Source organism: Megascapheus bottae, unplaced genomic scaffold (assembly GCF_031878675.1).
Source record: "Megascapheus bottae isolate mThoBot1 unplaced genomic scaffold, mThoBot2.hap1 HAP1_SCAFFOLD_37, whole genome shotgun sequence".
NCBI lineage: Eukaryota > Metazoa > Chordata > Mammalia > Rodentia > Geomyidae > Megascapheus > Megascapheus bottae.
This window is the reverse complement of record NW_028327804.1, coordinates 4,238,663-4,309,638: the sequence shown is the minus strand read 5'-3', so window position 1 is coordinate 4,309,638 and position 70,976 is coordinate 4,238,663. Positions and strand designations below refer to the sequence as shown.

The following is a 70,976-nucleotide window of genomic DNA, read 5'->3' as shown; positions in this document are numbered from 1 at the left end:
GGACTTTGCAGCCCAACCTGGGTTTTAATAGCCTTTCTCTGGATCTCAGTATGCGTAGGTGGGGCAGCAAAAGGCCTCTGACACTTGATCTGAAACAAATTATTTAGGCACCAGAATTGGAGCTCTGCCTCAAATTCATTAGCTCTGGACTTCTGGGAAGTAACATAGAGTCAAGCCCCACAACTGGCAGAAAAATAAAAGTAAATGGGCATGGAACAGGACCTCTGCTGCCCAAGCTAAATTTTAACCACTAGCCTCTTGATCTCATAGTCCTGGAAGAGCCAGGGAAGAAAAGGGGCCTTGACGGTTTCACAATTAAATCAAACAAATGCGTGAGTGTGTGTGTGTACGCATGCGCACGTGTGTGTTTTGTTTTGTTTTCTCTTCCTGGGATGTGATCTTAAACCCAGGGCCAAGGTGCTGAGCCTGAGCTCTTTGGCTCAAGGATATCAAGGAATGGGTGCCTTTGCAGTTTCTCTGTCATTAGTTACAGATTAGAGTGTCTCTGCCCAAGGCACCGTGGCTGAGGCCTGACATCCTGTCAGGAGCCAGAAGAGCCCAAGGCCATCAACAAGCCCTCAAGAAAGAACTAGCAGAACAAATTTAATCCTATCACAGACCTTGTACTTCACAAGCCAGGCTAGATTTGAACCAGGGTTCTCTGGATCTCATCACCCTGAGTAGTAGGGGAACAATGGTCCCCTGACACTCTGATCTCTAACTATTGATGAATTCTAATTTCTGGAAATTACTGCCACCAACTCAGATAAACAGAGCTGGTGGTCCTTTATTTACCTCGGCACTACACTGAACTAATTGGATAGTAGTGTGTAGCCCCAATTTCCTACTCATCGGGGTTTTTGAAGCCAAAAACCACACATAGGTGGTGTGACTGTGCAAAAATACAGGTAAATAAAATTTATGAATTGGTAATTTTAGACAGGTTACAGATGATAAATGTTAGCCCAATTATAGATGGTAAATTTAGAGACTATAGATAAACAATGCATGCTAAACAAATAATCTAGGGACTGCTGGCAAATGAATAATGAGTATGTACATAAACAAATCTAAGGACTACGGTTAAGTAAATAATAATGAGTGCTTACTTGTGGGGGAAACTACTTTTTTTTTTATTGGTCCTGGGGCTTGAACTCAGGACTGGGCATTGTCCTTCGGCTTTCTCAAGGCTAGTGTTCTATCACTTGAGCCACAGCACTACTTCTGGCTTTTGTGTGTGTACGTGGTACTGAGGAATTGAACCCAGGACTTCATGCATGCTAGGCGAGCACTCTATGACTAGGCCACACTCCAGGCCTGAAGGGAACTATTAAGAGAAAGTTTACATTTCACATTACTTTTTATCAGTGACTTATCAGGGGGACATAAGATTCAGATCCCAGGTAATTCTCTTTCCCTTCACAAGGATTTAACTGCTTTTGGTCGTGTTGCCTCTTTTACTTTTTCTTTTTTAACTCTCTTTTGGCTTATTTGCTTTTATGTTATTTGAGGGCTTTATGCCTCCCCACTGTTTCTTTTTTGTTGTTTTGTTTTGTTTTTGGTGGGTCATGAGGCTTGAACTCTAGGCCTAGGCGCTGTCCCTGAGCTCTTCAGCTAAAGGCTACCACCCTAATCCTGGAGCCACAGCCCCACTTCCCATTTTCTAGTGATTAATTGAAGGTAAGAGTCTCACGGTCTTTTGTGCCTGGGGTTAGCTTTGAACCATAATCCTCAGATCTCAGCCTCCTGAGTAGTAAGGATTACAGGCATTAGCCATCATGCCAACTTTTACTTCCTTTTTTGGCAAACCTGTTTCTGTCTTTAAAGGCTAATTGGCTGCCCTGGGAACTTGAAGGGCAGGTTTTCCTTAAAATATTGCCAAGCGTCAGGAGATCAGGGGACCTACCATTGTATTTTTGGCCCCAGCTTCTGGCTAGGAGCCCGGATGACTGTGACTCTGATGACCTTACTTTATTTATTATCTCCAGCATCTGTCTGGGAGCCAGGGTGGATGTGACTCTGGTGACTTTGTTTTTCTCATGGAATATATCACAGTTTCCTAAGTTATTACAAGTACTTTTTCAGGCCCTGGAAGTGGAGGCCTGGCTAAAAGTGGTTAGCGTTGCACTTCTGGAAAGGAGCCCAGATTCAGCTGCCGGGTCCTGAGTTCAAGCCCCACAACTGGCAGAACACATAAAAGGGGCCCTGGACTAGGCCCTGGAGTTTGGCCTAGTGGTAGAGTGTTTGCCTAGCATGCACGAAGACCTGGGTTTGATTCTTCAGTACCACATATATAGATATGGCAGAAGTGGTGTCGTGGCTCACGTGGTAGAGTGATGGCCTTGAGGAAAGCTCAAGGACAGTGCTCCTGCCCTGAGTTCAAGCCCCAGATTGCCAAAAACAAAAAGAAGCCTGAACCTTGATCTTGGCACATTGGGCTGGATTTGAACCTCATTCCTCTGGATCTCAGTGACAGGCGAGAGTGGGGTGCATATGGATTTCTGTTCTTTGGACTTTTTTTACAATATCAAGTATTCAGCTCCTGCTCTAAGCCCTGAGTTCAATTTCAAGGGCTGTATAAATAAATAAATGCATACATACATACAAACAAACAAAAATACATAAGTATATAAATGAGCTTGGAGAAAAAACTTTGTAGCCTATGCTAGGTTTAAAGTGGCATCCTCTGGATCTGTGTACTGAGTAACTAGGGACATCAATGGCTCCTAACACTTTCATGTCTAGTGAATTAAGCAGAAACCAGAAATGGGGCTGTAACCTAAGTGAAGAGGGCTGGGCTACTGGGAAAGAGGCCCAGATCAGTGCCCAGGCCCACAGTTCAAACCCCACAACAGGCAGAAAGAAAAATAAAATGGGCAGGGACTTGAAACTTCACAGCCTGGGCTGGGTTTGAAGTGTAACCCTCTCTATCTCAGTGTCTAGAGTAGTTAGGAAAGCTAAGGCCTCTGACATTTTGATCTCCAATTAATCATTCAGGGGCTGGGTCATCCAGGATGGGACTTTGGGGTGGACAGGATGTGATCTACGCTGTTCCAGGGACCACAGACTGAGATCCTGGAGGAATCAGCTTATATGTGGCTCCCTTTGGGTGGCCATTTGTAACTTTACACCCTGGCTTCTGAGGAATGAGTTATTTTCAAGGCCTCCTAGAAGATCAGAGGGGAGTGGAGGCTGACCTGTGGAACTCGATGAGTCCAATTCTGGGGCTCCAGGTCAGTGATCACACAGCAGCATTCCAGACACCACAAGAGTTGAAGTTGAGCTGGTAATTTTTGTGGGCAGCCTTGGAAGCAACCACCTGTCTCTTAGCTTGACTTTTCTAAACAACCAAATGGGTTAGTCCATTAAGGGGGATAACTTAATCCAAACCAAATGTTCAATAACACCATTAACAGTGAAGGCCAAAGTGAAATGAAATGATGTCATTCTGTGAAAATGGATGTTAGCACACAGAGAAAAAAAATCAGTGGAGAATGAGATCACATTTTGATGATAATCTTAAGACAAGCCAAGTGTTGGCCATTTATCTGCCCTCCTCCATTTAATAGAATGTAATCAATGGATCTCTTTAAAGTTTTTATCTCATTTAATTTATATAATAAACACATGTAGGGAGCTTATTTAGTGCCAGCCACAATTGTGAGCCCTGTATTCATAATGACCCATTTAATCTTCATCTCAATTCTAGGCAATAGATATTATAATTACAGTTTTATACATGAAACTAAGGCACAGAGAGGTTTAGTAATTGGCCCAGGGGCACACAGAAGTAATGGCAAAGATGAGATTCAAATCCAGCTAGCTTCTACGGCTCTAAAATTCATGCTCTTCATTTTTCTAAGAAGACTATTTTTAGGGACCATAAATAACAGTACAAATATACAGATGAGAAGACAACAACAACAACAAAAAAACAGAAACAACCCTGGGGAATTCGTTAGTAGTGTGTTTTTATTCCTTCCTATTTTAATATTAATTGTAAGAGTTTCATATTTATGAGGCACATGTTGAGGTTGTGATTCACACATCTATTGAATAATGATCAAGTCAAGCTACTTTAATTTATCCAACATCTCAACATAGATCATATACAGCTCTCCTGAAATCTGTGAAAAAATTGCTGTACACATCCCAGGGCATCACAGTACATGGAAACTGATTTCTTCCATCTAGCTGTAAATGCACATTCTCTATCTTTTTTTACTTTTTTTGGTGCTGGTTGTGGGGCTGAAACTCAGGGCCTAAGCACTGTCCTTGCACTTCTCTCAAGGCTGGAGCTCTACCCTTGAGCCTCAGCACCATTTCCAGCTTTTCTTTTCTATGTATGTGGTGCCAAGGAATCGAACTCGGGTCTTCGGGCATGCTAGGCAAGCACTCTACCACTAGGCCAAACTCCCGGCCCCCACTCTACGTTTTTTAACATCAAATATTTTTGACATTGATATTTGGGAGAGTGAAAATAAGGCAGAAGCAATGAATGAGCACTTACAGAATGTAATTCCATGTTAAATTGAAATTCCTAGTACAAGAAAGAGAACATAGACATTTGGGTTTCCATGTAGAGATTTGATGATGGTGATCTTGCTCAAGGGTGCAGCTGTTCTTTCACCTACCTGAGACAGGATAGGTATGTGCAGAGTGGTGTGAACATACATCCTAACTCGGTATAGCAGTAAAGATTCCACTTATGGGAATAAAGCTAACCGTGGCGTGTATTGGGCTTTGGCAGTAACATGGTAATGTCTTGAGTTTCCTAGAGAATTTTTCCCACTCTTTCCTATGTCATGCTCTTCTCAATGGAAAGAATGGCAGTTGGTGACTGTGGTTCACTCTTATAATTTTAGCTACTCTGGAGGCTGAGATCTGGAAGACAGAGGTTCAAAGACAAAAATGGGCTTTTAGAAAAGTCTTTAAAAATCCATTATCAACTAATGAGCAAAATAGCTGGGCAGGAGGTGTGGTTTGAGTGGTAGAGTGTCAGCTGTGAACCAAGCATGAGACTATGAGTTCAAGCCCCAGGACTGGCAATAATTTTTTTGAGGGGGGGCCAATCCTGGGACTTAACTCAGGACCTGAGCATTGTCCCTGAGCTCCTTTTGGATCAAGGATAGCACTCTACCACTTGAGCCACAGTGCCACTTCTGGCTTTAACTGAAATGAAATTAATCATTCAGATACCAGAAGTTGGGCTGGATCAAAGTGGCTTGCAATGGACTTTGGAAAGTAGCCCTGTGTCAGCATCACACAACCCACCAGAAATGAAAGAAAGAGAAAGAAAGAAAGAAAGAAAGAAAGAAAGAAAGAAAGAAAGAAAGAAAGAAAGGAAGGAAGGAAGAAAGAAAGATTATTTGAACTCTGATCCTCTGCATCTCTGCATCTGTTCAGCTAGGGCAGGAAAGGGCCCCTGATACATTTATCTCAAATGAATCATTTAGGTGCCAGAAATGGAACTGTGGCGCAAACTGGTTTTCTCTGGACTTCTGGAATGCAGCCCAGGGTCTGTGCCAAGGCCCTGAGTTCAAGCCCACAACAGGCAGAAATATCAAACAAAAGGGGCGGGCACGGACTGTACAGCCTGGTCTGCATTTGAACTTCAGTTCTCTCAATCTCATTGTCCTGAATAACTAAAACAGAAAAAGGACCCTTGTCACTTTCATCAAATATATACATATATAATTTTATTTCATATAATATATAACATTTGTAGGTTATTTTTTCAGAATGCTGCTCTGTTCTTTATATATCTCTGTATTTAGATGTTTTTATATATGTGAATTTATATTTATACTGTGTATGAAAGGAAGTATTTTGGACAGTACACACACACACACACACACACACACACACACACACACATATATATAGTTTCTTTTTTTTTGGTGGGACCTGAGCCTTGAACTCAGGGCCTAGGTGCTTTGCCTAGTCTTGGGCTCAAGGAAGGGGACATGAAATGACTCTATTGAAAGGAATTTCCTAGCTTGGTGCCTTTCATCCTAGTTACTCAGGAGCTTCACCAGTACAAATACACTCATAGTTACAGAAACACATGGAGGTACTGGCTTTGTTAATGAATGTATTGTATTTATTCATTTATATTTTGTTTTATGTCTTACCAATCCTCAGAGTTGAACTCAGGAACTGGGCTCTTTCTATGAGCTCCTTTTGCTCAATGCTGCCATTCTACCCTTGGCTTTTTCTGTGATTCAGTGGAAATAAGAGGGTCATGGACGTCCCGCCTAAGGCCCCAGAGGCAAGAAGGCAGAGCCAGGTTCCTCAGTGGGGTTCATGGAAGCAGTAAAGGGCCCAGCTTCTCTACTTGGAGTGGGGAGTTGCATGGACACAGTTCATGGGCTTCCCCCAATTCCAATGATTTGAAGGATCTGGGAAGGTAAGTGCCCTTGCCTAGGTAGAAGATTGATCTTGTAATCTCACAACTACAGAGGAAAAACCCAACTCCCTGCCACCACATTGCAGGCCACTTCTCGGTGCCCCTCTCTGGATCCACCTCACCATGGCAAAGCTCATCACATCTAAGGGCCCGGCTTCCCCTGCCCAGTTAATGAAAAACCTGACACTGTGGAAACAATGTTGCAAGCCATTCAGTTTCCTTCCAATACTAGCTCCTGAAAATTTCTCTTTTAGTTCGAGATTGGTCCCTGATGTCCCTTTTATACTTTTCTGTGCTTAAGCACTGTTATTACATCGAGAATATAAGCTTCACATATTGCTTAGGAAGCCTATAAAGTTTTTTAAAACATTTCCCTGAGGCTTCAGCTTCCCTCTGATAGTTTGGAGAGCATTTTATTGAAAAACCGACTTTGTGAAAGCAATGTTGCAAATAATTCATTCTCTGCCAAAGTGGGCTTCCCTGGCAGACAATGAAGTTGTGTTTTAGCTTGCTTCTCGGTGGAATCTGTGCACTCTGCCTGCTCATCTTGCAGACCTAATTCTGTGCACCCATTCTGCCTTTGGGCAACTGTTGTATAAGGTTCAAATAAATGCTTCCAAGGAAGAGTTCTTCCTGGTGATACAGCTAGAGGATGGATGCGGAACACTTCCTGTTTAGCCCAGGATTGGACAATGGTGTCCCTTTCACATTAGTATATGTGTAAGAATTCTAATGACATTTAGAATGTAAGTAAGCTCCTTATCACATATTGCTTAGGAAGCGTCTACAGAGTTTTAATATTTGAACTTTCAAAACGCTCTTGGACACAGGTTATAATCTTAGAGCCTGAGAGGCTGAGCAGATGGATTTGCTACACTTTGAATCTGGCTCCAATCTGGGATAAATCAGTGTTCAGTTTTCAGAGAACTCCTTCAAAATGAACAAATAGGGAAAATAGTTTTAGCAAACCTCACATTTTTATCACTCAAATTTCCTCTGCTCAACAATAAGATGTTGTGGGCTCCATTGCACATTCCCATCATTTTTTTTAAACCACAACCATTCTTCAACAGTTTAGCCAGAGCATGTCTCAGCAGTCTGAAGTTAGAGGAAGGAGTTAGCCAGAGTGTGTCCCCCTATGTGAACAGGGGGACCGAAGTCTGCACCTGGGGATAACGTTGTACCCAGCAGCAGAGTCCCAGCCAAGTGGTGAGGATGAGTGTGGCAGCCACTGAAGGCCAGGAGAAAAATGTCTCTTAGTGCCCCAAGCTCTCTTTCTATGTAGTCATTTCAACAGGAATTCCTCCAGTCTGCTTCGTCCAAGCACTTTCTTTTTTAACCCTGGCTTGAAGTCAGGGTCTGAGTACTGTCTTTGGACTTTCTCAAGGCTAGAGCTCTTCCACTTGAGCCACAGAACCACTTCCGGCTTTTTTCTTTGTATGTGGTACCGAGGAATGGAACCTGGATCATTGTGCATACTGGGCAAGCACTCCACCAGTGGTCGAAACTCGCAGCCCATCCAAGCACATTTCTAACCTCAGGATACTTCTTGTCATCCCCGGCCCCCGGGTGCCACTGAGGAGCGTAACAAATATCTACACATATATTTTCATAAACCTATGTTAACCATCATTTGTATTTTTGTATTGTATTTTTTCATTTAAATTTTTTTGTATTTGTATTTCTTTAACTTGCCTTAATGCTTCTGTATATCTGCTTGCTAAAACCATGAAAAATGCAACTGCTGTCCTTGTGGGTAATCTACAACCACCCATTTGTCCTTGGGTCCCAGACACTGAGCTACAGGCTAGCAGGAAGTATACACATTCCAAGAAGGGAGCTAGAGATAGTATCCATCTGGTACCTACAAGGTCAGACTTGTCAGGGCTGGCAAACTAGGGCAAATGTCAACCAATTACAAGTCCGTTACCATTGAGATCCCCCTAGACTCATATCTGGCCTAAAACCCTCCTCCTAAAATGACAGCCAGCTAGACTGACCAATGATTAGCCACGACCCCTTTCCTGCTTTGTATTGCACCAATCATTTAATGAAATTATAGTATAAATTTCCCATGTGGTGTATTGATTTGCTGCTATCACTTACTTGGGCCTTCCCCCTACCAAAGTATGTATAAAAGGTGCTGTAATCTTGTGCTCGGGGCCTCTGGTCTGCACTCGACTATCAGTGCGCAGAGACCCATGCTCGAGCTCGTCAATAAACGACTCATTGCAATTTGCATTGATTCTTGGTCTCTGGCAATCGGGGGGGGTGCTTCAAGTTTCTGGGCACAATACCCCCCCACTCCCTCCACTCCCTCATATCAGCACCCAGTTGCCCTTCTTGGCAGAATCTGGGTCGATGCCCCCATTTCCTCATTCCAGCACCCAGATTCCCGGCATGCCAGGCCCAGGTCCTGACCCCTTTCATTGAGGGAAGAACCCAATCCCCAGAGACAGGTTCCCAGGTGTGCCCCCATTCATTCATGTCAGTACCCGATTCACAGAGGGACAGGCCGGAGGTCCTGACCGATTCGTTCCTGTCTGTACCTGAAAGCCAGGACTGAATTTCCTGTCCCCAGTCATTCACATCAGCACTAGATCCACAGAGACAGGCACTGGGGGCCAGCCCACATTCCCTGGTGCCAGCACACCCATCCATGGTGTGACAAGACCTGAGGTCTCCCACAGGCAGAGTCACCCATCTGGGCTTCCTCTCCCTCCCCACTGTACTGACATGCTAGCACCACTTATGCCAGTCCACCCTGAAGAGGGACCTGAACACAACAGCTGTCTCAGCCCTACCTCAAGTACAGGAAAATAAGGGCAAATGTAGGAGGTTGTATCTGTTGTGATGTTTCTGTCATCAATGTCTACAGCAAGGGAGACTGATGTAAAATCCTCAAACACACAAGACTCTGAAACAACTTCAGCATTCAATAAGATACCGCCATGTTGGTAGAATACTCTGAAAACTCAGTCACAAAAACGAATGACTTTGTCAAACCCCCTCCCCACAACGTGTCCTCCTCAATCCAAGCGTGATGTGATTAAGTTTTTCACGGGGCCTATAGAACTTGATTTGGCCTGGAATTATGATGAGTTTCCACTTAAAAAATTATCATTCAACACAGAGCTTTTGGTTTTGAGATTTAGCTGGAATATTTAATTTTCTTTATCTCACCAGGTCAGTGTAAGGTCAAATGGACAAGAGCATTGGTTCTGTGTGCTCAGCTGCTCATGTTTTTCTTTGCCTGTTTCTGGGCAGAACTGAAGAGACAAATCCTTTTTAGATGACTTTGCCATTTTGTAATCATCTAACCAGTGCAAGCAATTTTGTAAGTTTGTATAGAAGAGCTTGCTGGTCTCCAGAACATCATTAATTGACTTTTGTTTTGTACTCAATAATTTTAAGCTGCTTACTCTTCCCTTTTGATTGGGTTTCAAGGTACAAATCTGTGAACTAAATACTAAAAATCATTATTGAATTTATGCCATTTTGAATGAGTATGTGGATTTAATAATGTAATTCTGAAAATTAGGACAATTACAAGTATGTAAATTGTTATATCTTGACTGAATAGAAATTGAACTAACAAAAATCAGGATGTGGACAAGAGAAATATATAATGTTAATAACCTCCTATGTTAAAGTAAAAGAGAGACTTTATATGATATCAGGTTGAATGATCTAGTTAATAAACTCCAAGAGTGCCGACTTTTATTAGATTTTATAATTCCTTTCATTAAACTTAGAGGAATGTATTAAAAATCCTACCTTATACAATGCTTTATTTAATGCTTAGCAATCTCTTTCATTTCTGGTTGATGTTTTATTAAAGGAAAAATAACTGCAGAATCACATGTATTTGTTTTTTTTACTGTGCCATTTATTATTTATTACTTATTTTCTCATCAGTCATGGGTCTTGAATTCAAGGCCTGGGTACCGTCCCTGGGCTTCCTTTGCTCAAGGCTTCTAGTCTACCACTTGAGCCACAGTGCCATTTTTGGACTTTTCTGAGTAGTTGATTGGAGTTCAGAGTCCCCTGAACTTTCCTGCCTGGGATGGCTGTAAATCGAATCCTCAGACTGGACTAGCTGGTGTTACAGGCATGAGACACCAGCACCAGGCTTACTGTGTCTTTTTTTTTTTTGGCCAGTCCAGGGATTGAACTCATGACCTGATCACTGTCCTTGGACTTTCTCAAGGCTAGGGCTCTACCACATGAGCCTCAGCACCACTTCTGGCTTTTTTCTATGTATGTGGTACTGAGGTCTTCATGCATGCTAGGCAAGCACTCTATCACTAGGCCAAACTCTTGGCCCTTTTACTGTGTCTTTTAATCTGTGATCATCAGGCATACCACATTCTTCTTTCATTTTTTGTTCACTGAGCATGACCAGGAAGATGCTTAATGAATGTGAAGAACCAATGCAATATTTCCACTGAGAAAAAGAAGTCTTTTCATCATTAACTTGGCCATAAGTGGTTCATAGATACGTAGTAAACAATGTAAAAAAGGATTTAAGGCTATAGTGCTTTGTGAAGTCATTTATTTATTTATCTTTGTGTGAGTGTTGGGGCTGAAATTCAGGGCCTGGGTGCTGTCCTTGGGCTTTCCTCAAGGCCAGCATTCTACCACTTGAATCATAGCACCACTTTTGTCTTTTCTATGTATGTGGTAATGAGGAATCAAACCCAGAGATTCGTACATGCTAGGCATGCACTCTACCACTAGGCCATGCTCCTGGCCCAGTTTTTAAAGCAAGGTGCAACTGTGTGGTAGATTGTCTTTCAATACACATGTACACCACATATGTACACACACATATATGTATATATAAATAAGTTGGCTGTACTAGACTTTGAACTTAAAGTTGAATTGCCTGCCAGGTATGCTTTCTATTACTGAGCCACTTCCTCAGGCATTTGTTTCACTAGTCATTTTTTTTTTAAATCTGGGTCAGACCATGCCTACCTGTTTTAGTTTTTCCATTGTAACTGGGATAAGAATCTCAGGCCAGTGTCCTACCTGACCTTTCTGTTGAGTTTAGGGAATTTTTGTGCCTAGAGTATCCTGGAATCACAAACCTCTCCATCTTAGCCTCCTGTGCTAAGATGATAGGCAGAAGTCTCCAAAGTCAGCTATGTATTAAAGAAGAGGTGTCATAAACCTCCATACTCAGAATAGCTGCAAGCTACCATTCTCCCAAAGTCCACCTCCCAGGTAGCTAGCAATACAGTCATTATAATGCCTCAATTCAGCTGATTTTAACTTAACTGAGTAACTAGTGCCTCACTCCACACATGACCCTTGCATGGAGAGTCACTGCTTTTGCACCCTCTTACAGGAATGCTCTAATTGAGTTATTTGTGAACCAACACGGTTGCCATTCCTCCATATGTCTTCATCATTTGTCATTTCCCTATGCACAGGTGGCTTCTTTCTGCAAATTACTGCACAGGTGGCTTCTTTCTGCAAATTACTGTCACTTTTTGCCCGTGGACCTTTTTTTTTTTTACCTATAGTAGCATGCTCAGCCTATGTACGGGGCAATCTGGAAGTCCCTTAGGCACTAAAGATCCAGGACAGCCCTTAAACAATAATGAATATGAGCTAGTGCATAAAATATCCCAGCTTCCTTACTCCTCTAATGGATCAACTCTGAGATATATCCCAGAACCTTCTAGCACTGGTCCTTGGAGGAAGAGCATTCTCTCTCTCTCTCTCTCTCTCTCTCTCTCTCTCTCTCTCTCTCTCTCTCTCTCTCTCTCTCTCTCTCTCTCTCTCTCTCTCTGATTTCCTTCATTTACCTCCCATTGGTGATTCTTGGAAGGACCTACTTTAGTCCAGTTCTTTCATCTGAATCTATTTCTCCATGGATAAAACTGAAGGCAGGCCTAGGAGTTTAGCCTACTGGTAGATTGCTTGCCTAAGCATGCACGAAGACCAGGGTTCGATTCCTTAGTACCTCACACATAGAAAAAAGCAGGAAGTGGTGCTGTGGCTCAAGTGGTAGAGCTGTAGCCTTGAGAAAGCCCAAGGACATTGCCCAGGCCTGCCCTACAACCAAGAGAAATGAAGGCACTAGCTTGTCACATTTTGTATCAAGGAAAACTGGTATGAATGATTATTTGCATCTGTTTCAGGGAAATTGGATAAACCTTTGTTCAGAGTCCATCTGCCTGAGTTAAATACTGAGTAGGAGCTGGTGTTTTTCAGAGCAAACCCAAAGTAATAGATGGTAAATTGGTTAAGCAGTCTGATATGTATTTAAATTTTGTTATAAATATCTTCATTATCTTGAGATGAATTTATGTTGGTTCTGTTGTTCTAAGCTGTCTAATTTATAGCCACGGGTTTCACATGAACATCAAATAGACACTGGAGGCTGTTATAGTAAAAGAAAAAGGCAGGGAGACTGCGACTGGGCCTTATAACATAGGAATCTAAAGAACTGCAATTTTAATGTAGAGGAAGCAATTTGTGTGTGTGTGTGTGTGCGTGCGTGCGTGCGTGCGTGCGTGCGTGCGCGTGTGTGTGTGTGTGTGTGTGTGTGTGTGTGTGTGTCTGTCTGTCTGTCTGTCTTGGTCCTCAAGACCAAGACCTCAAGATCTAGGTGCTGCCTTGAGCTTTTAATTTTCTTCTCAAGGCTAATGCTTTAGAACTAGCCACACTTTGAGCCATATCTGGCTCCACTTCTGGCTTTTTGGTGTTTAATTGCAGATAAGCGTTTCATGGACTGCCAGGTGCTACTGGCTCATGGCCTGTCATTCTAGCTACTCAGGATGCTGAGATCTGAGGCTCACAGTTCAAAGCCAATTAGGGCAGAAAAGTCTATGCCACTCTTCTCTCCAATACAATATTCAAAAGAAGCCAGAAGTGGTGCTGTGGTTCAAATGCTAGAGTGTTAGCCTTGAGCAAAAGAAGCTCAGACACAGATAGTAGGCCATGAGTTCAAGCCCCTGGACTAGCACAAAAACTAAAAAAAAGTCTCATTTACTTGCTTGCAGAGACTAATTTCAAACTGCAATTCTCAGATCTCAGTTCAAGCCCAGGCCTGGCAAAAAAAAAAAAGAAAACGTAAAAGAAAAAGTCTTCTAAATGATAGAAAAAAGTTAGAATTCAAGTCAGCTGCAGATTTTCAGGTTTCTAGTACAGTAGGCCATGTGACTAAGTTCACTTTTCAGTAACACAAGCCTCAGTATAAATCAACCAGAAAAGGCATACAGTTCAAGCAGAGTATGTGGCTCAAGGTTTAAGAAAGTAATGTTTTGGGTTCCTAAATGAAAGCTTCATTTCACCAACAATCTATTTCTCATCATCCAAGCTCCCACTTTGCTACTTGTCCAAATATGCCACCCAAATCATCCACAGACAGATGGCCCCCGCCACCTCAAGTAATGCCAGCACTATTACCTAGGGATACCAGCACCTGGGCCTGAGTTCCTGTCACAATGGATCACAACCCAGCTTGTAGAGAACAAGGAGCCTCTGCTGGATCTTAGCCCCATCTGCTTCATGCTTCCTGGTTAGCCCATCTGCAGTTTCTACATCCACACACCACAGTATTTCTTCTCAACTGAAGATAACAATCTAATGAGGTGGAAAGACTCTTCAGTGATCTGGTAGAGGAAGATCTGTTTTGAAGGACAAAATATCACTGGGTAGCTTTAATGATTAGAACAGAAGTGTTGCATCTGTCTTTCTCATCTCACCTTTCCAGACGAACAGAGCACAGTTAAGACAAATTACTGAGCTTATAGGACACCCAGTCCCTTCCAAATGCAGTACAAGTATACAAGGAATTCGATTGGGGGGATTCAGGGAGGCTTTGAATCATTAAGGACAGGTCAGTGAGCCCTTCCTGTGGGCAGAGTCCATGCTCCTTCAGCTGCATGTGGTATACAGTTTAGACCTCGACCTTACAGGTAGAGCCTTCCTCAACCTACCCTAGAAACAAGTTTTCCTGTGTGTGTGTGTGTGTGTGTGTGTGTGTGTGTGTGTGTGCGCGTGCGCGCGTGCGTGCGCGTGCGTGTGTTTGTGTGCGTCTCTGTGTGTGTTTTGGGTCTTGTTTGGGGCTTGAATTCAGGGTCTGGGCACTGTCCTGAGCTCTTTTGCTCAAGGCTTGTGCTCTATCACTTTGAACCACAGTTCCAACTCCAGTTTTCTGGTGGTTAATTGGAGATAAGAGTCTTATGGACTTTCTCATGTGGGTTGGGTTTGAACCATGATCCTCAGATCTCAGCCTCAGGAGAAATTGATGTCTGGTGACGCAATCCCTCAGCAAGGCTCTTCTCACATATACCGTGGCCTCACAGTAATGCCATCATATTGGAAAAATTAAAGAAGCCCTGGTGCTCTAATTGTCTTTGGAAACACTCTAGCAGACCTACCATGAGGTACTTTATTTGTGGATGTACCTGAAGCACCTGGAGTGATAAGGAGGAAGGGGATACATACCTATCCAGCCAAATGTGCCAAATCAGCCCGGGTGATCAAGGCAGTGACAGGTCACACTGAGGTTGCCCTCACATCCTTTCATGATTTATTTTTCCTCCAGTCTTCATCCAGAATCAATCCAACCAGCTAGGCTGGGGGCAGTGGCAATTCTAATTACTTGAGAGGTTGAGATATAAGGATAGCAGTTTGAAGCTAGCCCAGGAAAGAAACTTCATGAGACTCTCATTTCCAATTAACCAGCAAAAATAGCCAGAAGTGAAGCTATGGCTCAAGAGGGAGAATAGTAACCTTGAGCCAAAAAGCTCACAGACATCTCCCAGGTCCTGAGTTCTAACCCCAGGATTAGCACAAAGAAGAGAAATCAACAGGCCACAGGATAATGTGGAAAGAGCTTCCTAAATTGGTGTTTGGTTCAATTACCTTATATTTCATAGACTTCACTCTGTTGTACTTGAGGATACAGTTTGAAATTGATCTATTTTAATACTTTCTGCAGAAGGAGCTAATATTAAGATTAGCCTTCCAAGAAATGGAAATTCTTTGACTCCATGAAGCAGAAAAGTTGGTACTCGTGACTTACTCTTAAAGATCATTTATGATCTTAGGTCAAACATAAAAGTGAAAGACAATTTTCCATTTGATCTATTTTAGAATGCCAACAGTGGGGACAACCTTGAATACTTTTGTTTTCTTTTAGGAAGTGGTCTGCAATGACAAATATTTGTGAAGATCAAAGTCACTTGCAATTCTGTGGGGGTAATAGAGATACCCGGAGCTATTAGATTACAGCTCCTTGAATAGTTTATCTTTCTTTATTTAACCTTCTGTGAACTCTTTCTTAATGTCCACCAACTTTTCTCATCATCAACTTCCAATTAAAGCCATACAAAACCATACGATGGAGAGATAATGCTGAGGGAGAGAAAGGGAAAGACAAGAGAACACTCTCAAGGATAATGCCTGTTTTCCTTGTAAACACTCAGCCATGCAACTTCCCAGTGTGCTAGTTTGCCTTACAAATATTCTTTTCAAAGACATTCAGTTTTCAGAGTATATTCCACCATGTATGAGATCATCTCCAAACTCCAGTCCCACTTATTGGGAACCATGTTAAGGTAGCCCCCACTTTCGTGAAACAGAGTTGACCTCTTGCTTAGTGGAGGGGGTGGGGGGCAGGCCCTTCCCTTCACTCGAGTACTGAGGGTGGCAGCCCTCATAGACATCCTGTCAGATGGAAGACTGTCTCTGTAACATAGAGATAAAAGAAGAAAAGCACAAGGACCAGAGCAGAGAAGAACAAGAACTTTAATTAAATGTGAACATTCAAATCTAACTTATCTTTCTAAAAAACCCCTCCAGTCCCATTAGTGTTTTACTTTCTGGCATGTACACAAATATTCATTGTAAATAAATCATATACAGAGCAAGGGCCCATGCTTCCTGAAATTCCAATCTTCAGTGGTCTCCAATGTCTGTGGTACTGCTCTGTGAAGTGGTGTTTGCATGACCTTGACGCGAATAATGGGTCACTGAGTCTGCATGTGTATGTAAGAATGAGTTCTGAGGCATTTTCCTCAACACCACAGCTCTGCAGTGTGTGGTTTCCATCACTTGGTGAGTCTCAATCAAGCCTCATGGCAGAGGCTTGGATTTTGGTGTAGCCTCACAAAGATTAGAAAGGCTGAGGGTCGGGAATTGTCCTTTGGTGAATCTTTAAAAAACAGAACTACGATTTTGGGAGTGGAAGAGCCAAGTGCACAAGTGGTGGTGACCTGTAGTAGAGTCCAAAATGTCAGGTGATAGTGTGGTGGGTACAGTTGTCCTGTGATGGCACAGGGTGCCCTAGGCAATCAGGGAGTCCAAGGAGGGGAGGGGAGTTTGGCTAATGCAAGTAGCCTGGGCACAGCAGGGTGGTTTTGTAGGTGGAGTGTGGGTATCCTGGGCTGGAGTAAAAGAAGGTGCAGGGTGGCCAGGGCCACTCAAGTCATCATGGTCAGTAGGATCCAGGGAGACATGCGCACGTGGAGCTCTCCTTAAGCCTTGCTTCCCCTCCTCTTCCTGTGGAAGAGGCTGAAGCTGGATCCCTGCTTGGCAGGTGTCCTCCAGGGGGAAGGTGTACTTAAGCAGCACCACATGGTAGACATCCATAGTCTTCAAGGCATAGAAAACGTTGGCATCATCAGGAATCCTCAGCTCTAGTGGAAGAGGGACACAAAGCTCTTTAGCTGTCCAAACTGGGGCTGAGACAACTACCATTCCCATGCACTTAGAGATCAATTGTGGGTTAGGACCCCGAATGCCTCCAATCTCTGACTCCTGCATGGGAAAGAACTGCGGAAAACTAATTTCTCAGAGGACAACTTTGGACTTCAGGTCCTGCCAGGTCAGTGTGAAGGAGGCACAAGCTAATCCCCTTCTGACCTCACTGCTGCCTTATCAGCATCTCAGACAAAACAGGCTTTGCAATGTGCAAACCAGCTCTCCTAAGATTGTCCTACAAACATGGACCCTCAGGATCACAAAAAGCAAGGCCTAACTCAGGCTTCTTGCAGTGAGTTCCAGGGTCCTCTAAGACCATGTGCCCCAAGTAGACTGCAAGTCCTGCCTTTGGCCTTTAATTTCTCCCCAGTCTCCTCTGTTCTGCCTCTTTGTAAGAGGAAAACCCCCTGCTGTGAGAAGGAAAACCCCATGCTGCCAGCATAGTGGGAATGGTCACAGAGGTAGGAAGGAATTCAGAACACATCTGCATGGAACTTGTAATTAGTAATCAGTGCTGATCAACTCCTCAAAAACTGGACAGATTCTGCACCTCATTGCAAAGACAAGACAGCAACACCACTGTGGCTCATTACCATTTGTGTTCCAGGTATACATGTGTCTTACAAGAGTGCGACTCCTCTTACCATCTGTGAGTCTGTCTCTGTCTCTTTTTTTCTTGCCGGTCCTGGCCCTTGAATTCAGGGCCTGACCACTGTCCTTGGGCTTTCTCAAGGCTAGAGCTTGGTCCTGGGTTTTGCAGTAGAAATGTCCTCTGCACAGGGAAATGGTGGGTTTGTGTAGTAGAGGGGAGAGGGAAAGACTGCATACCCAGGGCTGCCAAGCCACTCACCACAGCCATGAGTGAGAACTGTTCGGCCTTCAGATCAGGCAGCCACTCTAGGAAATGTGCTGTGCTCATGTCCTCATTTAACTTCAAGAAGGAAATCTGAGATGACACCCTGGAGGACACCTGAAAATCCCCCACTGCCAGCGACTTCCAGGGAGCTGGGTCTCTCTCAGGTGCCATGTCTGCCTCTCTAGCCAGGGGTTCAGCTGGCTCTAGCTCCAAAGCACAGAGCAGTGGAGAAATGGTGTCCTCAGAGATTGACAGGTCATGGTCTTGATCTTTGCCAGCTAGTGGATAAACAACCTTCCTGAAACCTTCGCCATCCATTTCCAGGGGTACAGATGAACCTGGGGCTTCATCCTCAATGGGTGGCACAGGTTCTTGAACAGATGGCTCAGGCTCTTCCCCTGCTGGGCGGAGACAGGCTGCCTCTCCAGCAAGGAGGCGAGCTGCCTCTTCCTCCAGCAAAGGACTCACATCTGATGCAAATCTTCCTTCTTCTGCAGCCTCTACCTCTGGCACACAGGTCTCTGACACAGTGCTCATGGGAGCTTGTGAACCCTGAGAGCTGCTATCAGCCTTTTTACTGCTCTCATGTAGAGATGAGGTACCTGCACATTCTGTCTTGACAGAGAATAAATTTCGTTCGTTCATGTTCTGACAAAAGGAGATAGAAAAGCTACTCACATCCATGTCCTGAGACAGGACATGCCACAGGAATCACACACATTGTCCTTTGCCAGATGCCAATGGCTCACACAATCCTAACTGCTCAGGAAGCTGACCTCTGAAGAACATGTTTCAAAGTCAACCTAGGCAGGAAAGCCTATGAGAGTCTCATCTTCAATTAATCAGCGAGAAGTAGGAAATTTGATTCATGGCCAATGTGTTGGATTAGCAGGCTTGAGCATAAAGATTCAAGGCCTTTTCTCCTATCCAAGTGGCAGAACCAGCACAGCAAGAAATACTACCTTGGGCATGTGTCTGTGATGTCTGCATCACTTCTTGCCACAAGGCAGATGAAGGTGACTCTAGGTAGAAGTGTCAAACAGAAATGGAACTCTAAGACAGATATAAGGTATCTATATGTATCCTTTCAGTGGTATACTCATAGACACACACACACACACACACACACACACACACACACACACACACACACACACACACACCTTTGGTAAGGATAGAAGAATAAAGAAAATGATGAGAAAATGTTCCCTCCAAAGAGTGACCCATTTGCAATCTCTTCACCCAGAAGAAACAGCAATACAACTGGATGGACAGAATTAGCTGGATCCGGAATGAAAGCAATGTCATCATCCCTCCTGTTCCTTATAGCAATTTATATAAAAACCACTTCCTTATTCCACAAAACACAGATGACAACAGCATCTTGGTCTCCCCCTTAGAGATGGTAGCCAATACAAACAAAATTTGGTAGAGAACTGATTGGCCTGGACCCTGGAGGACCCACCCCGGAAGTCCACTCTGCTCCTCCCGGATCTCCCCGCCCCTTCCGCTGAGGACCCAGAAATAACGACTCCACAGGTCCAGTGTCTCCATGGCTGACAGCGTGGGTCCTCACCGCCCTGGACTCCCCTTCCTCCCTCTGGAGCCGTCCACGCGGGTCCTCCTCTGCTAGGATGTGTACTAGACTGGAGAGGAGGTGAGCCCTGTCCCGTCCTCCCCAACCCTCCTGCCTGTCCTCTCCATCCTCCTCCGCCGACCTAGTCACCTAACCTCCTCCCACTGGGTTTCCCCTCTGAACAGTCCCACGACCTCTTCGTGGCACCAGGACCGGGCCCCGAACCTCCACTTTGCACGTGGATGTGTGGAACATTAACTGAAACCACACCCCTTGATAACTATGTCCATGGTTGAATAGGATGTAAAGCTCAGAAACATGTTGGACTCCTACATCTAAGACATTGTGCTCATTTACCACATGTATTTATTTTTCTTTAAGAGATGAATACTTCCTTGAAACAAAATGTCTAAGGACAGTTTCACTTTCTTCAAGTGTGTGTTTATTTTATTTACATTTCTCTTTCAGAGCATAAAGAAATTCTACTCTTGTACCCATTTGGAGAGGATGGTGGGGGATGAAATTAAGACACTATTGGTAAGTATCTACAACAATGACTAGAGTTTACTTAACTGCAGTGTTCATTATTGCATGACTTTTTACAACCAAAGCTGCTTACATCTTCTGGACTAGTGGGACACAGTGGCTTCCGCCTAAAATCCCAGCTAATCAGGAGGCTGAGATCTGAGAATCATGGATCAAAGCTAGCCCAGGCACTAAAGACCATGAGACTCTTATCTCCACTTAATCACTAGAAAAAAACAATGGGCAGTGCGGTTGTGGTTCAGTGACAGGGCAGTAGTCTTGAGCTGAAGAGCTCAGGGACATTGCCTACGCCCAGGGATAAGATGGTAACCTTGAGCGGAAGAACTCAGGGACATCACCCAGGTCTAGAATTCAAGCCAAAAGACCAACAAAAAAGAAAAAGAAAAGAAAGAAAACCAAAACTGCTACCTTTTTCAGTGTCTCATCTCTAGAAGATACCTTTCTTTGCTACCCTCATCTCATACCTTGCTCTCTAGTTCAAGATTTTTCAGCTGTTACTAAAAAGCTTGAACTAATGATACTTCCAACTAATGTGGACAATAGTCTTTTCAGTTCATCCATCATCCACTTCCAAAACCAAAGGAAAATCAATTCTTCTCTGATGACATTGGACAATTTTATGTCCTCATTGGATATCAGTGCCTGCTTTCATATCAGGCTTTCTGTTTGTGTGTCTGTGCGTGTGTGTTCATTCTCAAAGACAACAGAGAGAAAAATTTGCCACACACACCAACTCTTTGGCATAGAGTGTATCGTGTGGATAGAGATGAATTCACAGATTGTCCCTTTGTCAACTGAATTTTTGTCCAGTTTGTGGTTGAAGTTTCTCTTCCTGCTCATTCTGATCTATATGACAGGAATGTCCCTTCCAATCTATGTGAATCAATTCAAAAGCACACATGCTGAACTGTGGCTGACTTTTGCTTCCTTCTTCCTATTTTGGACCCTGCTCTTCCTGTGGGGTGATATAAGAAGTTTGCTTTTTTTCTAAAGAGAAACATTTGGGATGGCAATACCATGGAAGACACAATTCACCAGACATTAGAAAATGGTCATTTCTTCTCACCACATCTCCTATGATCATGACTTTGAGCCAAGACAGTGAAAGTCCCTGTCTAAAGACCCATCCTCTGGGGGAAATGTGCAATATAGTTGTGATCAAATGTAATGCTGTGAATACCAGAGAATTTCCTCTGTATCACAACGAATCAATATTACCTACAATAGTATAGTTGAGAAATGAGAGAGTATCCTTTATTTTATGGAAAGAGGAATGAAGTGCCAGGCCCACACACATCTCAAAACTTAAACACCAATATTTCTGTATATTTCTTCAAGTCCATCTCAAGTTGTGTATTGAGAAAAGCTGGTGTTGCCCCCAAGGGCATCTGACAGGAAAGAGGGTTTGGGGTTACTCCTTGTGAATGTTAGATTCAGCCATTCCTTCTTATGACCTTTGGCCTAAGGCACAGAGTGGAGCCATGCTTTATCCCACTCAAGCCACTCTCTTGCCCACCTTACTACATTCTCCTTGCACCCATCTTGTACTGTGGGTGCATTAGAGGAGGCTGGACACTTCTCATTCTGAAGATGATACACAGACATTCAGTCTTGTGAATTGGAGATAAAAGTCTCATAGACTTTCTGATGTGGGCTGGCTTTAAATCATCACCCTCAGGTCACAGCGTCCTGAGTAGCTAAGATCTTGCAGGTGAGCCACCAGCACCCACCTGCTTGTTAACATGAGGAGAAAAGGGATTATTCTTGAATCATTACTGCATGTATGTGTGGTAGCCTAGGCAAGGGCTGATCCTGGTCACTAACGCCAACCACATGGGACATATTACAGGTTGTGTAAAACATCACAGAACACACAACTTCAGTTGTGGAAACATGGTAACAGGCTGGGCTGAGGTGGAGGGCAGCAGATGTCTACATGTTTCCATGAACTCAGGCACGGAGTGACTTGAGATGTTTACTGTGATTCAGTGTTCTCGCCTTAAATCATGCTCTGTCAATCACTACGGAAACAGTTTTTATCAGTTACCCATTTTGAACCACAGTAAAGTAAGAACCAAAGGACTAAATCTGAGTCTGACTTTTTTTTCTCTAGGTTGAGTGCACTCTCCTATCTGAAATGTATCTTTATTAGTAATTATTATTTTACATGTTTTTCTTGACAAGTGGTTTTAAAATTGTATGTGTGTGTGTGTGTGTGTGTGTGTGTGTGTGTGTGTGTGTTCATGTGCCAGAACTGTGGCTAGCTTGAGGGTTTGGGCATTGTCCCTGAGCTTTTTTGTTGTTGTTGGTTATGGGGCTTGAACTCTGGCCTTGGGCGATGCCCCTGAGCTCTTCAGCTCAAGGCTACAACCTTACTCCTTGAGCCACAGTGCCACTTCTGGTTTTCTGGTGGTTAATCGGAGATAAGCGTCTCACGGACTTTTTAGTGCCTGGACTGGCTTTGAACCATGATCTTTACATCTCAACCTCCTGAGTAGTTAGGATTATAGGCGTGAGCCACCACCCCAGCTCCCTAAGCTTTTTTGCTCTAGGCTAGTGCTCTACTACTTAGCCACAGTGTCACTTCTGACTTTTTTTTGGTGGTTAATTGAAGATAAGAGTCTCAGGGACTTTCTTAACTGGGCTGGCTTAGAAACTTGATCCTCAGATCTTTTCTACTTTTGCAGTGAAAAATGATAGATTGCTCTGTGACATGACACTGGATGAAGTTTCTGTGTGTCTGATGTGGAGGATAGAAGGAAGGGCACACACTTATGCTCTGTGTACCTCTGAGAGATAAATGTGAGGAAACAAAGTTGGCAAGTGGTGTGTGAAGAGTCAAAACTATTACTTCAAGAAAGTAGAAATACCGATAGTTTTGCTCTTTCAAATCAGAAACAAAATACATTCCTATCTGACCTGAATCTTAGTCAGGGGCCATGGCTTCTGCCTATAATCCCCACAACTCTAGAAGCTGAGGTGTGAAGATGACCACTTCAAACAAGCTTGGAAAGAAAACTCCACAAAATTCTTAGCTAGAATTAACCCGCTAAACACTGAAAGTGAAAAGCAAAAGCCAACAAAATAGTTGATAAATCATGAAAATAATAGTGTCTTACCACAATCACATAGCACATTTGTGAGCACTGAATTTTAAGGGGATTTTCAGTTTTAGTAAAGGATACTTGAACCTGTGGGTGATATGAATGGTGAAACTCATTTATTAGATAAGTGTGGGAAGGCAAATACAGGTGTTTATGCTTAGCTTCCTGTGGTTGCATTGTCCAAGAAGCTGCTTTCCACCAGGATCAATGGACACAGGCCATTCGAAATGCAATGCAAAGAATGATCCCAGGAATGGCTTTGCTTCCTATAAACACATTGTATAATGGGCTAGCAGCATCTACGTTGAAACGAGCACCTGTGTTTGCTATTCCATAATTTCACTTTTCTTCCAGGACACTAGTTTGTAGATGACCTTAGCTTATCTATGATGTCTTCTAATTAAGCCATATAGACCTGTAGGTGATGCTCCTGGTTTTAGGCTAAAGCATGAAAGTTGACACAGAACTTGAAAACCTTCTGTGCTCTATTTGAAAACTGAATTTTAGGGGTTTGCCTTCATATAGAAATCACGGGAAAGAGATAAGGAAGTGATGTCTGTGAGTCTGTGATGCCTGTAGTGTTTCTTTATTGGAGCTTTGACAGACACCTGCCAGAGAGCGCCATGCCCCAGTGAGCATGGAAAAGAGCCAGTAGCTGATGGACCATTGTGTATGCACAGACCAGTTAAGCTAGCAATTAAAGTCCTGGATGACATCTTGTCCTTGTAATTGGAACACACATGTTAAGACATTCCAGAAGTGGGGTACTGGTAGCCTGGGATCCTAGCTTCTCAGGTGGTTGAGATCTGAGGATTGCAGTTCAAAGTCAGCCCAGGCAGAAAAGTCTGTCAGACTCTTATTTCCAATGAACTTCCAGAAAACTGGAAGTGGCACTGGGGCTCCATGTAGTAGACTTGAGCAAAAGAGCTCAGGAACAGTGCCCAGGCCTCAAGTTCAAGTCCTAAGACCTACAAAAAAAATTAAAACTTCTAGATGTATGTTTTCCTGGGTTCATATTTCTTTTAATGAATCCTTGTGCTGATTCATATTGCCTTGGTTAGTGGTCATGTTCTATAACCTGTTTATTTGGCTTTGTGTTAGATTGGCATGAGCATAAGTGAGACACCACACCAGGTGCACACAGCAGGAAATGAAGTGATGACTTGAAACATGTTCAATCAGTGGGCTAGAAAGTTGGAAATTAATACAAATCACAGAGGATGTTACTTACGAGATGTTGTCTCTCATCTCCTTTGCTGTCCCTTGGTTATCTCATATTGGTATAGTATCTCACTTTGTTATCTGATATATTGAATTTATTTGTATTTGGATATTTGAAATTTGATAGGGAAGGGGGGAAAACCAAGACGGGTGGGGGGTGTGGGGGGGGAGGGAAACGGGTACCAAAACATGTGAAAGGGTATCAATCTATGTGAATTAATGCACCTTCTATCTGGCAAATATCATGTAACCCTTTTACTAATTACAATAAAAAAATAAGCAATAAAAAAAAGAAAGGGTATCAATGTATGTGAAGTAATGCACCTTCTATCCGGTAAATATAATGTAACCCTTCTATTAATTACAATAAATATATTTAAAAAAAGGAAATCAAATTAGGTTAAAGATAATGAAGCAGACTTTAAGTGACACATTTTGTACTTGCTTTTTCTAGGGATGACAGGTATATGTATACTTTTTTTTCTCATTGAATGAAAAATTTTGCTTTTGAGATAAAGAATGGATGTGTACAATCTGAATTTGACTTTAAATTGTGATAACTATCACTCGAATTACAAAAAATGAAACATTTCTCTACTTTGTTCAATTGTTTGGTCTTTATAAATAAGTAGTGGCATGAACAAGTATACTTTTCCTCCTTTATCATCTTGCTTTGATAAAACTTTGGGATAAAATGATTTTATATAATCATTTATGTTTACAATTTACATTAGAGGTGAGTTTTTTAAAAAACCATATTTTCCTTCATGTTACCCTAGATTTTCTGTACATGGTTAGAGAATATGTTTAAAATACATTTGCAATATCTACCTATTATCTACTCACTATGTATACAACATATGTGTGTATATGGATTCAAATATGTAATTGTCGTGTGTGTGTGTGTGTGTGTGTGTGTGTGTGTGTGTGTGTGTGTGTGTGTGTGTGTGTGGTTTAAATTTAGGATCTTGGGAGCTATCCCTAAGCTTTTTGCTCAAAGCTAGCCCTCTCCCACTTGAGCCACAGCTCTACTTCTGGATTTTTGGTGGTTAATTGGAGATAAGACACTCAAGGGCTTTCTTGTCCAGGCTAGCTTTGAATGGTGATACTCAGATCTCAGCCTCCTGGGTAGCTAGATTAGGCTTGAGCCACCAGTGCCCAGCTGAAATTGTCTTTTTCTGTTCATCAGCTGGTTAGAATTGACCCTCCCCCCTCTACTTTCTAAAGAGGCATAATTGTACCAACGGATTTTGAAAATAAACTGCCTGGTACATTATGTGATTCATGTAAGTATACCACCAGATGGACCCAAAAGATATTGAGTCATATTGCCTAGCCTTCTGAATAGGCATATTGATCACAATTCTGCCAGCATTTTTGTATCCTTTGCAAATGTTCTGCATTGATTTACCTGGTTATGCTTCAAGAGATTTGAAAGTGTGTTTACTAATTTTCATGCTTCTTAAAAGCTGTTCAAATTCTTGCCTCTCATCTCCAGTTGAATAGTCATATCAACCAAAAAGGTGACCTTATAAATAAAATGTACCTGTAAGGTCATATACAGCTATATAAGCCCGGTAAAGAGTACATTTCTTCCTGGGCAGAGTCACCCTGTCTCTTACAGTTTTTCCTTCCCATTCCCATCCATAAGTTGTATATTTTGCTTTCAACATAGTTGTAATGTATTTTTGCCAGTTCTGGGCCTTGAACTCAGGGCTGTAATGTATTTTTTGCCAGTTCTGGGCCTTGAACTCAGGGCCTGAGCACTGTCCTTGGGTTTTCTCAAGGATAACGCTCTACCACTTGAGCCATAGCACCACTTCTGGCTTTTTTCTATGTATGTGATACTGAGGAATCAAACATTGGTCTCTGTGCATGCTAGGCAACCACTCTACCACTAGATCAAACTTCCACCTGCATTATATACATACATATATATATATATATATTTTTTTTTTAACACAGAAGGAATTCAAGCTGGGTGCCAGTGGCTCATGCCTGTCATCCTGGCTACTCATAAGGCTGAGATCAGAGAATAACCATTGAAATCCAGCCTGGGAATGAAAGTCCATAACACTATTATCTCTAACCAACAATAAAGCTGGAAATGGCTCGAATAATAGAATGCCAACCTTGAGCCTAAAGCTCAGGGATAGCATCCAGGCTCCCCTGAGTTTAAGTCCCAGGACTGGCAAAAGAGTAATAATAATAATACTTCAGATCATATGTAGAGGAGAAACACTTCATATAGGGGAATTTCTCTTTTTTTGCATTTTTATTGTAATTAGTAAAAGGGTTACATATTTGCCAGATAGAAGGTGCATTAATTCACATACATTGATAGCCTTTCACAAGTTTTGGTATCCATTTCCCTCCCCCCCACACCCCCCACCCATCTTGGTTTTCCCCTCTTCCCTATCAAATTTCAAATAACCAAATACAAATAAATTCAATATATCAGATAACAAAGTGAGATACCATAACAATATGAGATAACCAAGGGACAGCAAAGGAGATGAGAGACAACATAGTACATTAAGGACAACAATCATTCATTATATGGCTTTTGTTTCAATATCCTGGAGGTCCTTTCAATTAGCTTCATACTATATGGCCTTATGTATCAAGATTTTGCTCTATTGCAGATCTCTGCTAGTAGAGCCCAAGGTTTCTACTGATTATGATGAATGAGGGAAACCATTGAGCCTAAGTTCTTTGAGTCTGGCTTACTTTACTTAATATGATTTATTCTAAGTCTTTCCATTTCCTAACAAATGGGGCGATGTCATTCTTTCTGACAGCAGCATAGAATTCCATTGTGTACAAATACCACAACTTGTTGATCCACTCATCAACTGAGGGACATCTGGGTTGGTTCCATATCTTTGCTATGGTGAATAGTGCTGCAATGAACATTGTTGTGCTAGTGGATTTAGTATGCCCTTGTTTCTGGATGGTTAGGTAAATGGCAAGTAGTGGAATTGCTGGGTCATAGGGGAGTTCTATGTTTAGCCTTTTGAGGCACTGCCACACTGTTTTCCATAGTGGTTGAACGAGTTTGCACTCCCACCAACAGTGTAGTAGTGATCCCTCCTGGCCACATCCCCTCCAGCATCTGTTATTATTCGTTTTCCTGATCCTGGCCATTCTAACTGGAGTGAGGTGGAATCTTAGAGTTGTTTTGATTTGCATTTCTTTTATGACCAGAGATGTTGAGCATTTCTTCATGTGTCTATAGGCCATTTTTGTTTCTTCTTCAGAGAAGACTCTCATTAAGTCTTCGGCCCATTTTTTAATGGGATGGTTGTTACTTTGGAGGTTAGTTTTGGAGTGATTCAATTTTTTGAGTTGTTGATATATTTTAGATATGAGGCCTTTGTCCGTTGTTTGGTTGGTGAAGATCTTCTCCCACTTTGTAGGCTTCCTAATTAGTTTACTAGCTATGTCCTTTGCCATACAAAAGCTCTGCAGTTTAATGCAGTCCCACTTATCCAGCCTTTCTCTGCTTTGTTGTGATTCTTGGTCCTTATTAAGAAAGTTTCGACCTGTTCAAAGGAGGCCTAGTGTATCTCCTATTCCTTCCTGTAAAGTTTTCAGTGTGTCAGCTTTTACCTCCAGGTCTTTGATCCATTTGGAGTTAATTCTAGTGCAAGGTGACAAAGAAGGATCCAACTTTAGTTTTCTACTGGTCAAGTGGTAGAGTGTTTGCCTAGATGTATGAAGCCCTGGGTTCGATTCCTTGGTACCACATACACAGAAAAAGCCAGAAGTGGTGCTATGGCTCAAGTGGTAAAGTGCTAGCCTTGAGAAAGCCCAAAGACAGTGTTCAGGCCCTGCGTTCAAGCCCTAGGACTGGAAAAAAAATTGTGTACTGACTGAGTAAATGAGTCTATATTTGGGGTAATATTTGTCTTTTTTTTCTTGACCTGGGTGAGAAAATTAAATGTTTTAATCATTCTTTCAGACTTTTACCAACAAAACAAAACAAAACAAAAACTACCATAAACTGAGTGCTGGTGGCTCATGCCTCCCTATAATCCTAGTTACTCAAGAGGCTGAGATCTGAGGATCACAATTCAAAACTAGCATAAGCAGTAAGGTCTATGGGGCTTGAACTCTGGGCCTGGGCTATCCCTGAGTTTAAGGCTAGCGCTCTACCACTTGAGCAACAGTGTCACTTCCAGTTTTCTGGTGATTAATTGGTGATAGGAGGCTCACAGACTTTTGTGCTCAGGTTGGCTCTGAACCATGATCCTCAGATCTCAACCTTCTGAGTAGCAGGATTACAGGCCTGAGCCACCTAGTACCTGGCTTATGAGACATTTTGTCTCCAATTAGCCACTAAAGAACTAGAAGTAGAAATGTGGCTCAAGTGAGAGAGCACTGTCCTTGAGCTTTTTTTGTTCCTAGGGCACTGAGTTTCAAGCCCCAGGACTGGGGTACTCACACACACACACACACACACACACACACACACACACACACACACACACACACTACCATAATCTAGATGTGGTGGCACAGGACTATAGTCCTAATTGGATGAATCATTTGAGCCCAAAAGTTCAAGACCAGCCTAAACATTACAGGACCCTGTCACCAATAGAGAGAAAGAGAAAAAGGTCAACTTCAGGCTATAGCAGGTTAAGAACCATCTCTTCTTATACTTCATTGTGGCCTTGGTAGGTTAGAAATGCTTAGGTATCACAGAATACTGGAAGCCTGGAAAGGCTACTTGTGGAGTAAGCCTCACTGAATTTTTTCTGTGAAAAAGAAACATTGACTTCAGCCAATTTACTAGTTTATTTTTGCAGTACTGGGTCTTGAATTCAGGATGTCATGTTTACTAGGCAAGTACTCTACCACTTAAACTAGGCTCCCAGCCCAAAGATTTCCTAAGCCCCTGAGTTCTGGAAGTTCAATTTGTCACAAGAACATAACCACACTTATACTGACCAATACAATGAGTGACAAATGATAATGAGGGAATCATTATCAGCTTCCTAACTTACTTCAAGAATTCAGTTCTAAGTATAACACTACTTAAAACTCAAACGTGGGCCAGGAGTTTGACTTAGTGGTAGAGTGCTTGCCTAGCATGCACGAAGACCCGGGTTCAATTCCTGGGTACCATATACACAGAAAAAAAGCTGTAAATGGTGCTATGGCTCAAGTGGTAGAGCTCTAGCCTTGAGAAAGCACAAGGACAGCACTCAGGCCAAGTTCAAGCCCCAGTACTGGCAAAAATAAATAAATAAAAACTCAAATATAGCTTTCATTCAATACTGAGAAACACTAGAGGGCACAATTGAGTTGCAGGAAACAAGACAACAGGAAAATATGTATGGAAAATAATTCGCTTGGAAAACAATTGCTTTCTAAGTGACTTGAATACCTTTTCCAACAATTAAAACAGATGTATCATCTTAATATGACAGCAATATTCTAAATGTAAAACATGTATTTACAAACATTAATACTGACAAGGAAAAATGGTTGGAAGGTGTTCTCCATATAAGAAAATGTTTTGCTTTCTAAAATCTTAGCTTTGTTTTCTCCTTGGCTGTTCTTATTTGCCAGCAAAGATTGCTCAGAAGTGAAATCTCCAGGCTGTCTAGCCAGGTTACTTGGAAGAGCTGAGGTTTCTAAGGTTTCCTTATTCTAAGAGGTGACCAGATGTTCCCAGCATCAAGCTGTTACAGGAAGCTCCCCATCCACTCCAAATGGCCTGCTACTGTTCTCTGCAGACTTCCTTTTCCCGTTTCCGTTTTTCCCTCTTTCTAATTTTTTTCTTCAAAGTCTATTCAGAGGCTGCAGCCAAAACTATCTTCCCCTATTGTGGTTCTTATGATATCACCCCCACGTTCCCTCCCCCATTGGCCTTTGGGTTCCTGGTCAAAGTTTGCCTTTATTCCCATGGAACGCTTCCCTGCCTGCCTCTGCTTGTTTTCCTATCACTTATTATTGCTTCTTCTCCCCCAACTGTCTTCTGTTTCCTGGTATTCATTTGGGGATTTTGGTGATTTTTTGTTTTTATTGATGTTGTTGTTTTCCTTAGAATTTCAGAGACAAAAACTTCCCCTTTACCTATACCTGACTATATTACCATACTTGTAAAAAACCATTTATATGTATTGCTGCCAGAAAAGGTTTTTTTCTTTTCTTTTCTTTTGAGATGGGACTAGGGCTTAAACTCCAGGCCTAAGTGCTCTCCTTTTGCTTTTTCACTCAAGGCTGGTGCTCTACTTCTTGAGCCCAAACTCCACTTCTGGCTTTTTGCTGCATAAAAATAAACATTTCTTTCCCCAATTAGCTTTGAACTGGGATCCTCAGACAAATCTCAGCTTCCTGAATAGTTAAGAACACAGGCATAAGCAGCAGCACCCAGCTATTACATTGTGTGTGTGGTATGTGTGTGCATGTGTGTGTGTATGCATACACATATACCAATATTGGGGCTGGTACCAATATTCAGGACCTGTGCCCTCTCCCTTAGCTATTGGCTTAAGGTTAGCATTCTACCACTTGAGCCACAGCTCCAGCTCCAGCTTTTTGGTGATCAACTGGACATATGGGTCTCCTGAACTTTCCTGCCTGGGTTAGCGATGAATCACAATCTTCAGATCTCAGCCTTCTAAGTAGGTTGGATTAGATGTGAGCTACCAGAATTGGGCTTGGTTACATTCTTTCTTTTCTTTTCTTTTCTTTTTGCCAGTCCTGAAGCTTGAACTCAGGGCCTGAGCACTGTCCTTGGGCTTTCTCAAGGCTAGCACATTACCACTTGAGCTGCAGTACCACTTCCAGCTTTTTCTATGTATGTGGTACCAACAAATCAAACCTGGGTCTTTGTGCATGCTAGGCAAGCACTCTAGCACTAGGCCAAACTCCCAGCCCTTGGTTAGTTCTTAATCTTTATTTTCCTCACCTTGAAACTTTATGTTAGAATTTCAGACTTTTTCTAGCTGCCATAAATTTTAAAAGATATTTGTCACAAATTTTTCTTCCCCTCCCCCACTTTTTTTTCTGGTTTCATGGCTGGAACTTATTGTTCTTAGCTCAGTGTGTGTGTGTGTGTGTGTGTGTGTGTGTGTGTGTGTGTGTGTGTGCATGCGTGCGCGCGTGCTTGAACTCAGGGCTATCACTTAAGGCAGGAGCTCTACCACTTGAAACACAGCTCCACTTCTAGTTTACCTTGTACATGGCCTTCCCAATTGACTTTTGTCTCCAATCTGGCTCATCATCATCATCATCATCATCATTATTATTATTACAGAGAGAGTTTTGTGGATTTTCCTGCCTGGATTGGCTTCAAATTGTAACCCTCCAGGACTAAGCCCCCCAAGTGGCTAGGATGATAGGCATGAGCCCCTGGGGCCTGGCTCAAACAAGGCATTTCTGGCTTACAGAATTCTCATTTCATTAATACCTAAATTCCTTGGTGTTAGAAATTAATGGTACTAGCAATTTGCCTGGCACTTGTAAACTATAAAAAATCTGTCTTAGAAAAGAAATAAGTAGCTAAAAAAATTCCCACTTGGCTGAGTCACTAAACTTTTCCTACTGTTAGGTGTTAATTCCTAGTTGGCTGTAATTTCTGTGGAATGCGTTCTTATACCTGGGAGAAACCTGTGAATTGGTATCCCCACTTCATTTTCATTTCATGTTCTAAGAAGTGCTTTTCTTCTGTATTGCGAATGTTCTTTGGCGATGGGGAGGTAGGATCATTATCCTTATGATAATGGAAGAATGGAAAGAATGAAAGAATTATGGAAAAAAAGACAAAGAAAAGGAGAAAAACTTCAGCCAGGGGTCTCCATTCCCCTCTGAATTCCAGGATGAACTTGCAAATTCCAGTTGAATTGCTACATTGTTTCTGATCCATTCAGCATTAGCAGCTGGACTTACATATCAGAAAGAAAATAATATAAGGATAGAAATGTATCTCCAAGGTACAGCATGTACTCACTTATGAAAGGTCCTAGGTTCAATCTCTAGCACATCTCCAGCACAGAAGATTTTTGTTTTCTTTATTTTTTAATTTGAAAAAGGCAATGGTGTAAAACATTATATTTGGCTTCTAAATATAAGTTAAATAGACAAGATTTGGGCCGAATCAAAAGTTAAAACAAAATACCTAATGTCTGCAGTTAGACCCAATCTTCTAGATGTTTTATAAAGATAAGGAAAATGTCTAGATAAATACCCTACATGGCGTACAAACACATGAAGAAATGCTCAACATCTCTGGCCATAAAAGAAATGCAAATCAAAACAACTCTAAGATTCTACCTCACTCCAGTTAGAATGGCCAGGATCAAGAAATCTAATAACAACAGATGCTGGAGGGGATGTGGCCAGAAGGGATCACTACTACACTGTTGGTGGGAGTGCAAACTCCTTCAACCACTATGGAAAAAGCAGTATGGCATTCTTCAAAAGACTAAATATAGAGCTCCCCTATGAACCAGAAATTCCACTACTCAGCATTTACCCACTTGTCTAGAAACAAGGACATACTAAATTCACTAGCACAACAATATTCATTGCAGCACTATTTACCATAGCAAAATATGGAGCCAGTCCAGATGCCCCTCAGTTGATGAGTGGATCAACAAGATATGGTATTTATACACAACGGTATCCTATGCTGCTGTCAGAAAGAATGACATTGCCCCATTTGTAAAGACATGGAAAGACTTTGAAAAAATCATATTAAGTGAAGTAAGCCAGACCCAAAGAAACACAGGCTCAATGGTTTGTCTCATTTGTCATTATCAGTAGAAACCTTGGGCTCACCTAGCAGAGATTTACAATAGAGTAAAACCTAGATACATAAGGCCATATAATATGATGCTAAATGAAAGAACCTCCAGGATATAGAAACAAAAGCCATATAATGAGTGATTGTTGTCCTTAATGTACTATGTTATCTCTCATCTCTTTTTCTGTCTCTTGGTTAACTCATATTGTTACAGCATTTCACCTGATTGTCTGATATATTGTATATATGCATATTTGGTTATTTGAAATAGAATAGGGAAGGGGGTAAAACAAGATGAGGGTTGGGGGTGGGGGGAGGGAACTGGGGACCAAGACATGAGAAAGGGTATCAATGTTTGTGAAGTAATGCACCTTCTATCTGGTGAATATAATGTAACCCTTCTATTAATTACAATAAAAATATATTAAAATAAATATATCCATTCACAGAATAAATAAATAAATAAATAAATACCCTACATGCATTGAAATAAATGAGGCAAGGTAAAGCTTATAAAATGCATATAGGCAGGTCCTGATGGCTCACATCCGTAACTCTAATCAAGAGGTTGAGATCTGAGGAACATGATTTGAAGGTAGCTTAGGTAAGAAGGTCTGTGAGACTTTTATCTTCAATTAACAACCAACCAAAAAAACTGGAAGTGGAGGCCATGACTCAAATGGTTAGAGCACTATCCTGGAGCACAAAAGCTCAGAGACAGAATGCAGGCCCTCAGTTGAAGCCCCCAAACTGGCATCAAAAAAGAAAAAAAATCATACAATGTGTTGGTTATATGTATGAGTGGTGATGATAAGGAGCTAGGTAAAAGGACGCCCACCAGGCTTGCCTCAGAGAGACCGTAATAATTGAGACTGGATCTTGGTAGATAAAATTAAATTACACTGAGTTGTAGAGTACTTACAAAACAAGGAAGAGGAAGATACGCAAGATAAGGAAGATGACAAAGAGATGAAGGAGACAGGGATAACCTCAGAGGCTATAGTACAAACTAATTTAAATTCTTTAATGTATAAAAGCAGTCAAAGGCTGAAGTGTAGCTTAGTGGTAGAGTGCTTGCCTAGCATGCATGAAGCCCTGGGTTTCATTCCTCAGTACCACACAGAAAAAGCCAGATGTGGTGCTTGTGGCTCAAGTGGTAGAGCACTGGCCTTGAGAATGCCCAAGGACAATGCTCAGGCCCTGAATTCAAGCCCCAGGACTGCCAAGAAAAGGGCAGTCAAGTCTGAATAAAGAATACGAATTCAATTTTCATGTTTTTGAATTCATTTTTGTGGTACTAGGGTTTTAAACATGGTTGCTAAGGAGGCACTCTATCATTTAAGTTACACCTCTAACCCTTTTCTGCTTTTAGTTATTTTTCAGGTAGGGTCTTGAGTTTTTGCTCAGGATGGGCCTTAGACATTGATCTGTCTACTATTGGCCTCCTGCGTAGCTGGGATTCTACATGCACAAGACACCACACCTGTCTTATTAGTTGAGATAAGGATTTCACTTTTTGCCCAGGCTGGCCTCAAACTGCAGTACTCCAGCTTTCTGCCTCCCACACAACAGGGATTATTGTTGTGAGCCACCAATCCAAGCCTCACATTTTTATGGCCAAGAGAATGGAAGCTGCTTAAAGGAGTAAATCTTACATCAACATTTTTTGTTTGTTGAATCATTAGAAGAGAGTATAAGGGACAGAGCAATGAATTCATGCATCATCAAAAAGAAGACAGGCTTCAGAGTGTATTCAACGATAGAGTAAGGTATAGAACAACATAGGACATTTGCGTTGCCTTCCACCATTCATGTAAATTCAGCATTTCATTTCTCAGGCATGTGGTGGTCCCTTGACTTCTTTGGAAATAACTTAGAACAACTCTGGTTTGAGAACAACAGTGGATTTTATTATTATTATTATTATTATTATTATTATTATTATTATTATTATTATTATTTAAGTCAGGCTCTCACTATGTAGCCAAAGCTGGCCTCAGTCATTCCGTCTTTCTGCCTCAGTTTCATTAGTGCTAAAGTTACAGGCATGGGCCACCACAGCAGCTCTTTATCTGCTGCTGGGGATTGGATCTGGAGTATTTTCTTCCTCCATACCCCTAGTCCAAGGAGATGTTCATGTTGCTGAAGGAAAGTTTTATTTTTCCTTAAGGGAGGATTGCTTAATACAGAGAGATGTCTTGTTCTATCTTTCTATCTATCTATTTTGCAAGTCCTAATGCTTGAACTCAGGGCCTGAACACTGACCCTGAGCCTCTGTGCTCACAGCTAGAGCTCTACTTGTACTACAGCACCACTTTTGCCTTTTTCTGCGTAGTTTATTGGACAAAAGAATCTTAAAGATTTTTCTGCTTGGGCTGGCTTCGAACCACAATCCTCAGATCTCAGCCTCCTGAGTAACTAGGATTACAGGTGTGAGCCACCAACACCCAGCTTATTTATTTATTTAGCCAGTCTTGGGGCTTGAACTCAGGGCCTGGACACTGTCCCTGAACTTTCTCAAGGCTAGGACTCTACCATTTGAACCACAGCCCCACTTCAGGTTTTTTCTGCATATGTAGTACTGAGGAATCATACCCAAGGCTTCATGCAGGCTAGGCAAGCACTCTACCACTAGGCCATACTTCGAGCCCATATATTTATATTCAAATGAAAATTTTTTGCTACTCAGTTGAAAGTTGACTTCAACGAAGAATAGCTGTAAGAGAGCTGATGGGCTAAACTGGATATCTACTTCCCCTTCAATATTCTACCTAATATGATTTATTTTCTACCAAAGCAACATTTCGTAAGAATTCAAGAAGCAAGAATACATATTTTATAAGTGCAGAGCTAAAACATTGCAGGCCAATTTTAAACTTCAAAAATTTATTCCAAGAACTCTAGGTAAGGTAAGTGCTGGCTCTAAATTAAATTATTTGGGCTTAATCACTCCCAGCTAGGATTTTTGTCCGTTAACTTCTCTTTTTTCTCATTTTCCTTACAGGATAGGACCATCATAATTTTCTGCCTCATGTTTGTGATGAAGATTGAGTTAACATGTAGGAAACTCAGAACAGCATCTGGCATCTCTGTTCAAATGTTACCTGCATCTTTACAAAGTCCAGATCAGAATTTGCTACTTACAAATTGAACACATAACTGACTATATTTCACTAACAAGGGGAAATTTACACATCAGCTAGTATACTGGATTTCTAACTTTCTGACAGTCACCTAGGGTGGAAATTTTAATTTTATTTTATGTTATTACTCAGTATGCATACATATACAAAGGAAACAACTTTGAACATGCTACTTATTATAAGCATTGTAGTTTGATCTTCCTTTAAAAAAATTGGTTACCACTTACCACTCAGTTGATTTTCTTTCATTCACTACGGAGTTGCAATCCAAAGTTCCAAAACTATTGATTTAACACAGTCTCTTCACTTCTGAGTTGAGAAAACTGAAACCCTAAGAACTAGGAATTAACAAGTTTAAGTTAGATTACAGAACTGGAGGTGTCACATAGCTACAAAACAGCATACAATTCTGGGACCAGAATGTTTTTGAATTGTCATTTATATTCAGTAAAAGTCACCTGTTAAGTATATGGTTGAGTGGGTTAATTTTGGTTTTGTATATTCACAAAGCTATCATAATTTCTGAATATTTTTATCACTCCAAAGGAAATCCTATAGTTATTAATAGTGGAGCCAAACTTTGTATTTTATTCAGAGTCCAAAGATCTTAGCATTGTCATAGCTTATGACAATGAATATACTCCTTATGAGTATATTCAAACTTGTCATCTTAATGTAAATAAGGCTTCGTGTTTACCTATCAAAACATTGAAATTGATCAATGACTTGCTGTGACTTGCAGAGTTCTGTTATTAACCACTTCATAACTAAATATAAAATTTCTATTTAGTGTTTGCTTTTAACCTTTAGTGTTTGATTTTCTGCCTGCCCCACAACCCCCAGATATCCCCCAGATTCTTGAGCACTCACAACAAGCACTTAGAAACTGGTCCTATGTACTCTCCACAGACTCAGGAAATGCTTTGTTCTTTGGATGAACAGCACATCATCTTAAAGGAAATGACACTGGGCATTTTTACACAGAACTTATAAAGCTTCAGAGAAAAGCTTAAAGAAGTTGTTTCTTCTGGATCTTTTCCTAAAAGGTTTTTTGTTTTATTCTCCCCACCCCCAATTTTAAGGTTTTCACATAAAATCCACAACTAGACAACAAAGATCACTAAGGGGCTTAAGGAGAACCTAAATGTTTTCTTGAACAAAAGTGGAACTATCTTTTATTTTAACTCATCATCTCATAAACAGAAATGTCCAGGCTATGGCTTTTAAAACATCCGTCCCGTAGTGTCTTGCTTTGCTTCTATTTTAATGTGTCGGAATTAATCTTAGATAAAATGAGCACGTTTGGGTCATTTAAATAGCATTCTCTAAGTTGTGAAAACTAGCACATGTATTTGAATCTTCAATTCATGGTGGTTAATTCTTTAGTAAACATAGTTTTGAAAATGTTTAAGGACATTTACCTATGCAAATTCATCATCACAACTCAGGACCCCATCTGAAATGGCTTGGATTATACATAAACTCACTATAAAGTAATGAAAAGTAATAATGAAGGTAATAAAACTAGATGAGGTTTAAAAAAATAATGGCTATTTCAATTAGAACAAACACAAATGGCTGTAATCCTAGCTACCCAAGAGTTTGAGATTAGAGGACCATGGTTCGAAGCCGGGGGGCAGAAAAATCTGTGAGATGCTTATCTTCAATTAACCACTCAAAAAATGAAAGTGGAGCTGTGACTCAAGTGATAGAGCACTAGCATTGAGCAAAAAAGTCAGGAACAGCACCCAGGTCTTGAGTTCAAGCCCCATGACTGACAAAAACAAAAACTCTTTCCAAGGGGAAAAAGTGGGAGAAAAACATGGGAAGGGGTAACAATGTTCAAGAATGCACCTTGGGTTGGGAGTTTGGCTTACTGGTAGAGTGCTTGCCTAGCATGCACAAAGACCCGGGTTCAATCCCTCAGTACCACATAAACATAGAAAAAAACATAAATGGGGCTGAGGCTCAAGTGGTAGAGCTTTAGCCTTGAGAAAGTCCAAGGACAGTGCTCAGGCCCTGAGCTCAAGGCCCAGGACTGGCAAAAAAAAAACAAAAAAAAATGTACCCACTACCTGATGAATGTAACTGTAACCCCTCTATACATTTCCTCAACTATATTAAGAAAAATCATTTCCACAGGTCAAGTATTTACCATAACATTTTTATAGTATTAATTCATTTTCCTTTAGAAATAAAGAGCATACAAGGTCTTTGAAATTCTACTAATATTTACACTCCTTGGACTTCAGTTCTATTAATATTTATTTATTTTTATTTATTATTTATTTATTTTTGCTAGTCCTGGGCTTGAGCTCAGGGCCTGAGCACTATCCTTGGACTTTCTCAAGGCTAGAGCTCTACCACTTGAGTCTCAGCACCGCTTCCAGTTTTTTGCCACAGGAGTCCTGGTGAGCAGGCACCCAGCACAAGTAGCAACAGGCCCCGCCCCTCCCCACCCCCGCCCCGCCACTGCGGAAGGCGCAAGGGGCGTGGCCCGGGGAAGGGGCGTGGTTTGGGAGTCGCGGGGTGGGGAGCCCGGGAATTCCCTCCTCCTGAAGTCAGGCAACCCGGGCCGGCTCCGCAGTCCTCGCTGCAGCCTGCTGCCCCATGCCCCACGCCTCGCGCCCCCACGCCTAGGAGGTGGTCCGGGTGGACCTGGAGAGCAGGAGGGCCTCTGCAGGCGTCTGCTCCGCCCGCCGCCCCCTCTCAGTCCGGGCCAGAGCCATGGCCACAGCCACCTGTGCGAGCGCGGGCAGAGGGCAGGTAAGGACCCCGGCGCGGCCCCGCGGGCTGGGACTGCCGACCCCGCTCCCGGCGGCACTGGGCCCGGGCGCCCTGCGATCGCCGCTCTCCTCCAGGAAGTTGGGGAGAAACTTCTCCCCTCCCCGGCCCTGCAGGCACGTGTCTTCTGCCGAGCTACCTGCTCACCTGGGCCGCGGTCCCCGCCCCACCCCGGGCTTCCCGGTCCCTGCCCGTGTTCTCCAGGGCTTCGTGTGCCCACCCCGCCCCCGACGAGGTGTGCGTGTTGGTGGGGGAGGGAGGTTGGGTGGGAAATGTGTGTGTGTGAGTGGGGGGGCGTTGAACCTTCATTCGGATCCCCGAGCCCGATCAGGGGTCGCGGGGAGCAGCTCCTTTCTGCCCTGGAGAGTGGACGGAGGTCCGCTGGCCGCCGGGCTCAGGGGGCTGCTGAGCCGGGCTGGGAGGACCTGGGCGCAGGGACGAGCGGGGGTGGGGGGAGAGCTCTGGGCGGCCCCGGGTTTGCAACCTGTGTAAAGTTTTCCTTTGTTTTGCCTGGGGGGTGGGGAGATCCACCCTTCCCCGGCCACTCGTGCGGCACCTGGCCGCTCCGCCGCCTCCCCTTGCGTTCGGTTTTGGTCCACATGGGCTCAAGGAAATTTTCTTTTAAAAGTGTGTGTGTGTGTGTGTGTGTGTTTGTTTTCTTCTTGGTAATTGCTTCCAGCTTTTGCTTTATTGGGCAGAGTTGTTTTAAGGAGCTCCTGGAAAATCGTGTCTGGTTTGGAGGGATTGCTTTAGTTTTTCTTTTGTGAGTGGAGTGGGACGCGGCGCAGTTCAGCCTGGGTTATTTTCTGCACAATTCATGGAACCAGTCATGGAATGACGTGCAGGCTGGTCACCTTGTAAGTTGCTCAGTGAAAAGTCTTCTAGTAGCACTGAAGCTAGCACATTCATGCCATTTAGTTTGTCTGCTGATGGGGGAGGTTGTCATAGGTAATTTCAAGAATGTATGCCGTGGTCGTATATACGTGCATGGTTGTGCTCAAAGTGTTTATACCATTCACTTCCTAAGAGTTAAATTACACACTTAGGAAAATATTGCTAAATGTGTGCATGTGACTGCATTTGCAAGAAAATACGTATTAAATCTAGGATATCAACCAACACAGTGCCTTGGCACACAGCAGACAGGAAACATTTTGAATGGAATAGGTAATAAAGGAATGTCTTGAACTAGAAGCCAGGGTTGTTCTGTTCTTCACATATATTCCTACATTATACTTTGAGACAAAGTTACATTTCACCAAGGCCAATTTAAAAAAAAATTATGTGCGAACCCTGCCACATCAACATTTAGTTTTATCAGAATTTTTAGACACTAGCTGAACCTCAGTGAAAAATTGATATGTTTGTTGAGGACACAGAGGGTCCTAAATTTAGAAAAAAAATAAAACCCCCACCAATTGCTTTTGGTCGCAATCTTAAACACAAGACTGTTCATATACATGTTTCAAGGATAAAAGATGAAAGGGCTCCTAAAATATGTACTTAGTTATAACTACCGTAATGTTATAATAACCTTAATTTTCCAGTTAGTTTTGCTGCCTTCATAAACCACAAAATTGACTCTTTTCTGTTTGACCAAAAGTGAAATTACAGCTTTTATCTGTCTTCCTGGGATAGGTGGAATTTGTCTTATGGTTAGAGTATATGTAATATTAATACATTGTTGGGGGAAAATGTCTAGTTCAGGAATCCTGAAACTGAAAAAAAAATCAGTGTTTATATAAATGAATTTGTATCTTATTATATGTAGTAGTAAAAGAATAAATATACTAAAAGAAAAGCAGTGACTGAATAAGATACTTACTACCAATCCAACTTGTTTATTCATGGTTCATTTTCGTGGATCTTAAGTTATACATATTTTTATATGAGTAATTTTTTTCCTTAAAAATATAATTAGCTCTTACGTTGGGCACTGGTGGTGTAAGCCTTTGGTCCTAGCTAGTCAGAAGGATGAGACCTGAGGATCAGAGTTCAAAGCCAGCCAAGGCAGGAAATTCTGAGCAGACTCTTATCTCCAGTTAACCAGTAAAAGCAAGAAGTGGAGGAATGGTTCAAAAGGTAGAACACTACTCTTGAGTGAAAAAGCCAAGTGAGACCTTGCCCTGAATTCAAGCCCTAGCAAAAAAAAAACCCACACAAATATATTTAGGTCTTAATCTAGTCAATCAGTTCCGTGGACATCCCTTATTAGTCCAGTTAAGAAAGAAGCCTAGTAAAACATTTTGAAAAGCATTGTTAAGATTTGCTGTCTAGGAATATACATCTGTCTGTTAAGAGATACAATTTCAATGAAATTATGCCTTTATAAGTTAAATATTTGCTGTCTTGGAATGCAAACTTGGGTGGCAAGACTACATTAAGAAAAAAAAATCTGCAGGAAACTTATTTCATTAAAAGATAGGTTAGGAAGGAGAAGGCTGTGATTGCTATTTTGTGTCTGAAGTGGCAGGGTGTTTTTGTTTTTCCACCGTTTGTTTTTTAACCTAGTTGTGGTCCAGTGGAGTTGGCCTTTGTGTAATGCATTAAGCCGAATACCTCTTATGTGTGCTTTTCTGTATCTGGGCTTTATTTTAGGTGGAAGATTTCTTTAAAGAATGTGTGTAATGTATATAAGATACTTGGATTAAGAACTAAGTGTTTGGTGATTGGATTTAGAACTTTGGTGGGGCTTTACTTTGCCTTAGGGGTAGACTTAAAAAAAATGGTTGGCTTTCAATATAATGTAGTATATAAAGTATATATAGGCATATGGGATATAATATTACCTGTGTTTGTTAAATTGACCATTATTAAAATTATTTCAAGTAATGAAATAAAAGAATCTCAAAGACTTTCCTACCTTCAAACCATGAAGCTAGGATTACAAACTTGAGCCACCGGCACCCAACTTATTTAAAGGAACTTCCAGGAATGACTTTTTATTTAGGTTACTTCTTATTTAATGTTCAAAGTTTGAAAATTTTCAAATGTGAGTTACTTCTTGTTTAAGAGAAGTGGTGGTGCAAAAACAAAAAAAATGGTCAAAAAATGGTTGGGGTGGGGTAATGTATTGAGGGGTTACAGTTACGCCCAGCAGGTAGTGGGTATATTACTTTTTGAATTTTGATACCTCTTCTCATGCTTTTCTCCCTCTTTTGCTCCCCAACCCCCTCCAAGTCATCTTCTTTATCCCCCTTTCTTCCCTATTTCAAATAAATGCATACAGTAACAACAGGTAGGGTTAGGTTTATTTAATCTTAATTTTTATATACCATTTAGTGTGTATAATTGCCTTGAAAATGCTATGTACTCACTTGCAAATGTATAATAATTAGAGAATTTCAGAAAAGATATTTGCAATAAAGTTCTGGGTTCTTTTAGGATGATAATTCTTTGACTATTTTGAGAGTAGACACTAGGTTTACTTACTTTAAATGTAAGTGAAAAATAAAATAAATACTGTTGTGTTGTCAAATACCCTGTTTTTCAGAAAACTGGTCAATATATCAACACGGCATTTTGGCATCACGGGAGTAATTTTTTTTTACTTTTGTCCATTTTTAGTTTTCTAGAGCAGAATGCTTTTAGACCAATAAATCCAGCCTTACATTTGACATTTGACATTGATTGTTAGGAAATTCTGTGAAAAATAAGTTGTCATTACTTAAATTTTATGAAAGTGTATATCAGCACAAGGAAGATATACATCTTCCTTCAAGGGATATGTTTCAGAAGGAAGCAAATGACTGTATGGTGTTAGAGTTTCAGAAATGCAGATGGAAAGACTTAGAAAAAAATCATATTAAGTGAAGTAAGCTAGACTCAAAGGAACTTAGGCTCAATGGTTTCCCATATTCGTCATAATCAGTAGAAACCTTGGGCTCTACTAGCAATAGAGCAAAATCTTGATACATAAGGCAATATAATGTGAAGCTAATTGAAAGGACCTCCAGGATATTGTAACAAAAGCCATATAATGAATGATTGTTGTCTTTTTCTTTCTTTTTTCATATTTTTATTACAATTAATGGAAGGGTTAGCTTATATTCACCAGATAGAAGGTGCATTACTTCACAGACATGGATACCCTTTCTCATGTCTTGGTCCCCGTTTAACTCCACCCACCCCCATTCCTTCTTTTTTTTAATGGTTGTTACTTTAGTGTTGCTTAAGAAGTTTGGGCCTACTGTCAGGCCACAAAGATGGTTTGAGTTTATTCAAAGAGCTTGATTATCTTACTACTTCATTCTGGTACTAGGGCTTAAACTCAGGGCTAGAGATTTCATTTGGCTTTTAAACATTTTTTATTGTTATTATTAAGGTCATGTACAGAGGGATATCTCACGTGTGTGTGTGTGTGTGTGTGTGTGTGTGTGTGTGTGTGTGTGCACATGCATGTGTACGCTGGTAGTGGAGCTTGAACTCAGGGTGTTGGCATGTCCACTAGCATTTTTGCTTAAGGCTGTGTAGGGAGCACAATAATGATACAGATAAGCTGAGATGCATAAAGGTGTTTATTTCTCCAGTGCTAGTTCCATAGTACCTTATTCATTACCATCCAGTAGGCAGCGCACCTCACCTGCCTAATGCAAGGCTACCCAGCCTCCTCCTACCTGCCTGTCCCAGCCAGGGCCACTCAGTTGGTCCCACAGGTTGGCCTGCTACCACTTGATCCACAGCTTCACTTCTGGGTTTTTGCTTCTTAACAGGAGATAAGAGTTTTATGGACTTTTCTGCGTGGGCTGGCTTTGACCTTGAATCCTCAGATCTCAGGCTCCTGAGTAGTTTAGGATGAGAGGCAGGAGCCATTGGTGCCCAGATCAGAATTTAATACTTTGGAGTAGTTTTAAGTTCACAGTAAAATTAAAAGAAAATGACAGATACTTCCTATGTCCCTACACAGGCCCAGTCTCCCCCACAACCAACATTCTCTACAGAGGGGTACACTGTGAGAATCAGTGACACACACCTCACACTGGCACCCATGTCTCCAGAGACTGCAGAGTGTGGCTTATTTGCCCTGTTATGTCATATGTGCACTGTGGTCCTGGGCCCAGGCACAGTGTCGTGTGCCAATCGCGTTATGTTTCATCAGGAGTAATGCCAATGTTATACAATCCTTTTCTCCAATATAGATTTGGCCTAATGTCTCTAGATTTTGTTCTATTTTAAATCTCTGCGAGGAGAGCCCAAGGTTTCTACTGATTATGACAAAGGAGGGAGACTATTGGGGCTATGTTCCTTGGTGTCTGGCTTACTTCACTTAATAGGATTTTTTTCTAAGTCTTTCCATTTCCTTACAAATGGGGTGATGTCGTTCTTTCTGACAGCAGCATAGGATTCCATTGTGTATAAATACCACATCTTGTTGAGCCACTCAACTGAGGGATATCTGGGTTGGTTCCATAGCTTTGGTACGGTAAATACTGCTGCAATGAACATCATTGTGCTATTGGATTTAGTTTGCCCTTGTTTCTGGATGGTTGGGTAAATGCCAAGTGGTGGGATTGCTGGGTTATAGGGGAGCTCTATGTTTAGTCTGTTGAGGAACTGCCATACTGCTTTCCACTCCCACCAACAGTGTAGTAGTGATCCCTCCTGGCCATATTCCCTCCAGCATCTGCTGTTATTAGTTTTCTTGATCCTGGCCATTCTAACTGGAGTGAGGTGGAATCTTAGAGATGTTTTGATTTGCATTTCTTTTATGATCAGAGATGTCGAGCATTTCTTCATGTGTCTCTAGGCCATTTTTGTTTCTTCTTCAGAGAAGACTCTCTTTAAGTCTTTGGCCTATCTAATTGTTACAACTGAGGGAAACCATGGAGCTCATTTTTCTTTGGGTCTGGGTTACTTCACTTAATATGATTTTTTTCCAAGTCTTTCCATTTCCTTACAACTGGGATGATGTCATTCCTTGCTCACACTTTATAAATGAATGAATGAAGGAAACACTTTCCCCTAATGACCTACAATACATAGTACCATGAAAGAGAGATGCATCAGAACATCCCTGTCATTCAGCTTACCTTTTTCTTAGAAACATTTCAGAAAGATTTCCATGTAGTTGAGGGTTGATCCTTCTGCAATAATATTGCTGGCCTCTGCAGACCAAATCAAGGGTATTCTGGATGCTCTGCCACTGACTTGATACAGGTAGCCATGTTAACAAAAGGGTATCACTCCAACATGACTCAAATTTCCTGTACCTGCCCATCTTGAATTCCCTTTGATAGTTCAAGCCTATTTACTGAGACGGGAACCTGTGGAGTGTGAGATGGTATGGTATGTGAGTGGTGGTGGGTGGAAGACTAGCGTGGGAGGAGCAGGAAATTGGAGACCCTGGGGATGAGATTGTAGCATTTTCAGTTGCAAAGCTGTGCAGCCAGGATAGCTTTGTGAGCTCTGTGGGTGAACTCTATTATCTGGTTCTTCCTGGAAAATCCCTGTAGTTACAGAGATGGCAGAGCAGCTCTTCCACCATTATGAAAGAGGCCAGAATTAAATCTGTGTGTATGTGTGTGTGTTCCTCACATTAGTCACTGGTGAATGCTAATGGTCTTTCCAGTCTCAGGCCTTCAGAGAGGGGGTACAAATGTGTTTCTTGGTGACCCTTAGCAGTGTGGTAAACTAAGTGGTGGTGGGTCCTTTCTTGTCTCATGAGAATGTCCATCACTGGATGACTTGCAGTTGTTGGAAGCATCATTTTAATGATGACATATAAGGAATTATTACTATTTTGGGGTGTGTGTATGTGGCAATCTTGGGGCTTACTCAGGGTCAGAACAGTTTTCCTTAGTTTTTTTTTCACCCAAAGGCTAGTGTCCTAACAACTAAGGCAGTCCTCTTCTCCTGTTTTTTTTCCATATATTTTTATTGTAATTAATAGAAGGGTTACATTATATTCTCCAGATAGAAGGTACATTACTTCACAAATATTGATACCCTTTCTCATGTCATGGTTCTCCTGGGTTTTCCATTGGAGCTAAGATTCTCATGAACTTTTCTGTCCAGACTGACTTTGAATCCTGCTTCTCAGATCTCAGACTCCTGAGGAGGAAGAATTCCAGGCATGAGACACCAGTGTGCCTGGATTAAGACTTGTTATTAACCACATTAGAAATGAGCTCCTCAGCCCTCTTCTCCAGGTGAGAATGAGTTATGGAACAGGAAGCTTTCAGAGGCTGCAGGGAATTATACCCTGGTTTGAGGTTGAGAGGTCACCAGAAAACAGGGCTATCAGAGGTAAAGGAATGTGGATCACATTTCTCAGCAGACATACAAATTTAGTTACACCACATTCTTGACTTCAGTGTATTTATATATACTGGACATTTAGAGTTTCAGTTAATAACATTGATTTGACATCTCTCATGGAACAGGAGAATGGGGTTGTAAAGGCTAATGAAGCTAGAGGACAACTGAGCAGTAGGCCACTTACTTCATCTAGAGGATTCATTGCATTGCAGTAAGGTAAATAAGTACCTGTAAGTAAGTACTGAAGCTCCCAGGATTTCTGCACCTGGCTCTGCCTTCTGCTGGTTTGCAGCGCAGTGTCCTCTCACTGCCCTCACGTTAAGGGTTAGACTACACTGGGTCCTTGCAATTCAATGCTTGGAGCATCTGAGATCCTGATCAGAGGCCACTGGTGACCAATACCTGTTCTGCAAGGGATGAAGTGATTCCTGGCTTCATTTTACTGTTTGTGGTTCTCCAGTAAATTGGAACGGCTGAGAAGCAGGCCACAGGACAGCTGACCTGAGGTGTTGCCAGCACCAAATGACAGCTTTCTAGAGAGGATAGTGGTAATGCTGCATCTGGAAAGTTCTCAGCTGAATTTCAGCTGAACAGATGCCAAAGGCCAGCCAGTTTCTGGATGCCCTCTGGGGAAAGGGCAGCCAGTAAAATTATAAAGACGAGACAGGGCATGAATGAGCACAAACAAGAGTAAGCCATTTCCACGAAGTCAGGGGGATGCCAAGAGAATAGAAAAAATGGTGTTGGGGGCAGAAGGCATGAAACAGAGTCTCATAGGCTTTCCTTATCCTTGGCTGGCTTCGAACTGCAGTGCTCATATCACAGCTTCCTGCTTAGCAAGGATTACATGTGTGAGCCACTGGTGCCTGCCTTACTTTGTATTGTCTATTAAATGCTCTAAGTGGCTTTTCTCGTGTCTTCATTTTTCCCAGTTCATGCATGTTTGGCTCTGTTTATCCTATATCCTCTACTAAGGTGTCATTGATATGTTGGTCAAAGGGAGTAATAAAGACAGATGAGAGGATTTTTTTAAACCAAACTTTCAGGCACCCAGGGGTTCTCATATTTCCTTTGACATTTGATCAATTTATATCATATTAGTTGGAGCTCAAATATTAGGTCACAGCTACACTTAAGAGTAGATTTTCTATTTTCTCCATTTCTAAACATCCAGTTTATTACTATCCATAGACTCTGTGTTTCTCTAATGACAGAAGAGCTGCATAGCAGGGGCAGGGACCTTTTCGAATGGACACGTATGTATTTTGACTAAGATACTCTTTTGTGGAGCAAGCATGGATCTTTAAAATTGTTTGCACAGCTATGTTGTAAAATGGTAGTAGACAGAGCTGTTTTCATTGCATATCGGATTTGACCTGATGTGTGTGTGTGTGTGTGTGTGTGTGTGTGTGTGTGTGTGTGTGTGTCCCTTGTGTGGAAATAAAATTTAAACATCCCTAATTCTTTTTTTTTAAGCATCATTAATTCTTCATTCTAGCATTAGAACTAGGTGGGCACATGGCTTCCCAGCCTGTGCCAATATTTCAGCCTCTCCTGAAGCTAGATGTGACCAGGTGACTACGTTTCCTCCAACAGAATGTCATCGAAATGTTCACAACCTCTGCGACAAGTCCTTGGAAGGAAATTGCTTGCCTTCCCTTTCTTTTTTTTTTGCTTTCTTTTGGCTCCAGTTGGGATATCTGTTGGCCAGCTTGTCTCAGGGTAGATGAGGAGCATATTGCAGGGAATGAAAGGGTCACGAGAGGGGTGGCCTCCCTTTGGGTTCTTAATTACCGTTCCTATTGGTGATCACCCTCGTCATCACGACCATCAGATCAGGGTTACAGGCAGCCAGATAGGAAGATGGCAAAGGCCTTATCTATCCTGCCTGTTCTCTCTTAAATCTTTTTCCAGAATTTGTCACTAAATATTCCCACTTCATTGATCAGAGTTTAGCTATATCTAGTTATACAGTGACCCAGATAAAAGTAAGAATTGTTTTTAACTAAGGAAAAGAAAGAAGTGTTGAGTGGACTTCTACTTAGAAAACTCCTATCTAGGTCAACAGTATAAAACAATGGCCTATAGACCAAATCTACCCACAACCTTGTTTTATTATTATTGTTGCAAATACATTGTTATTGGAGCAAAGCCATAAGCACTCATTTTACATGTCATCTCCAGCTAAATCCAGGCTAGCAGAGTTGAACAAGTATTCCACACACCACAGTATTTCTTCTCAACCAAAGATAGCAATCTAATGACGTGCAAAGACTCTTCAGTGATCTGGTAGAGGAAGATCTGTTTTGAAGAACAAAGTATCACAGGGTAGCTTTAATGATTAGAACAGAAGTGTTCTGACCTGGTTGTTCAAGATAAGTGTTGTGCCACTGGCGCCATATGATTTTTCCTGCTTTACTGTGGTTGATAAGAAGAAAGAGAATCACAGACTTCTAACCCAGGCTGGCCTCCAACCTAGAGCCTCAGTTGAGCCTCCTAATGAACTGGGTTTGTAGGCTGAGTCCTAGGCACCTGGCTTCTAACCCATTTGGAAGAAAAACACATAGGTAGAGAATATTGGGAAGTTGCCCATGAGTTCTCAATAGCTCTTTCAGGGCTTGCATTAGTCCATGATATAGGGTAAGTGGTGTTTGAAGGCATAGTTTTAATGGTGTGGTAACAATGCAAGGGTCTCAGGAACTCTCGGCACACACTTTACAACTGAGTGACACTCAAGTGTCAGGTATTTTCTCAAGCCATGTGTTCACATTGGAGAATGACAAAGTCCGTTCTGGTGAGCAAGCCAGCCATTCTGTCCTATGAGCTGTATTCTCTCCAGTCCTCACGGATGGTCTCTGCACCGGCTACTTCCTCCTCAGACAGGGCAAGAACAAGCATGTCCATGAGGGCAATAACTGTGCAGCAACCAGGGCCGGCTTGGGCCTGGGGTCTAAGGCTGCCCTTATGCTGCCATACCCTGATGGAGGGGTTGGTGGGTGGGTGGGTGGGTGAGGACACTCTCTGCTGCCAAACTTCTTCTTTTTTTTGCTAGACCTAAGGTTCTGATGTTAGGGCCTGAGTACTGCCTTGGGGATTTCTGAAGGCTAGAGTTCTAACAGCACCACTTCTGACTTTTATTTTTTGCCTATGCATATATTTCCAAGGAATTGAACCCTGGTGTTCTTGCATTCTAGACGAGCTCTCTACCACCAGTCCAAACTCCTGGGTCCCTGCCCACCTACTTATGTGCCTGTCCTAGCTATTGGTTTAGGACTCACTTTGATCCTGTGTGATGATTTGCACCAGCTCTAAGTCTTCTGGCTTGTATCCACGCACCTGGAATTTCTTCATAGCTTTCACGATGACGTCTCGGGTCTTCTCCTGGTTGGTCACCTGGGTTGGATCAGGAAACAGGTCCTGAGGACTGGGTCCCAGGGGTCCCTCCCTGAAGTCAGTATCCAGGGCTTCTATGGAACCATCTTAGTGTTAAACATGAGGAATGCCATGGGGTGTCATGCGTGTGTTTTAACCCTTCCTTCCTGAAAAGGAGTCCATGCATTGAAGTTGGTTATTTAGTATTCTTAGTAGAGTTTACCAGCTGTTCCTGGATCTGCTTTCCAGTTTTGGGCCCCTGAGATTTAGTGGAATACACAATAAACTCCAGAAACCCCAGGCAAGGGAGGAGCCAGCCAAGTGCCCAGTGCCTGCTCCTAGCCAGGTCTGGGGTGAGTTGGAGGATGCAGTAATGAACGACACCACGTGGACCCTTGATCAACTCCCCTAACACTGAGAGTCCAGGAGAGAGGAAGTCGTTGCCTCCCCAGATGACTGCTCATGACACCCATTCTCCTTCCTGTTGGTGATAGGACTGAACCAGATGCAGACACCAGACCCAGCATGAGGAAGGAGGGGCTCTGAATGTCATCTGCCCAGTTGAGTAGCTAGAAGAGCAGACATCTCTCTCTCCTGTGAGGAGTTTACTTGTGAGCAGATCTTTTAGCTCCATCATCTGCAGCACCCTGCCTTAGACATTCCTCATCTTCCCAGAACATAGGATCCCTATGTCTCGCTGTCCTCCAACCCAGATGTGATTGTCAGAAGAGCCTACTAAGTAATGTGCGAGGATTGTCTCTGAGACAGTAAACAGTCTCAACTGGCAATCGTGTTCATTCACTACTAATCTTGTGATCAAACACCAGCCTTTAGGTTGTTTCCTGGGGAAAGTGAAGTATCTAAACTATGCCCTCCAGAGCCTAGGCTTTCCCCAATCTTTGTCCGCATTCTTCCTCTCGGGTCTCCTCACTGACCCTGCCTGAGGATCTATTCTTGCCTGGAGACTGGGCATAATTTTCCCTCCCTCTTTTGTAGGTCAGAAGAGCAGAAGGAAATGCAGCCGCCCAACTCACCTCAATGCTTTTGCATAGACGTCTGTTTTCCACAGGCAGCACCACCCTGATGACACACGAGTCTCCCAGCCTGAGATGGGGAGGCATGGATGAGCTGTCACTACTCTGCCCTGAGGTGCCACTGTGAGTGTTGCCTGAATTGGTGTCCATTGCGCTGGTGTCTGTGGGTGAGGATTGGCTGGCAGAGGCCAAGGTGGTCACCCCAGTGGACAGGGAGGAGGATCCCTGGACCTGTGGATGCAGCAACATCAGGAGAAGTCCAGGTTTCCAACCAGGTCTAGGGCTTTCCTCTCAGGCAGTGGAAAGCAGGACTATGGGCAAGACAGGAAGTCACCTTTTTCGGGTCTCCTGAGGATGTTTGTGAGATGCTCGTGATGAGCTCTGGGTAGGAGCTTGAGGAGGGAGCTGACTGCACATTGCTGTCTGACTGCACTGCAGTGGTGTTTGTGCTGCTCATCTCACGGCCACCCTTGTCCTGGTCCATCCACTTCAACTGGGAGCTGCCACTGGTACTAATTGCAGCACTCTGGGTCTGGTGGCTTTAGAGAGGGGTCAGCTTACTGAAGGAACTTCTCTCAAGACACACACAAGACCCTAGACCTCAAACAGTGGGGACCTGAATCTCCAGGTCTGGGTCAGTTAACATTTTCCCATTCCCTTATGTGATGGATGAATCACAGAGACAGTACTCAGTGTAAGCAGAGGGGCAGACACCACAGAGAACTGAGTGCCACACCTGGCTTCTCAATGGAAATGTCTCATCCACAGCCTATCTCATTCCCACACCCATCCCATCATCTTCCCTGGCTCTTGCCCATCAGTGGCCAGGTCCTTACTTCTTCCAGGCCTTCCAGATGCTGAAGCGCTTCTTGGTCGGAGGGCTTGCAGTGTCATTCTGTCCCGGGGGCTCCAGTGTACATGACAGGTCATAGCTAGGCAAGGGGTGTGAGGTGAGCAGACCAAAATGAAGCTTGGGACCTCACAGATTCAATTCTGAGCCTGCCACCCACCTGGTCACTGGCCTAGGGAGTGTAAGTCCTCAAGTCCAGACATGTGACACTCAGGATGGCACATCATCCCAGTGACAGGCGACTCTCCCTGTCCTAGTGCCTCCCAGCTCATCTGGCCTCCTTGCTGAGCCGCTTCAGGTCTCTGAACCAGCCTAGAAACTTCTCCTCTGGGGTGATGTGTTCATAGCTGCAGCTTGCCTGTAGCTGCTTCAGTTGCTCCATGATTGCATATTCCTGGCCAGGGAGAGCATGAGGAGAGTGGAGGGCTGTGCTGTGATGCCCAGGGGAAGAGCATTCACCAGGCTTTGCTCTGGGAACCCTCAGTGCATCAGGGTGCTGTGGCTCTCATAACTGTCCACACTCATTCACAGGAAGCTCTCCTCTCCGACTTCACATCCCCACCCTGTCGTCAGGAAAGATCTGCACTCTGAATCAAATTTCCCTACTGGTCATGGTGGCTGAAGCTGACTCTGCTGCTGGTCCCCATCCAGCCAGGAGGGCACCTGAAACTCACCTTTCTCAATTTCTCAAAATGGATGACTCCCTCCTAGAAGGCAGAGAACAATGTGAGGAGAACCCCACCCTTCCTCCATTCAGTCCACCCTGTCAGGGGCTGGTCCTCTTCCATGGGAGAGAGGGCATCTACATGTGCCTGTGAACAAAGTCCTAGATGGGACCTGGACACATCTTCAAAGAGGTTCTGGGATCATCTTGTCCAAACCTTTTGAGGACATGGGTTGACTGAGGGCTCACCTGAGCCAGACTCACTGGTGCTTGCTTGGCCTGTCCTTTGTTTTCCACTGATCCCAACTGCCCACTGTGCCCTGAGGGACTTGAGTCCCAGTTGTGCTATGTGCCCTAGCTCCCTATCCCAGCAGCTCTGGATGTCCCTTCTTAAGATGGATGCAGTGTTATCTTAAAAAACTCTTCACTGTGCCAGAATTCAGCACACAGCAGGAGACTTTCTGTCCCAACCCCAGCAGCTCAGTGATGCCCAGACTACTCACATCCAGGAAGTCCCTAAAGGCCTTGTCGATCATTCGGAAGTCTCGCAGGAAAGTTTTCAGGTAGGGCACGGTGCCCTTAATGTGAACCTGTGGAATTGGATGGGTTGATGTGCCATGGCCTAGGACCCCATTGCAGGCTTCCCCAGACCGCCTGCATCCGCACAGGGCCTTTCTTATTATAGTCACCTGTTCTGGCCAATCTGTTAGAGCCCCTTCTCTGCACTTGGGATAATAAACAGTATAAGGGTGGCATTGACACCTCCCCAAGTTAAGGAGCCTCTGAAGGCCACCTGCCACACAGGCTTTGCCATGCTGGGGCTTCTACTCCTCCTTTGTCTCTGGCAGCCACACAGGACAAGGGATTATCAGAATCAAATCCCATGTCTATGGAGTTATTTCAGGGAGGAGAAGAGGAGGTAAGATGAGCAAGCAGACCTCTCTTCTCTTCTCTTGCAGGCACTCTTGGTGCGTTCAGGACACAGTCACTCACCATGTCCTCAGCCTGCCTCTGGCCTCTCTTGGCCTTCTTCTCCTTGGGGGCAAAATCACCAGGCTCCTGTCACAATGGAGAGCAGAACTCCTGAGATATATGTCCTCTCAACCTTTGTCCCTGACCTGAGCATGGATGGTGCCAAAGCTAGTGCCACCTGCTACTTTGTTCTGGTTAAGTCTCTGCCTCACCAGATCTGAGGGATGCCATGCTCTGAACTGGCCTCTCTCTGCCTGCTTCCTCATCTGCAAACTCTGCAAATAAATGACATTCCTCTGAGCGCTATGGGATCCAGTGGTTTCTCCCACTGTTGGTGCTGCCCTGAGTCTCTGTGCCAATGTCTTCCCTGGACTCCTGGAAGTTTCTTTCTCCTCATTGTCTCATCAATCATCCAAATTCCTCAGTCTTCATAGGTAACAGGAGGGGACCCAGGAATATGAAGGGATGGTGGCCTGTCCACTTCACTGTAGGCATTCATAGAAGAGACACTCTAACTCTGTGAGCAGGGTCCAGTCAGTGAGTGCTCCCATAATTTTCATGGGCCGGAGGGTAGAATAGTCAAGGAGGAAGAGGATTATGGACTTTCTGCTAACTTCCTAACAAAAAAGTTCTGGATTTCCTCACCTAGGGGAGGGGCTCTGAATCATGAGAAAGCTTCTGTCCCACAAAGCTCTTCCCTATGTGTCTGTGTCCTGGCAGAAATCTTTCTGTATGCATCTGGGTAGGGAGTTCCCCAGATATACTGTAGTGGATAAGCGGGTCAAGGCATTGAGGAGTGCAATCTGTAGCCCTCCCTACTGAGGCTTCTGGAATCGTGTGTGAAGGAGCTCAGTATGTCAGAATGTAGAGGTAGATACATCTTTTCCTTTCTTGATTTGTGTGGGTGACTCTATCTGAGCGACTAGTTTACTTGGGAGGTTTCATGGTTGAGTCTCAAGGTTTGGGCTCTCAGTCATGTCCAGCTGAGATTTCAGGGCTGAGTGAGCAGTGCCTGGCCTCCCTTGTCAAGAAAACCCCCAGCCACCTTCAGTTCCCCTGTCTAGTCCCTGTCTCTGTTTTTGTATGGCGGTGAGCAGCATCTGCTCTAGGGAGAACAGAGAGACCCAGTTCCTTCAGGTAGACATCCTGGCTATGAATGTTAAGATCCAAACCAAGTGTGTGCTATGTCTGTTTGGATCTAAGGACAGCTCTGAAATATCCCATGGCAGAGCAACTCACTCCTGAGCAGTGCAGCTGACTTACATACCAGGTACTCAAGAGCCTGAGATCGGAGGATCCCATTTCAAACCACAGTCACTGATTCTGTGAATTACAATCAACTCCAAACATGGAGTGGGCTTGTGACTGAAAATGAAGGGCACTGAGTATTAAAAAATGTGGACAACAGCCATCCCCTGAGTTCAAGATCCAGAATAGAGAGGAAAAAAAATCGGGAAAGCATTTCTTTTTGCAACTGGATCCCACTTTTGCCTTCTTAGCCCTGTTCTTTCTGACCCCTTTCTCTCTAGCTGAAAGAGTAGCACTTTGGTCCGGAAGTAAGAGCATGAAGGAGAAATGGTCTCTGACAATTTCTGGTATATCTGCATGCTATCTCTGTAGGAGGGACAGAGAGAAGTGACAAATGGGAAAGTGAGAGAGAAGGGAGACAGGCTTGGTTTTGTTTTAGAGCCAGGCCTGCAAGTTGCCTGAAGGGGAGGTTTTCAAATGATTGCATGAAGCTCCCAAGGACCCCGAAGCTGGAAGCAATTTCTTCTTCATGTCCCAATGGAGTCCAACCCAGTTGTATTAGACAACTGTGCTTGGATTTCAATTGGACAGAAATGTAGAATTACCACAGAAACCCTGGACAGCTCCTCTGGGTCTCTGTCCAGCTTCAGTGAGACATTGAACTGAACATTTGCCGGTGCATGAACAGGCATAATGCAGGCACTATCCCTGTTTTCCTGGCTAGCAGCCCAGGTCATACAGGCTTGGCTCTGGGCCTGGTGGTGAAGCTGGCTAGTCCCTGTGTGTGCACAGCTTCTGTGGAGAGAGGGACCCACCTGGAGACCACTTGCCATGTGCTGTCCAGGTGCTGGATGGCGCTGCTGTGCAGAGCAGAGAGGATGGTGTGTGAGCCTTGCATGCTATTGCTGCCACCTGATGCCTTGCTGGCTGGGCTAAGCCAGGGTTAGTACAAGGATTCTGGGGAGCTACTTACAAGGTTTCAGAGGGGAGAGAGGGCTGACCAGGCCTGGGTGAAGTTGCCCCTGAGTCCTGAGTGTGAGGAAGGAGTGAGCACCATTGCATGTGTGGTATGTGGGAGTCCAGACAAGATGGCCTCGGGCAGGAGGCCCTGAAGTCCACACAGGGCTCTGAGCACATTGGAACACCTCAGAACATAAGACTCTGAAAGGAGAGTCTCTAGGCAGCAGTTGTGTCTTACCATGGCCACCGAGATCCAGTGCTCTAGCACCCTTGCCCTGGAGCAGGGCTGCATGCTGTGGTCCCCTAAGCAGGTGGTGAGCACGCAGGAGAAGACCTGGTCAAACTGTGTGAAGGTGGCCCGGATGGTGGGGGCCAAGTTCTCCATGTCGTGTCTGTCCTTCTGAGAAATGGCAGAATGCAGGCAGTGGTGGGGCACCACCTTCAGGAACAGCTCCTGCCAAAGGAAGGAGTGCCTCATTGCCTGGCCCACAGCACAGTGCCCAGCCCCAGATTGAGTCCCGTAGTTGGGCTGAGAACTCTGGCTGTGTAGGGGTCTCTGAGGCTTAGGCATGGGTTTGTAGAGATGTCATGCCGCTTCGCAACCCTGGAGGGCACCTGAGTGTCCCTAGCTCATGTCAGGGTCTGTTGTGCAATGTGACTCTTCCTCCTTGGCCTAGGCCTGAATTTCTGCCCTCCCCAAGTCACCCTGTGCCTGTCCTTTGGTTCATATCCACAGATGCTGCTTCTGTAGCACTTTCTGTTTTCTGCACTAGGCTCTGGCACACACACCAGAATCCTCATAATTGCTTAGGCTCATGTGGTCCCTGCCAAATGCGGAGGAGCTGCGATTCTGGCTGCACCTCTCTACGCATAGCTCCTTGGAGAAACCGAGGTCTCATGTACACTTTAGTGTCTGCACTTAAGAGAGTGATGCTAGGAAGCGTGAGCCAAGGTGAAGCTCAGGCTGGATGAAAGCTTGGGCTCTAGGGGAAGGAGAAGGATGAGAAGGCAGCCATCCAGAGAAGGAAGCCCGGTCCACCCTGTGCTGCCCAGGGCCTCACCGAGTCCATCCTGGTGAGCTGCTCAGCCACTAACATGGGAGGGAAATCTAAGACCTCATTCTTCTCCTTGTTCAGTCCCTCCCCTGTGCTCTCTGAAGAAGGACAGGAAGATCGTGTGAGGAAAGCATGCCGGGTCCTATTTCGATTCTCCATAAATTAAAGGATCCCCCCCAAGCTGTGGACCAGGGGCCAGATTGTTGGTTCCCAGGATATGGATTCCAGGCTCCCTTGGGAGTCTGCCATGAGGCCAAGTTTCAAACTGGCTCCCAGACAGCAGAGCAAAGGAGGCTAGTACTGCAGGTAACATAGCCGGAGAGTCCCGGGAAGACATGGCTGCCACCCACACCTGATGCTGTTGCTCCCATCTCGTGGTACGGTAGAGTTAAGGCTGACTTTGGGTTTTGGTCTAATCCTGGTAATGTTCCTGCAATTAGGCTGCATGCCAGAGCTTGGAGCTCAATGCTGCCCTCTTCTTCTACTTAGACAAACACTGGGCTAATGCTAGAGCTGCAGGAGAAGACAAGGCCCTCTCCATGGAGGATTTGTCCTGAGTCTTTGAAAAGAGAATAAAGACCCTCTTCCCTTTGACTTCCCAACCTGGATCCCTCTACACATCCTCATTTTCAACTTCTCTGCACAGTCTCTATGTTTCAGCGTCTTTCTTCTTCCTGGCACAAGGCCTATATTAGAGCCTTTTCCACCCTCTGATGGCCCACATTCATCCCGCCTCTTTCCTCTGCCTTCCCACCCAGTTTCCACACCATCAGACTGTGTCTGGCTGGGCTCTTGGGCCTCCATCTGAGCCAGGAGCAGTTGTGCACGGCTCTCCACGTGTGATCCAGTCATGTGCCTCTTCAGGTGAGCCAGCAACTGCTTGAGGCAGGCAAAATGTGGAGGCTGGCAGACGTCCTCCCCGTACTCATCCAGCCACATGTCCAGGATAGAAGAGATGGCACTAGGGGCAGATGGTAAGCAGCAGAGTCAGAAACCTGGCCAGCGGCTACCCCAGACACTGTCAGCACTCATTTGAAACATGGACATCAGTATCTCCCCAAGCCAAGCTTCTTTGGTGGTGGAGGTAGTGACAATGCTCAGGAACCAAGGAGGGATTGAAGGGAATTTCAGGGAGCTAGCACCCAGTCATGGGATGAGCAACTATGCCCTCTCCAGGGAGCTCCCCTTACTCTTGCAGCTCTCCAATCCCTCCCCAATGCATGGAGTCTCCATGGGGTCTGTTGTATGCCTGGCATGAACAGGCTGATGGTTCACATCCACTGGTGACTCTGCTGCCTCCGTTCCAAGAACCACACGTGGGCTATCTCCCCACCTCACTGTTCTCTTGGTGACCCAGCCAGGCCTTCTACTCTGCCAGCCTTCCTAGGGTCAGTAAAAGTCCTAAAACATGACATCAATGCTCTAATCCTGTTTGCGAGGCCGTGGTGAGGACAGGCAAGGCTGAGCATCAGGGGTTGTGGAGAGGATGGGTTGGCACAGGGCTCAGCTCTGAGTTGAAGCCTCCACCAGTGATCCCAACAGCACTTCCGGTCATGGGTCAGCCTCCTCCTGCATACATATGCCACACTTCAACCCTGTGGTGAGAATGTCAAGATCTCTGGGATCCTGAGCTTGCCCACCACGCTACATTCAAACCTGGCTCCACTGTGCACACAGATGCCCTCGTTTGTGACCAAAGTCCACTCACTTTCTGAGTTTGTCCTGTAGCATGCCATCCTGGCTGGAGAAAGGCAGGATTTCATCCTGTGTAGAGGAGTCCTTGAAGGCCTCACCTCTACTGAACCTGTGGAGGAATTGCACAGTTACTGGCTGTCTCTTCCTGTGTTTTATCCGGCTTGCAACAGTGCGGCTTATTTGTGGTTTCTCCCTACAAACATGTCCAGACCCGTAGGGGTTCAATCTATGTGCAAAGGATAGGGACAAGCCTTTTCTCCCTTGAGAATCCTGTGGGCCGAGGGTCTCTCACTCTGTATTCAGCTATCCCTGCTCTGTCTACATGTAGTTGAGGAACCATTCTCCAAACAGGGAAAGTCTGCTTTGTCTGAGGGCTCAGAGCTTGGAGGCAGAAAGCTGTGTCCTGAGGAAGAAGGTCACAGGGCTGAGCCTACACTACTAGGGAGCACACAAGGCAATTCCCATGGCTCTGGCATAACCTAAGATGTTTCTCTGTCCACCCCCACTCCACAGGATCAGAGTAGCCGTGAGAGTTGTGCAGGTCATTCCCAGGGTCCTGTGGAGAAAAAGAGTCCAATGCCCTTGCAGTTGGTACTCACGTTTGGAACAGCAGGTCCAGGACCTGTTCGGTGCTGGTGAATTTTCGGTAAGTGAAGAGGAAGGTGGGGATGAAGAAGTGTTCCCCGGTCAGCTGGGCAGGCACCAAGTGTTCCACCAGCTGCTCCAGGGTGCCTGCCCTGCAGCCCTCCTCCTGGCTTGGAGCTTCATCCTGGAGTGGGACCAGGGGAATAGTTTAAGCTAAAACTAGGGAACCAAAGGGGACTCTGACATACAGTCCAGGGAATTACATTAAAATAAGTTCCTATTCTCTCTATGCATGTCTTGCTGTCTCTGTCTCTGTATCTCTCTCCCTGTCTCTCAGTCTCTGTCTTACTCTCTTGTCACTATCTGTCAGTCCTTCTGTCTCCATGTCTTTCTGTCTGTCTGTCTGCCTCCCTCCTGTCTCTCTCTCTCTCTAACTCTCTCTCTCTCTCTCTCTCTCTCTCTCTCTCTCTCTCTCTCTCACACACACACACACACACACACACACACACACACACACACAAATACACAGAGGGAAAGGTGAGCTGGTAATGACTGGAGACCTAGATGTGGTGAGCTTTCCAGCCACTTGGCCTGGGCCTCCATGTCACCTGTGGGGTCCAATGACCCAGAAGTTTTCATTGCCAGGACTGGCCTTGTTTGGACACACGTGTGCCAGGTACCCTCTGGGCTCTTCCATGAGGCCTGAGCCTCTCCCATTTGAGGAAAAACTGGCAAACATATCCTGAAGGTCTGCTAGCCACACAAGTGAGTTTTGGGGTGTTTGTGTTGACTGTGGGTGCTGGGACACCAAGGTTCTAAGTTCCATTGTGAAGGCAGTGAGGTCATCTGTGGAGGTCCCTTCAATTGACCCCTTCCTTCTGACACACCCTCTCCAAAGGTCCCCTTCTCTATCCTTGTGGTGGCCCTAGGCAGGACACAGCTGTCCAGTGTTACCCCCGCACCTCAATTCTATGGTCCTGGGATAGACCTGTGTGGAGTAGACACCACCCTGGAGGAGACACAATTGGGTTCTCAGCCTCATGGGACCCAAACTTAAACCCCTTTTCTCTCAAGTCCCACTCTGTTCTCACTTGTCTTCTAAGACACGAAAGGGAAACCTTAAGATGAAGATTCCTGAGAGATGCTATGGATTCCCCAGTGGTCAGGCTTCAGGGTCAAGTCTCACCAGTTGCCATGCTGCAAGTAGAAAATCACTGAAGCTCAGGCCAAGGTGCTCTGTCCCTGATACACAGTTGTTGTCTACACAGGGCACAACCCATTCCTTACTGGGACGGGAGGATTGACACCTGGGTAGAGCTTGGGTGAGTGTGGTCTCAAGGGAAGTGTGACTTCCTCATTTTGTGCAGTCAGCAGTGGGTTTGGGGAACACTGTATTTCAGTATGGACCTGTGTGGCCATTTCTTGGTCTGGGAAGTGTGTTCTGTCATGTCTCTCCAGCCACAGGGACCTCTTTTCTAACCTGCTCCTGGACCCACGTGTGCTTCTGCTGTCTTCCTGGCGTCTTCATCGCTCCCCCCACATTCTCCCACTTATTCCTAGAGAGTTTGGCAGGGGCCAGAGAGACTGAATGCACATCTGTCCTCAGGAGTGAGGTGGAGGACTGGGCCCCTCCTTCCTGCAGGCGGCCAACTTGGAGAGGACCCCAAGCAGCCCGCAGGCTCTCCCAGCTGCGGTCACATAGCTTGGATCGCATGAGCACCTGCGCATTGTCAAGGTCTCCAACCCTGACCGTCCTGTCTTTAGGAATTTGTACTCAGGACCTGGACGTTGTTCTAGAGCTCTTTTTGCTCGAAGCTAGAGTGCTACAGCTTCAAGCCCCATGTCTGCTTGTGGAGTTTTCAGTGGCTATGTGTGAGGAACATTTCATGGGGACTTTTCTGCACAGGCACCGTGATCCTCTGATCTCAGCCTCCCACCAGCACCAACCAGCTCTCACTGTGGTTTTCATCACTATGTAAAGAAGTTACATTATTTTCATAGATGCGTAGAATGGTTACAGTTACATAGGGTATGTATTGAGTTCTTTTCCTTTTGTCCAGTGTCATTCCTTCCGCAAACTATCAGTTTCCTGCTTCTGTTTCTACATGTGACTTGTCTAGATGTCTTTCAGTACAATGTCTATTGAACATCACTGATGAACATTTTCACACTTTTGTCCTGAGTTCTATGTTCCTACCCAAGATAGACACCAAAAAAAGTGTACAGAAAGAAATAAAAAAAGAGAATTAGCAAAACCCCACAAGAAAAATATGTTTTTCTATACAGTGTCGTTCATAGAAATATGTTTCTGAGTATGTATATATACCTGTTGTTTAACACATGTGTACATAAGTATATAGCTATCTATTTATATATATATAGCAAACAGATTAGTATATGGGGTAATTGTTTTGTCATATGGTTCAGCCTGGTCTTCACAGATGATTTAGTTGGGTTATCCTTTACTTTGCTCAGAGTGGATTGTTAACATCTGTTGTTGAACGGAGCCATCATCTTTGGTTAGCCTCAAGACACTGTTTTAAAGTGTACATAATTGATTCATGGGTTTGTGCATCAATGTTTATTTACCTCTTCATGGGTGTTTTCCCCTTAGATCATTCCCTTCATTAATATGCAGTGTCCTTCATTATCTCTTTCCACTGGTTTGAATCAGAAGTCTATTTTATGGTGTAACCTCATAGAAACCCCACATTCAGCCAGATATGAGGAATGATGTGCATGTTTGGTATTTTTTAGGCTATCTGTGTATTCTAGCAGTGGATCATTGAGGAGAATGTTCTGTGTGCAGCTTCTTGAATGTGAGTTTCATGGTCATCTGGTGACATACTCCTTTGAGACCTATTAGCCCCATTGGCATTATTTGAATTCAGAAATATGTTTGTCCATTTTCTGCAGTGAAATCTCTTTTCTAGCAATTATTGGACTGCATAGAAGTCAGCATTACAGGACATCATAAGACATGGAACATCTGTACAAGAATGAAGCTTCTTTAACAGTGGAAGGGCCTACACACTGAGGAGAGTCATTAGATCTAGTGATGCTGGAACTCTCGACTACATAGAGCAGCTGCTTTCTATCTCCACTATGTTACATCATACCCTTGAGTTTCTTGAGAACACACACACACACACACACACACACACTTATCTATAATTATATATTTGTGCATCTCTTTCTTCTATGGATATAAGCAAGTAGTTGTCAGAAGCCTTAACTGAATTGCCAAATCTAATTTTGCTTTTGTTTTACCAGTCTGGATATCTTTAAATCTAGGCTTGAGAGCTGTCCTTAAACTTTATTTTTTCCTATGACTAGTGCTGTAGCATTTGAGCCACAGGGTCACTGCCTGCTTTTTTGGAGTAGTTATTTGGGGGTTGGTGTTTCCTAGAGATTCTAGCCAAGGCTCTACCTCTTGTTTCTCAGCACCTCTTGCAGGTTTTCCTGTTTCTGTTGTACTGAGTAGTTGAACCTAGGGATTTGTGCATGCCTCGCAAGCATTCTACCCCTAGGCCACATTCCAGGCCCTGTGCATTTAAATGGAATACCGTGTGATGTAAGTCCAGTGTATGTTCTCTGCAATTCCAGTGACATTTTCTGAGAGGCTGCAGTCCTGCATGGATGGGTGACCACGGGTCTCTTGAACCTCATCCCTATGGGATGACCACCATTCATAAGGAGGATTGGATCAAGGTACTCTTATTCCATTGAGTATCCTCCATACTCAACAATGCACTAACGAGGAGTCCACTTATTGAAAAATGAACTGTGATTAAGTTTTACAGGCTCATGGCTTGTCTATCTTACAAATAAGGTCTTGAGTTCAATGCATAACTGAAAAACCAACAAGCAAACAAACAATCCAAAAATCAACCGTCCTGTTCTGCTTTGATTCATTTCTTTTCTAAGATGAAAGAAAGAGGCTCAGTGACAGCGGCTTGTGCCTGCACTCTAGCTACTCTGGAGTCTGAGATGTGGAGGAAATTCAAAGGCAGCCTATGGAGGAAATTCTGTGAGAGTTAAAGGTCCAAGTATCCACCAAGTGCCATAGGAACGTGTGTCTCATGCGGTATAGTACTAACCTGAGAAAGGAAAGCTGAGGGGACTCCAGCAAAAAGAACTTAGCCCCTGGCAATGTCTGTGTTCCCTTAGGATGACTTTCACCTGGCCTTCCCTTTTGAGACCAAGCATATTCCTTATGTTTCATCCTGAGTAATGTGTCATCACATGTTTTCAGGAGTGTGGATTAGCCAGAGAGTCAACGAATATGAGTACACATCTCTAATTTTTGTTTGTCATTCATTTAGTACGCATGCACGTGACTATTGACAAAGCATACTTAACAGCTCTACGCTAAAAAAAGGCACATGGAATACGCAAACATAGGGTCAGGTGAATTACTTAAAAATTATTAACCACACAAACACATAAGCACACACACATGCACACACAGACACAGACATTAACACACAGGGAGAGGAGAGCCGTTAATGACCGGGGGATTTAGATATGTCCAGCTGCCCAGCTTCTCACTGCCCTGAACCTCCCCATGTCACCTGTGATGTCCAATGACAGCATCTCCAGAAATGTCCACGACCAGTCCTGGCCTTGTTTGGACACACGTGGGCCAGGCACCCTCTGTGCTGTTCTATGAGGCCTGAGCCTCTCCCATTTGAGAAAAATCGGGCAAACATCTCCTGAACGTCTGCTAGCCACACAAGTGAGCAGTTGGCGGCTTGTGTTGACTGTGGGTGCCGGGATACCAAGGTTCTAAGTTCCACTGTGAAGGAAGTGAGGTCATCTGTGGAGGTCCCTTCAGTTGAGCCCTTCCTTCTGACACATCCTCCCCAGATGACCCCTTTTCTCACCACTTGCTAGTCCTGAGCATGACCTCATCCATTCAGTGTTTCAGCAACTGTTCAATACTACTCTCCCCAGGTAGACCTGGGTGCAGCAGCCACACCACCTTAGATGAGATACAGATGGTCTCTGTGCCTCCTGGTGCCCAGTCCTGTCTCCCTGTAACCACAATTTCCATTGTACTAAGCTGGTGACTTGTAAGAGATAGAACAGGGCAATGGTTAGGAGAGGAGCCATGTAAGATTTTATGAGATGCCCAGTGGATAGATAGGCCTCAGGGCTAAAGCTCCACCATGTCCCAAGCTGCAAACAGGAAAGCTCTGAGGCTCAGCCCAATATGTTCTGGCTACTGCTAAAGTGTCTCTCAATGTACAATCACAAGCCCATCCTCACAGGGCCCTGAGCTTCGAGGCCTGGCAAAAGCACATCTGTCTGATGGAGTTTGGAAAGTTTGATTTCCTTCAAGTGCGTGGCTATCAGCAGTGGGTTAGGGGACACTGTGTTTCAGCTTGGAAAGGTGAATTTAATTATTGAGTTGTTATACTTTGGATATGAGATGTTGCTTTTCTTTTCTATATTGTTTGTTCTTCTACATTATGATTTGTACACCTGTTTGTGAATTTGTCTTTTAATTCCTCTCAGATTAAGAGAGAGAGAGAGAAAGAGAGAGAGAGAGAGAGAGAGAGAGAGAGAGAGAGAGAGAGAGAGAGAGAGAGAGGAGAAAGAGAGAGGAGAAAAAGAGAGAAAGAGAGGAGAAAAAGAGAAAGAGGTGTGTGACAGTAACATGGGTAAAAATAAACAAAGCATTTACATAAAGTAGGCAAATTCAGCGAAGTCCTTAGTGAAAGTATAGACGGTTGGAGCTTAGGTTCTTAAAGTGAAGTTAACAATTATAAATAGTTCTTCCATTCTATTTTTTGGGTCCCTTGTCAAAATTAGTTGGCCGTAAATCTGTGGTATAATATCTGGGTCCTTAGTTCTATTCTATTGTTCTTCAGGCCTGTTCTTGTGCCAGTACCAAGCTGTTTTGATAATTATAGCTCTGTAATAGAGTGTCAAGTTTGGTATTGAAATTCCTTCTGCGCTGTTCTTTCTGCTAAGAAGTGTTTTTGGTATAAGGGTCTTTTATTATTCCATATGAAATTCTGGATTGCCTCTTCTATTTCTTTAAAGAGTGACATTGGGATATTGATGGGTATTGCGTTGAATTTGCAGATAGCCCTTGGCAAGATTGTCATTTTCATGATGTTGATTCTTCCAGTCCAGGAGCATGGAGGTTTTTCCACTTCCTTAGTTCTGCTTTAATTTCCTTTTTCAGGGTTTTAACCTTTTCATCGAAAAGGTCCTTTACAATCTTAGTTAAGCTAATTCTTAGGTACTTCATTTTCTTTGAGGCTATTGTGAAAGGAGTTGCTTTCCTGATTGTTGCCTCATTCCCCTCACTGTTGCTGTGTGTGTGTGCATTTCACACATTTTATTGTTTTTCTCCCACACAGAGTTAGAGAGTTAAACCTGTGTGCAATTTCCTTGGTAGCTTTCTTTGCTTATTTGAATATTAATCTTTCCCTTCCATAAAAGCACATGACTTTTTTCCATATATTTTTATTGTAATTAATAGAAGGGTTACATTATATTCACCAGATAGAAGGTACATTACTTCACATACATTGATTCCCTTTCTCATGTCTTGGTCCCCATTTCCCTCCCCCTACCCCGACCCTCATCTTGTTTTCCCCCCTTCCCTATCCAATTTCAAATAACCAAATAAGAATATATACAATATATCAGATACCAAGGTGAAATACTGTAACAATATGAGATAACCAGGGGATAGCAAAAGAGATGAGAGATAACATAGGGCATTAAGGACAACAATCACTCATTTTATGGCTTTTCTTTCTATATTATGGAGATTCTTTCATTTATTGTCATCCTTATGTATCTCGATTTGTTCTATTGTAAATCTCTGCTAGGAGAGCCCAAGGTTTCTACTGATTATGATAAATGAGGGAATCCATTGAGCTTATGTTCCGTTGAGTGTGGCTTACTTCACTTAATATGATTTTTTGTAAGTCTTTCCATTTCCTTACAAATAACACCTTAGTTTTAAACCTATTCTGTTTACCTATCTGTTTTGGTAGTAGCATTATTCTGTTTTAGCCATTATATATGAAAACATTTTAGTCCAATGAGTAATCAGTCATGTATAATGTCCTTAATATGTTCGTCCTTTTTTCACTTTTCTTTTTCTTTTGTTTGTGCTAGTACTCAGGGCCTGGGTGCTGTCCTTTTCCCCCTCAAAGTTGGAATTCTACCATTTGAGGCATACCTCCAGTTTGGGCTTTTTGCTTGTGAATTGGAGATAAGAGTCTCACTGACTTTCTGACGTGGGCTGGCTTTAAATCATGATTCTCAGATCACAGCCTCCTGAGTAGCTAAGATCTTGCAGGTGAGCTACCAGCACCCAGCTGCTTGTTAACATGAGGAGAAAAGGGATTATTCTTGAATCATTACTACATGTATGTGTGGTAGCCAAGACAAGGGCTAATCCTGGTCAGTGAAGCCAACCACATGGGACATATTACAGGTTGTGTAAAACATGACAGAACACGCAACTTCAGTTGTGGAAACATGGTCACAGGCTGGGCTGAGGTGGAGGGCAGCAGATGTCTGCGTGTTTCCATGAACTCAGGCATGGAGACTTGAGATGTTTACTGTGATTCAGTGTTCCCACCTTAAATCATGCTCTGTCAATCACTACGGAAACAGTTTTAATCAGTTACCCATTTTGAACCACAGTGAACTAAGAACCAAAGGACTAAATTTGGGTCTGACTTTTTTTCCCTAGGTTGAGTGCACCCTCCTGTCTGAAATGGATTTTTATTAGCAATTGTTGTTTTGCATGTTTTTCTTGACAAGTGGTTTTAAAATTGTGTGTGTGTGTGTGTGTGTGTGTGTGTGTGTGTGTGTGTTCCTGTGCCAGAACTGTGACTTGGGTTGAGGGCTTGGGCATTGTCCTTGACATTTTTTTTTTGTTGTTGTTGTTGGACATGGGGCTTGAACTCTGGGCCTGGGCGATGTCCTTGAGCTCTTCAGCTCAAGGCTATCACGCTACTCCTTGAGCCACAGTGCCACTTCTGGTGGTTAATCGGACCCAAGTGTCTCATGGACTTTTTGGTGCCTGGATTGGCTTTGAACCAGGATCCTCAGATCTCAACCTCCTCAGTAGCTAGGATTACAGACATGAGCCATCACCCCAGCTCCCTAGGCTTTTTTGCTCTAGGCTAGTGCTCTACCACTTAACCACAGTGTCACTTCTTTTTTTTCGGTGGTTAATTGAAGATAGGAGTCTCAGGGACTTTCTTGACTGGGCTGGCTTAGAACCTTGATCCTCAGACCTTTTCTACTTTTGCAGTGAATAGTGATAGATTGCTCTGTAACATGACACTGGATGAAGTTTCTGTGTGTCTGATGTAGAGGACAGAAGGACCGAAGGAAGGAAACATACCTTTGCTCTGTGTACCTCTTAGAGATAAATGTGAGGAAACGAAGTTGGCAAGTGGTGTCTGAAGAGTCAAAACTATTACTTCAAGAAAGCAGAAATACCAGTATTTTTTGCTCTTTCAAATCAGAAACAAAATAAAATACATTGCTATCTGACCTGAATCTCAGTCAGATGCCATGGTTTCTGCCTATAATCCCCACGACTCAAGAGGCTGGGGTGTGAAGAGGACCACTTCAAACAAGCTTAGGAAGAAAACTCCACAAAATTTATAGCTAGAATTAACCCACTAAACACTGAAAGTGAGAAACAAAGATCAACAAAATAGTTGATAAGTCAGGAAAATAATAGTGTCTTACCACAATTGCATGGCACATATGGTAGTGAGGTATGGAACCTGTGTCTTCGTGCATGCTCGGCAAGCACTCTACCACTAGGCCACAATCTGGCCCATTCCTAGTAACTTTTTTGCATATTCTTTTATCCTGGTTTATTTTCTTAATTTGGGAATGAGTATCTAATTTTTAATCAAAGTAAATTTTTTAAAAAATTTATTGTTGGGGTAATGTATAGAGGGGTTACAGTTACATTCATCAGGTAGTGGGTGCATTCCTTCTCACACATTGATAGTCCTTTTTATGTTTTTGTCCCTATTTCCCACCCCCTCTCATCAAGGTACATATTAAAAAGACAAACTTTAGATCATTGCTGAAGATAATTTTCTAGCAAGGCAATTTTTTTCCCTCTCATATGAGACAATGGAGTTGTGTGGTTCTGTTTTTGGAATACTTTTCAACTTCATTCCCTTTTTCTCAAAGTTTTATGCAATGGTAGCTTGGTAATTTTAGATTTCATTGTATATTGTTGGATTTACTTTTAACCTCCCTCAACATACACAATAACTTTAGAGTAAACCTCTGTGTTGAGTTGCATGTTGGGATAAATGTCAATCAATAAATGTAGTGCCATTGGTTTGTCTAATCAAATTGGTCAATGACAGTGAGGTCAAGAAGAGTTTTTTTTTCCTTTTTTGCTTAAAGGTTTTACTGCTAATTCCATGGAGGTAAGAAATCTGAAGACAGTAACCATCCAAACAGAAGGCTAAAGTTATTGGACAACTCTTGAAACTTTACAAGTTTCATCTCTGTGGTCAATGACTTCTTAAAAGTGATGTCTAAAAGCTCAGTGGGTACCCACCCCCCATGATCCAATACAATTATTTCTTATAAAACAATCTATGGGGGGGGAAGCAATGCATATTTTGCTTCTGAAGTTAGCCTCAAGGGCAGTCTGTCTTCTGAACAGGAACTTCTGTCAGGGCTTGAACTCTGCTGACATACACTCAATGACAGAACAAACCAAGGAACAATAATAATAATTATAATAAAATGTTCCCTGCCCAGAATATAAACAAAATAGTGTAAGAGTGGGTTAGTGGCTCCAGGTTAAGGAACAGCCCCGGTACCCGCTTTCAGGTAAGGGCCTCAATCTCTCTGTGCAAACTTCAACCAAGCCCAAGGTCCCACCGGGTCCTTCAGTTTGAGGGTCCATCTTGTACCTCGCCTCGGGAGACTGGATGGCCAGCTGCCTGCCGGCGAGGCACGGGGCTGTTCTTCGGTAACCCCTGGCGGAGCCCGGGCAGCCTCGTAGTCTGCAGTGCGGCGCTGTACCAGGGCAGGCATAAGCTGCACGTAAGCGACCATGAGGCCATGGTTGGAAGGGATGAGCTTCCCGGGACAGCTGTGCAGACAGGCCCCCCTCCTCGGCGTCCAGGGCTGGGGGTGTAGGCTGGGCACTCAGCGCTGGAAGCAGAGCTCGGTCATCTGGTGGTAGACCAACAGGAAGCCTCGCAAGTTTCTCAGCTGCTGTTGAGCTGATCCATGGCACTGAGGATGTGTGGCCGCGTCACTTCCCATACCCGGAGTGAATTTCCTATTGCATTAAGCAGACGCTTTCTAGAGCACTGCATGTGCTGAGACAGCTATGCTCACTCTGCCCCAGGTGGAAAAGATCCTCCCCACTGCCTGCATGTACTTCTTAGTATGGTTCTAATAACTGTTTTTATGAGAGTTTATTAATGTTGATTTTTACATCATATTTTAAATGACACGTTTAACAAACAAGTGTTCAAGGAGTCTAATAACTTTTAAGGTAAGACCTGTCATTGCAATTTAATTTTATTTTGGAGTAGCTCATTGGAATCTTTTTTTTTTTTGCCAGTCATGGGGCTTGAACTCTGGCGCCTGGGCACTGTCCCTGAGATTTTCAGCTCAAGCCTATCACGCTACTCTTGAGTCACAGTGCCACTTCTGGTGGTTGATTGAAGATGAGAATCTCACAGACTTTAGTGCCCGGGCTGGCTTTAAACCACGGTCCTCAGATCTCAGCCTCTGAGTAGCTAGGATTAGGGGTGTGAGCCACCAACACCCCGAAGTTCATTGGCATCTGATTTTTTCTTCATTTCCTTTTCTATTTTCAGCCACCTGTTCTGTTTTTCTAATTAACCCCAACACAGTAAAAAAAAAAGCCATGATTCTTAGAGAGATAGAGAGAGAGAGAGAGAGAGAGAGAGAGAGAGAGAGAGAGAGAGAGAGAGAGAGAGAGAGAGAGAGGGAGAGAGACGGGGGGAGGGAGAGAGACGGGGGGAGGGAGGACGGAGGGGAATAGAAGAAGTGCCACGTATGCTAGAATTTTGCCTAAAGGAAACGCATACTTAGAGTAGGGTTTCTATATATATTTTTGGTTCCATTTGTAGATATAATAGTGATAACTTGAGTATTCATTTCTTTCCTTCATGATGAATCAAATGTTTCACTTGTAATATGCAATTTGACTATGAGGAAGTAGAAGCTTATTCAAATGAAGGCAGAAAGATCCAGAAAGGGGGATTCAAAGTCACTGGCTTTAGGAGGTTTTTCTCTGCCACAGAAGGATGGCTAAAGAGCCTGTGAAGTTGGCAGGACTGGATGTGTTCTAAACTATGTGTGCAGGGTTGTGGAGTCCTTGAGTGTGTTTTCATGACAATTGTTGTCCTGAACTACTTCAGTTCAATCAATGGCCTCTCACCTGTAGGCTTTTCAGCACAGGGTTGAGAATTCCCTCCAGCTAGCAAGAGGCATCAGGATGGTTTTGAGAAATTACTGAAATTCAGACTCCTGGATTCAAGACTCTCTTTTCATCCCTTCAGATGGTAAAATGCTAAGTGAGAGTTACAAAGGAAGACTTCTCAGTTATCACATTATTTGTGATGGTAGAAACTCCGGACAAACCTGCACAGTTGGACATTTAAGGACGATTTCATGGGATTTGGGAGCAGTCAGAACTGGAGACCAGCTGGTGCAGAGCTGTCCCCGAATATGCCCTGGCCTGGCTCCCATTAAGAATTTGAAAATAGATTATTAGAAAATTAGCTCACCACATCTGTCTGCTGTTTATTGTTGTAGCTAATCCCAGGACAGCAAGAAAGCCCTTTTAGAAAAAAGAGATACCACATTTGTCCCACAAGCCTATTTTTTTAATGTGCCGCTATTGGGCCTTGAACACAGGGGTGCATGTTTACACTTCAGTTTTTCCACTTAGGGTTGGTGTTCTACCACTTGAGCCATAACTCCAATCCCTCCCATCAGTCTTATGAGGTTAGAATGCAATCTCAAACAAATCCTACATTTTTTCAAATGCATGTGGAAGTGATGGTTAATATTATTCAAATTCATCTAAGAGCATTATTGAGCTCTTTGCCTCTTTTTGTCAGGAGAGATATGTGAAATATTTTGACATGA

General features: G+C 43.5%; 2 protein-coding genes, 1 long non-coding RNA gene and 1 pseudogene across 6 annotated transcripts; 1 reads left to right on the top strand and 3 right to left on the bottom strand.

Moving 5' to 3' along the window:
* Positions 1 to 16,571: 16,571 nt before the first annotated feature.
* On the bottom strand, positions 16,572 to 52,844 carry LOC150039184 (uncharacterized). 4 transcript variants are annotated; one of them, XM_090327985.1, is made up of 7 exons: positions 52,806 to 52,844; positions 52,313 to 52,345; positions 51,625 to 52,032; positions 51,123 to 51,327; positions 50,789 to 51,019; positions 49,661 to 49,775; positions 16,572 to 17,070 (listed from the first exon to the last, which is right to left on the bottom strand). In XM_090327985.1, exons 4-7 carry the CDS (start codon positions 51,270 to 51,272, stop codon positions 16,718 to 16,720), a joined length of 849 nt encoding a protein of 282 aa, XP_090184111.1. In that variant the 5' UTR covers positions 51,273 to 51,327; positions 51,625 to 52,032; positions 52,313 to 52,345; positions 52,806 to 52,844; the 3' UTR covers positions 16,572 to 16,717. The 4 variants fall into 4 exon arrangements, with proteins under 4 accessions (XP_090184111.1, XP_090184112.1, XP_090184110.1 ...); XM_090327986.1 differs by lacking the exon at positions 52,806 to 52,844 and having other exon boundaries at positions 52,313 to 52,655; XM_090327984.1 differs by lacking the exons at positions 52,313 to 52,345; positions 52,806 to 52,844 and having other exon boundaries at positions 51,625 to 51,720; positions 51,799 to 52,277.
* LOC150039185 (uncharacterized) lies at positions 19,504 to 37,831 on the top strand. The gene is made up of 3 exons (XR_016534493.1): positions 19,504 to 19,647; positions 20,035 to 20,103; positions 36,203 to 37,831. It is a non-coding gene; the product is annotated as an uncharacterized LOC150039185 (long non-coding RNA).
* LOC150039183 (uncharacterized) lies at positions 51,621 to 63,529 on the bottom strand. The gene is made up of 6 exons (XM_090327978.1): positions 63,392 to 63,529; positions 58,832 to 59,001; positions 58,246 to 58,341; positions 57,219 to 57,498; positions 52,774 to 53,027; positions 51,621 to 51,720 (listed from the first exon to the last, which is right to left on the bottom strand). The coding sequence occupies exons 1-6, from the start codon at positions 63,527 to 63,529 to the stop codon at positions 51,621 to 51,623; spliced, it is 1,038 nt and encodes a 345-aa protein (XP_090184104.1).
* Positions 63,530 to 68,681: 5,152 nt separating this feature from the next.
* On the bottom strand, positions 68,682 to 69,113 carry LOC150039182 (mitochondrial import inner membrane translocase subunit Tim10 B pseudogene; annotated as a pseudogene).
* Positions 69,114 to 70,976: the final 1,863 nt, after the last annotated feature.

What these genes read in the sequence shown, in the direction of transcription:
- LOC150039184 (XM_090327985.1), bottom strand. Translation starts at nt 51,272, where the DNA reads ATGGACCAGGACAAGGGTGGCCGTGAGATGAGCAGCACAAACACCACT. An exon ending in CCTCAGGAGACCCGAAAAAG is followed by an intron (nt 51,020 to 51,122) that starts GTGACTTCCTGT and finishes CTGCATCCACAG; the next exon opens with GTCCAGGGATCCTCCTCCCT. An exon ending in GTCTATGCAAAAGCATTGAG is followed by an intron (nt 49,776 to 50,788) that starts GTGAGTTGGGCG and finishes GATCCAACCCAG; the next exon opens with GTGACCAACCAGGAGAAGAC.
- LOC150039183 (XM_090327978.1), bottom strand. Translation starts at nt 63,529, where the DNA reads ATGTTTGCCCGATTTTTCTCAAATGGGAGAGGCTCAGGCCTCATAGAA. An exon ending in GCTGTCATTGGACATCACAG is followed by an intron (nt 59,002 to 63,391) that starts GTGACATGGGGA and finishes GTCCCACTCCAG; the next exon opens with GATGAAGCTCCAAGCCAGGA. An exon ending in CTGGACCTGCTGTTCCAAAC is followed by an intron (nt 58,342 to 58,831) that starts GTGAGTACCAAC and finishes ATTCCTCCACAG; the next exon opens with GTTCAGTAGAGGTGAGGCCT.